At 45.9% G+C, this 71,287-nt stretch overlaps 2 protein-coding genes across 2 annotated transcripts; one reads left to right on the top strand and one right to left on the bottom strand.

Annotated features, from left to right (window-relative positions):
* Nucleotides 1–21,225: 21,225 nt before the first annotated feature.
* Nucleotides 21,226–50,720, bottom strand: Scpep1 (serine carboxypeptidase 1). Its single transcript, XM_041664847.1, has 13 exons — nt 50,591–50,720; nt 48,020–48,174; nt 43,546–43,635; nt 41,293–41,448; nt 40,857–40,931; nt 38,563–38,635; nt 35,801–35,838; nt 34,662–34,790; nt 32,611–32,704; nt 31,613–31,726; nt 28,900–29,037; nt 26,930–27,093; nt 21,226–21,856 (listed from the first exon to the last, which is right to left on the bottom strand). The coding sequence occupies exons 1-13, from the start codon at nt 50,664–50,666 to the stop codon at nt 21,794–21,796; spliced, it is 1,365 nt and encodes a 454-aa protein (XP_041520781.1). The 5' UTR covers nt 50,667–50,720; the 3' UTR covers nt 21,226–21,793.
* Nucleotides 50,721–57,552: 6,832 nt separating this feature from the next.
* Coil (coilin) lies at nt 57,553–70,104 on the top strand. The gene is made up of 7 exons (XM_041664116.1): nt 57,553–57,806; nt 60,347–61,463; nt 61,585–61,671; nt 61,910–61,957; nt 64,086–64,155; nt 66,236–66,324; nt 69,025–70,104. The coding sequence occupies exons 1-7, from the start codon at nt 57,553–57,555 to the stop codon at nt 69,097–69,099; spliced, it is 1,740 nt and encodes a 579-aa protein (XP_041520050.1). The 3' UTR covers nt 69,100–70,104.
* Nucleotides 70,105–71,287: the final 1,183 nt, after the last annotated feature.

Raw genomic sequence — 71,287 nt, 5'->3', positions numbered from 1 at the left:
AGAAATGCTGATACTTTCTATAAAGCTTTTTTTTACAATTAATTAATTATTATTATTAAGAAGTGGTGGATGCCACACCACACATGTGGAAGTCAGAGAATACCTTGGGAGTTGGTTCTAACCTTCGACCAATGGTGCCCAGTGATCCAACTCAGGTTCCCAGATTTCCCAAGCAAGCACTCTTTCCTGCTGACCTGACCTATATGAGTATTTTAAGTAAAACATCATTTGCATACAAACAACACTTGTGCAACTTTCATAATTAGTATTTTTGATTGTTTTATTTGTATGGTATATTGAGCCGCTGCGTGGGTGTATGCGCCTGTGCTCTCCTATGGAAGGCAGATGACATTAGAAGTCCTGTTGTGTGGTCCTCAGCCTCATCCCCTTGAGGTAGGGTCTCTCACTGAACCTAGAGCTAGGCGGGGAGTCAGCAAGCCCCAGTGATCCTCCTGTCTCCACCTCTCCTCCAGTCCTGGTGTTATAGGCACCTGGGTGGCCACACCCAGCTTTTTACCTGAGTATTGATTTGGCCTCAGGTCCTCAGGCATTGAGGCAAGCCAATGAGCCACGTCCCCAGCCGCTGGAGTTAATTAAAAAAAATAAAAAAAAAAAAAAGACAGAACTAACCAGACAGTGATTGCACATGCCTTTATCCCAGCACTCAGGAGGCAGAACAGGCAGATCTCTGTGAGTTTGAGGCTAGCCTGGTCTACAAAGTGAGTTCCAGGATGCTAGGGCTGTTACACAGAGAAATCCCGTCTCAAAAAAAAAAAAGTCTAAGTGTTGAGGGCTTCTTAGTTCAGAAGGCAGCAGGTCAGACTCATAAAAGATGAAAAAAAAAGCAACAAAAGAGAATAGTACTGAATAATGACAATAACAGTCTTATTCTGCTATTTTTATAAAATAATTATTAGCAATCCATATTAAGGATAGTGATGTTTTTGGTGTCAATGACACCTCAGTATCTATGGAAAACAAAGAAAAAGGTCTATTTTTCATAGAAATTATATGATTCAAAGATGTTCAACTCGTAATACAGGTTTTGCTTTTGTTGGTTTCATTGTTTTTGAGACAGGGTTTCACTAGGTAATGCTGGCTGGCCTGAAACTTGCTATGTAGACCATGCTGGCCTTGAACTCACAGAGATCCGCTGAGTGCCTATGTATGATTGTGAATAACCATGTGGTTGCTCAAAACCAAGAGCTAGGTTGGGGATGAAGTTCAGTTGGTTAAGTGCTCACCTAGCATGGGCCAAGTCCTGACTTCCCTCTCTAGCACCACAGAAAATCCAGTGTGTGTGGTAGAGGGAAAGCCAGGTGGTGGTGGCACACGCCTTTTTTTTTTTTTTTTTTTTTTTTTGGTTTTTCGAGACAGGGTTTCTCTGTGGCTTTGGAGCCTGTCCTGGAACTAGCTCTGTAGACCAGGCTGGTCTCGAACTCACAGAGATCCGTCTGCCTCTGCCTCCCGAGTGCTGGGATTAAAGGCGTGCACCACCATCGCCCGGCTGGCACACGCCTTTTAAGCCGCTGGGTTTTTTTTTTTTTTTTTTTAAAGTAAGGATTTATTCCAGCACTAAGGAAGAAGAGGCAGGTGGAACCCTGAGTTTGAGATCAGGCTGGCTACAGAGTGAGTTCCTGGACAGCCAAGGCTACACAAAGAAAGCTAGACTTGAGAAAGCAAACCAGAAAAACAAAACAAATAACAAATAACAAAAAAACCCAGCATGGTGTCGTTCAAGTGTAATTCTAACATGTTCAAGGCCATCTTTGTTCTGGGTCACAAGTGGTTCAAGGCTAGCCTGGAGTACAGGAAAAGGAGAGGTGATGCTGGAGAGTTGGATGCTTCAGTGGTTAAGAGCACGTATTGCTCTTGCAGAGGATGCCCGTTTGGTTTGAAGCACCCACTTGGAAGCTCACAACCTTCTGTAACTCCAGTTCCAAGGCCGCTGCCCTTTACCGCCTCGTGTACCAAGCGCATATACATACGTACAGGCAAGACACTTAAAAGAAGATAAATAAATACATCTTTTGTTGTTTTTTTGTTTTTTCAAACCAGTCTTCCCTGTATAACAGCTCTGGCTACCCTGGACCTAACTTTTTAGACCAGGCTGATCTCAAACTCACAGAGATCTTCTTGTCTCTTTCTCCTGAGTACTCGAATAATTTTTTTTTTAAAGTACTGACTGGGGATATAACCTCTGGGCTTAACTCCTATCATAGCTTAAACAAATACAATAAAAGCTCTTGGTACTGGGACAAGAAAGTCATATTCTCCTTTTGTGTGAGGCTAAGAAAGTCATATTCACAGAAGTAGGAAGGGGAAGGTTGCTTTCCAGGGATTAGGTTGGAGGAAATGGGGAGGCACTGGTCAAAAGGTACAAAGTTTCAGTTATAAAACGAGCCAGTTCTGGAGTGGAATGCAGCGTGATGGCTGCAGATATATATATATATATATATAGTATATATATATATATAGTATATATATATATATAGTATATATATATATATATAGTATTCTTTTCTTGAATTTTGTGTTATTTTCTTGAGACGGGGTTTCCTAAGCAGCCTTAACCATTCTCTAACTCAGAACCGTCCTGCCTCAGCTTCCCAAGAGCTGGGATTCTAGACATGAACCACCGCACCCCGAGACAAGAGAACTAAGGGTCTCCACCACCCAAATGCATATACTCATGGGTGATGCTGGGTGTATTATTGATTTGACTGATGGAACTGCTTATTAATTTGATGGTGTGATTGATGATACAATGTATATGTGGGAAAAGATAAACAAATAACTGTTGATAACCAGACAAGGTGAATCAGGCATGGTGATTCACCCCTGTAATCGAGCCCTTGTGAGACAGGAGCATAAGGATCAGGAGGAGTTCAAGATGGTCTCCAACTATACAGCGTGTCTGAAGCCAGCCTGGGCTACGTGTCTCAAACCCCCTCCCTCCCCAAAGTAATTGTGTACTAACTGAATAGATTCTGGTCTCGTTTGTCAACTAAATCTTTTGCTATATTTTATTCATCGTGTTATCTGTGTCCTTGTGTGTAAGTCGGAGGGCTTTCCGTGAAGTTGGTTCTCTCTTTCCACTGTGTAGGTCCCAGGGACAAACTTAGGTCATCAGGCTTGGCAGCGTGCCTTTATCTGCTGAGGCTGAGCCAGTTCCCACCTCAACCCCCACCTACCCCCCACCTTTCTCTCTTACAAAAATTGACTGCTGCAAGCTCAAGAAACTAAAAGGGAAAGGGGGATTTAGAGAAACGGTCTTTCCTCTGTTCCGCGGGTTCCTAATACTAATCTCACTGCCTCGGCTCCAGGGACCTTTGCGGGTCCCTAACTCCTGGGGAATACCGACTTGTTTGTCCGTAGATCCAACAAAGCCTTTCACTTTCACAGCCCCACAGGGCTAGGAACTGGGTGTGTCTTCCGAGACACTTGACAGGAAGCAGGCTCCTGGGGTTTTAGTCGAAACCCCTGTCGTTCTGCGGAGGCGCGCGGGGGGGGGGGGGGAAGGGGGGCACGGGGGGGGGGGCGGGGAGCACCGAGGCTTCCAGCAGCTCAGATTCCAGCCCTGTGCAGGCAATTCTCAGACCTCGGGTCAGTTTTCATCCTCCTCTCTCTCTCATCCTTGTATCTCGAGGGCCTCTCCTTTTACACGCCAGTCTCCTGCAGAACTATAAAACACAGGCAGCAGAAACGGGAATAAATTTGTAATTTGCAAACGCTCAAATAGCTGGATTGAAAGGCGCTTCGGTGGAGCGAAGTAACTGTGAGATTTTTTTGTTTTTGTTTTTGTTCTCAGACAGGGCTTTTGCCTAGGGTGTCTCAAACTCTTCTTGTGGCTGAGAATGCCCTTGAACTTCAAACCCTCCTGAGCTGCACTAAAGGCTTGTGCCACCATGCCATGGCATGCCAATAATATATGCAATAATATTCCCCGTTCTTTACGCCTGCTAAGCAAGCCTTCTGTTAAGTCCCCGGGAGCTGTTTTCTGGGCTTGTTGTTTTATTTGATTTTTGTTGTTGTTGTCATTAGCCAGGGTCTCCTTCAGCCCCACTGACTTTGAATTCACTCTGTAGCCAATACTAACTAGCTAGCCTTGAATTCCCAATCCTCTTGCTCTGGTCTGTTAGACTTGTCACATAGTGAGAGTCAGAATCATATGGTACTATCATCTGACTGGTTTTCCTCAGCAGTGTGAGTTAAAATTTCTCTCTCCCCTTTCCCTTCTGCTCTCTCATTCCTCCCCCTCTCCCAACCCTACTCTCTGAAGCAGGATCTAAACAGCCTGGCTGGCTTTCAAACACAGGATCCTTCCACCTCAGTCCCCTGAGAGCTGGGACTGCAAGAAGACTCCATGATACCTGGCTTCTGTTTTGTTTTCATTATAAAATATACGAAACCTAAAATATGGCATCTTAACTATTTTGTCTTTTTGTTTTGTTTTGTTTAACAGGGTCACACTATGTAACCCTAGCTGACCTGAAACTCATTATGTAGACCAGGCTGGACTAAAACTCACAAAGAGTAAAGGCTGTTGTATATCACCATACCCAGCCATCTTAACCATTTATAAGCATATAGTTTAGTGGTGCTACATACACTTGTGAAGTTATGGTACCAGCACCATTATCCATCTTCAGCACTCTTTTTCATCTTATAAAACTGAAGCTACAGTCATTCAGTAATAAAAATCCATTTCCCCACACTACCATCATTCTCGGTTCTTTTATTTTTGAAGATTTGTTTGTTTTCTTATTTATTTCTGTCTATGTATCTGTTTGAGTGTATGTGCTCATACTGAGCCCAAAGAGGATATCAGGGGTCCTCCTCTATCACACTGTCCGTTCCTCTGAGGTAAGGTCTCTCCCTGGACCTGGAGCTTCAGTTTTCCCAGCTAAGCTAGAAGCCAAACTCAGTAACCCCCGGTGGTTTGTCCTGTCCTCACCCATCTTGGAGCTGGGCTTACAGATTGAACATCTGGCTTATTCCAAACTCCAGTCTTGATGACCGTGTAACAAGTGCTCTTAACCCTGAGTCATCTCTCCAGCCCCCTTCATTCTGCTTTCTGTCATTATACCTTTGACTTCTCTAATATTTCATGTGAGTAGAAGCACACTCTGTTACTCCAGGCTCTGGACAGGCACTTGGGCTATTGAGAATAGTACTACCATACATTAGTGAGCATACAGCTTTTCGTGACTGCTCTAAGACACGAGTAAATTAGACCTGAACTTGCTAAAGCACGTAAGGACTCTACTTTTAGTGTTTTGGGAAACTGTCATTCCGTTTCACAGCAGCTATGGCTACCCCATTTTTCCTCAGCCTTACAAACTGATTTCCTGTATGTGTTTTCCTTGTTGGTACTCTTTGTCTTAATGGCTGTGTGGCATTGTCATACACACTTCCCAGGGACTGTGCTGAGTGTCTTCCTGTGCTTGTTAGCTACTTAGGTGGGTGTTTTGTTCTTTAAGGATTTATTTCTTTTGGCGGTGTGTGTGCCCTTGAATGTGTATATCCCAGGTTTGTGGAGATCAGAGTGCAACTTGTGGGAGCTGGGTTTCTCCTTCCGCCACATGGATTCTGGGACTTGAACTCAGGTCAATCAGGCTTGGCTGTAAGCGTCTTAACCCTGAGCAATCTCACCAGCTCCATTTAGATGTCTCGTTTGGAGAAATGTCTGTTCAAAATCTTTGTTTATTTTTTTTTTACTTAAGTTATTTATTGTTCTCATTGTCGTTTGTGTTTCAGGAGTGTTGTATAGATTCTGAATACCAATTCCTTATTAGATAATTTGTAAATATTTCTATGCATTCTGTGGGTTATCGGTTATCTTCTTACCCTTTGATAATCTCTCTCTCTCTCTCTCTCTCTCTCTCTCTCTCTGTGTGTGTGTGTGTGTGTGTGTGTGTGTATGTGTGCCTATGTGTGTGTTGTGGCTGGGAACCTGAATCCTGCTTGGGCCTTATCCATACTGGAGGGACGCTCTATAACTAAGCTACACAGAAGGCTGATAATATCTTCCCCAATGTTCCTGACTATGCCACTTTCTGTGGAGCCCCCCCCCCCCCCGTTCCTTCTTTCTTTCTGTGTGAGTTATGCCCACTATATATGGTGCAATGTTCCTGTGCATGGGCAGAGTGCATGGGTATTCTCTATCACTCCCTGACTTATTCTTTTGAATAAGGTCCCTCAAAACTTTTGGATCCCAGTACCCATACAAAAAGTCAGTTACATGTACAGGACATGTAACTCCAGCACTGAGGTGGGCAGAAACAAGATGATCACTGGGGACTGCTGAATGCTGGTCTAGCCAACAAGTGTGAGTTGCAAGTTTTTTGAGGGACCTTATTTGGGGAAGATGAATAAGAGGGCTTGAAGCTGGAGTGTAATATAAAACACCTAAGCTAAGAAGATAAGAGGAAAGATGGGGTCCCGGGGTGGGTGGGGTAGGTGGGGTGGGCACAGACAGCAAAACTAGACTTGGCAGCCTGGCAGGGTCCTTCTGGCTCCTGAGAAGTTCCCCGAAGGGACGGTTGCCCTTCCCCAATAAAGGTCTCAACTTTATGGATAGTTACATTTTTTTATACACGCTCTTGCATTTAAATATCACAGACTCAATTGTGAGTAGGAATGTCTTTTAAGAAAGCATCCACAATTCACACATTTGAAGACGGTGATTCCATTCTGCCCCCGGGGGTGGACAAGGGGAGGAGACATGGTGGACCAAGACTAAGTCCTGAAACTAGAGGCAGCACCTCTCCCTGCTCCTCAGCTCTCCGAGATTCTGGAGGGCGAGCGTTCTGCTTTCGCTTTCTCTCCTGCTAAAAATAAACCTGGACCGTTTGCTCTGCCTATGTGGTGAATTCTTTCCCTGCTGAAGTTCAAGAACTAAAACTGCGGCAGCCGTTGGGACTGGAGGGAACTCGGGGAAGAGGGTTTTGACATCACTAACATCCAGAGACAGAGGCAGGAGGGTTGCTGCAACTTCAAAGCCAGTCTTGGTTACATAACACGTTCCAGGGCAGCCAAGATTATATATAATGAGTCTTGTCTTAGAAAAATAAATAAAAAGTTCCGTCTTGACCAGAGTGTGGCTGACTGGAACAGCTGGGCACTCTAAAAGAGCAAGAACAATGTAAGAAACCACCTCCTGGTTCAACTACTCACACCTACACCCCCCTCCCCCAGGACAAAGTCTGGCTTCAAATCACTCCCATTTTCTCTAAAACTGGCTTAAAGTCCCAGTTAAGGCACTACCTTAACTGCCTTTTAAAAATGTATTTCTTGCTGGGCAGTGGTGGTGCATGCCTTTAATCCCAGAACTCAGGAGGCAGGGGCAGGCAGATCTTTGTGAGTCCAAGGCCAGCCTGGTCTACAAGAGTTAGCTCCAGGACAGCCAGGGCTACACAGAGAAACCCTGTCTTAAACATCCAAAAAACAAGGGAAAAAGAAAGAAAGAATATGATTTCTTTTAATTATGTGTCTGAGGGTGTGGCTATGTGCACATGGGTACAGGTGCCAACAGAGGCCAGAAGAGGGCACTGGGTCCTTGGGAGCTGGGGTCACAGGCAGCTGTGAGTCCCCTGGCATAGATGATGCTGGGACCTGAACTCAGGTCATATGGAAGAGAAGTATGTGAGTGTGCTTTGTTCTTAACCACTGAGCAATCCCTCCTCTCTCCTTTTTCTTTGTGTGTGTGTGTGTGTGTGTGTGTGTGTGTGTGTGTGCGTGTGCATGTGTGTGTGTGTTTGTTTTGGATAGAGTCTTGCAAGGGAATCTGTGATGATATAATTCATCACAGTATCCTGGGAAGGGGCTTCCCTCAGCCTTCCGTACATGCTGCGCCTTGCTCTGTGGCTATCCCAAGGGCAGCTGCTGCTACAAGAGAGAGTTAGATTTCATTCTTCAGCAGCTCTTTCAGGAAGAGCCAGACTCCACCTGCTCATGCTTGCTGTGTCAAACAGCGAGATGATCAAACTCTGTCCAACTCAGGGTTTATTTTCGGCATGACTCATATCAAGGGCATGATGGGAAGCCAGGCTGGGGATCCACCTGTGTGGGAGATTTGCTGAACCATGAACACTATAGTCCTGTTTCTCTGAAGAAGAGAGTCCTTGGGTTGGGGAGGCAGCACAGATAGGATAGAGCCTGCCTGGCAAGCCTGAAGCCTGGGTTGGCTCTCAGGACCACATAAACAAGGTGTGAGGCTGCACACCAGTAAATCCAGCACTTGGGAGGTGGAACCAGGAAGATGAGAAGATCAAAGTCACCCTTGGTTACTTGGTGAGCTCCAAACTCCTGTGGTGCAAAACATCCCAATCTCTGCAGCAGAAGAGCTGGGGCTCAATGGAATGAAGTGTTTGCTGCACAAGTGGGAGGCCCAGGACATGAGTTTAATCCCCAACATTCATAATTCCAATAGTCAGAGAAGTAGGGACAGGGGGATCTCTCGGTCTTGCTGGCCAGGTTCAGTGAGAAACCTTTGCTGTGGGAATTCCTTCAGTCAATAGCCTTTCAGATACTGGCCCTCTTTGGGCAGGGTCTCATTTACTATAAAATGTAGATATAAAGCATGCAGGGGTGGGGGGACTTGGCAGCTGGATTCCATTCCGGTTCCCCACACACACGCAGGGGACTGTGGATCACTACTCTTTCTGTGAGTTTATGCCCTAATAAATAAACCTTTCTTATACTCCATTCTGGGCTAGCGTGGAACTCTTTTGTATGGCAACAGCTTGGTGCTCAACGTGGGTCACATTGTACATGACACAGCAGTAACTGGAGCCCCTATACTCTAAACTAATGCAAATACATAAGGGAGGGCAGGTTACAAATCAGAAGATGTAAATAAAGTGGAACAAAGCTGTTATAATTTTGTCCAAAAGCCAGAATTATATGCTATTCTCATGGTACTAAGGGATTTTAAAGAACCTCTCAATGTAGTTACTGATTTGTAATATGCAGAAAGAATTGTTTTGCATATTGAAAACCGCTGAATTATACCAGATGATACAGAATTGACCTTATTATTTACTCAGGTTCAAGATATAATCAGGAATAGACTATGTCCCATATACACGACACACATCTGATCCCGTACGGGTCTGCCAGGTCTTCTAGCACAAGGTAATGCAGAAATTGATCGATTATTGATTGAAATGTGCTGATGGCTTCAGAATTTCATAAAAACATCATATCAATAGCAAAGGCTTTAGATAAGGAGTTTTCTACTAAATGGCAACAAACTAATAAGATTATAAGGAGATGTCCTACTTGTTCTTTATATAACCAAACACCCACTACCTGCAGGAAGTAACCCAAAGGGTATTCAAAGGAATAAACTCTGGCAGATGGACGTGTTCCACTTTGTAGAATTTGGAAAGTTAAAATATGTACACCACACCATTGGCACCTATTCAGGTTTTCAATGGGCAACTGCTTTGAGTTTGGAAAAGGCTGATTCTGTAATCATGCATTTACTAGATGTTATGGCCATCATGGGCATATCTGCACAAATAAAGGCAGACAATGGTCCAGCATATGTCTCTAAGAAAATAAAACTTTTTTTTCTTATTATAATATAAAGCATATCACAGGTATACCAAACAATCCTACAGGTCAGGCAGTTATAAAAAGATCAAATCGAACTATAAAGGGTATGTTAAACAAACAGAAAAGAATGGAAAATAACCCCAGAAACAGATTGCCTAATTATTTATTAACCTTGAATTTTCTTAATGTTAATGAGAAAGTAATAATGGCAGCAGAGAGACATTGGATAATAGAAAAAACTTCTGCCTTAAATCAGCCAGTATATTTTAAGGATGTGTTAACCTCACAATGGAAACCAGGAGATGCACTACGGTGGGGAAGGGGTTTCGCTCTTGTTTCCACAGGAGAAGAAAAGCTATGGATACCATCAAAATTAATAAAGATTCAATTTGAAAAAGAGAAACCTCTTGAGAAAGAAAAATGACAGCTCATCCACGGAGGTGACAAACCTACAGGTGGTAATGAGACTTCATAAAAGTTGGGGCAGGGTTATGTTCTGTCTTTGCAGGAAAATACCTGTCTTCAAAGAGTCGAGAGGCCTTGGACATTTGGATGCCTCAAGAAGAAAAGATAGATATCCAGAAAGAGTCACCAAGCAAAGAGAAATCTGACTTATGGTACCCATATCCTCTGCAGGATAAAATTTTACTACCTAAACATATATATCTCCCTACTTCTCAGTATAAATGATAATTACAACTCATTTAAAAATTGAAGCTGGCTTTGGAGGTGGACAGTGACTATCCTTCTCTAAATCCTAGCATGTTGTTAAAAGAAAAATTCAGAGTTTTTGTCTCATATCAGGAGCTACCTGGTATGGGACAGAAGGAAGAAAAAATTTAGAAAAAGTTTTACTTCTCCCCATACCTATTTTTGTCTCTACAGTACCTTTCATTGAATATATGTCTGTATAAATAATGTTTAAGTTTTGCATAAAGAACAATAAATTTTCCTGTAGTAATCTGAAGTCTCCAGGAAGAAGATGGGGTCCCACAACAATGACTCCACCTAGTTGATATGATGTCCTGATGCTGATAGCACTACTTTAAGATTGGTTTTGGGTTATAAACTGCTCAAGATGATTCCAATTGGCTTGCTGAGATGGTGCACCTTCTTGCAACATTCTGGCCAGAAATTCAAATAAGAACTTTAGAAAAACCCAACCAACTACTCAGAGACTATCTTCAATTGTACCAGACGGTAACCTTGAAACTTAACCATCATTTAGTTTTTACAGGATCCTAGAGAAATAACATCATCCCCATGACAGCTGGAAGTAATTCTAGAAGACGACGTCCCCTCTCCCAACAAAGTTTGTCCTCAGGGTTAGGGACATCTATTAGGGCTTGGATAAGTGGTATAGGGTTGGGGGTGAAAATTAAGTAGACTCAGGAATCTCTTTTGAAAAATAAAGGGGTTGGATGGGATAATAGATAGATTAGTGTGAGTTTACTCACACTAATAATAATAGTGAGTAATAATGAGAATACTTGTGAGCTATTATTTATAGACAATTTACATTGGTATAGATTTCTGTATATTGATACAAACTCAAATTTTATTTGTTATATTAAATATGCTCCTATTTCTACTTACAATATTTGTGCACCTATGCAAAATTATTTTGTCATATTGTATACATGCATGTTTCTACCTCTGTTTAAGATATTTTGTATATTGATGCAATTTTAGGATATATCTATCATATTGCACTATAGATTTCTACCTCTAATCAAGATACTTATATATTGTTAACATTTTGAGGTCATTGTCCTCATTTGTTGCACAGCTATTTAAAGATTATTTAATATTCTAATATAAAGTCTTAGTCTTTAAGCTATATAGGTATTAAGAATTATAGATCAATAGTCATCCATGTTTGTCATACTTATAGTTAGACTAATCAGGTTCTTTAGATACATAGAGATTGTATTCTGCATAGATAGGTAATCTTCAACCACTTCAAAGAACTGCAGAATATGGCATTTAAATAATTTAGGATTCTGTTGACATGAGACATGATTGCTCCTGGCAGCACTGATCTATTCCCAAGAGTATGTTGGATACATGGTCCCCTTGGTTGTTGGATTTGGTGCCAGTTCCCCAGGCATGCAGAGGACTGCAGATCACTATTCTTTCTGTGAGTTTACCCCCTAGTAAAGAAATCTTTGTTATACTCCATTCTAGTCTAGAGTGGAACTCTTTTTGTATGGCAACAAACCTTGTCTCAAGAAATAATGTCAGGGCTGGAGAGATGGCTCAGAGGTTAGGAGCACTGGCTGCTCTTCCAGAGGGCCTGAGTTCAATTCCCAGCAACCACATGGTGGCTCACAACCATCTGTACTGAGATCTGGCGCCCTCCTCTGGCGTGCGGGCATACATCAAGGCAGAATGTTGTATACATAATAAATAAATAAATCTTAAAAAAAAAAAGAAAGAATGTCAGAGCAATTGAGAAAGACATCCAACGTCAACATCAACACACATACACAATGAGGGGTGGGGCTCTATCTGCATTGAAGGTCCCTGAACATTTCCCATTCAACAGAACAGTTGTTATTGCTACCTAATGTATTGTAAGATCTATCACACTCACAGAGGGACACCCATGTGCCCACCCCAGGTCTAAAATAAAACCCAGCTCCTCAGAATCCCATGTAGTTCCACATATCCCTCCCCAACAAGAACAAGGATACCTGATGGAAACGGCTTTCTCGCTCCTTCCTTTATCCTTTATGGACCACTGAATGAGGACCTGCTTATTTCCTATGTTTAGCCATGTGACTTGGTTCCTCTTCTCAGTAAGGCATTTGTTCTTCTGTTGGCATCTTATAGAGCACACATGCACACATGCACACACGCATACACACACTAATGTAATATAAGCTAAGCTGAAGCCTGGAGACTTTTCACTAACATTTCTTGTTTACCTCAGGCTCTATCATTACCAACATGAGTGACAAATCTTTACAGTATACAAAAGAATTATACCACAGTAGGTGCACAGTTTAAGGTTGCACAATTTGAGGGTGCACAGTTTGAATGCTATGGCTCGAGGGTGCAAGGTTTGAAGGTGCATGATTTGAGGGTACACAGTTTGAGGGCATGCAGTTTAAGGATACACAGTTTGTGGAGTCATCTCTCTGTCCCAAGCCTTGTTTTCTGACATTTTATTTCTCATTGGTCTAGAGTGCCACCAAATAGGCTAGGCTGGCTCGCCAGAAAGCTCCAGGGAGCAGCCTCCTGGTGCTGCCTCCCAGAGCTAGTGTTATAACTGTGTGCCACTAGGTATAGCTCCACCCACCCACCCCCAGGATAGGGTTTCTCTGTGTAACCCTGTGTGTCCCAGAACTCACTTTGTAGACCAGGCTGGCCTTGAACTCATAGACTCTGCCTCCTGAGTGCTGGGATTAAAGGCAGTACCATCACCTCCCCCCACCTTTTTTTTTAATGGGTCTGGGTTGAATTCAGGTCCTCACGCTTGACTGGCAAGCATATTACTGACTAAGCTGTCTCCACAGCTCCCTCTTAGCCTCACAACCCTCCCCCATACACATACACATCTGGGCTTCTGTCTCCTTGTTCTTATCCACTCCCCCACCACCACACACACACACACACACTGCCTCCTCTGTGTACCTTAACCAGTTAGGGACCATCTTTCCTCATCCAGTACTCCCCCGGTTTTTCCATGAAGCCCCAAGATGGGTTTTTTTTCTCTTTTTTTTTTTTTATTGTTTATTTGTTCGTTTTTTCAAGACAGGGTTTCCCCTGTCTGTCCTGGAATTTGCTCTACAGACCAGGCCAGCCTCAAACTCAGAGAGATCCACCTGCCTCTGCCTCCCCAGTGCTAGACTAAAGGTGTATGCTACTACCACCCTGCCAGTGTAAGGTTTTTCGATCATGTATTTCCTCCACAGAAGTGTGGGTCTCCTGCGATGATATCCTTCCTCGGGACGCTTGTGGTGATGGGACTAGCACAGCCCAGTGGTGCTGAGGGGGGAAACACTGGCTCAGCTGCCTTTGTCACACTGGCCTTTCCCCCATATCCTCCTCTCCAGAGGTTACTAGTTCCAAAGGTCTCATCCCTGAGCTGTGGGGTTCTCCCCTTCAGCCGCAAGAAGGATTTGTCCCCAAAGGCTGCTGAAGGCAGCGGCGGGAGCTCCGAGTGAGCAGTTACCTTGAAGAGCCTTCACTGGCAAACGTTCTTTCTCTCCCAAGTTGGAAAAGCCTCACCTTGTGCCAATTAGTCCAGAGAGCACTTGAGTCTTAGCCAGCTGAAGGGATCCAACCCTTAAAGGGAAAGCGAGCCAGGAACGAAGGCAGCTCCCAGGGGCTGCGGCCACAGGCAGGTGGCTTTTAAAGAAAGAACACAGGGTGACAAAGAACCTTTAACCTGGGAGAACGAAATGGGATATAATGCTGCATGGGCTGCAGAAAGAGCCACCTGGTTAAAGCGGCTTCATGGCTTCTCCTCCCCTAACAGAGTGCGGATTTCACTGCCATATTCTCTCACCATCGTCCTAGAAGGGAACTCTCTAACCGGAAGAGGAATCAGAACATCAGACATTTCCTTAGCCTACACACAAGTGAATGCGGCGACCAACCAAAGATTCTTACTTATGACAACAGCAGAATGGCTGATGCTTCCTTCCGATCATACTGGTTTGGGAAAGAATTGCGCAATCCCTCCCCTCACGTTTGTGTGTGTGTGTTTATATATGGGTGTGGCTGCACCTGTGTGCCAGGGAGACTATAGGTTGTCCTTGGGTGTGTCCCTTGATTGCGCCCTGTCTCATTTAAGAATTTCTTTTCTGGGTTAGTTATTTTAAGAGGGAAGCATGAGTGCCACAGCGTGCCTGCAAAGGACATGGGACAACTGGCTGGAGTCAGCTCTCTGTTTCCACCGTGCAGGTTCTGGGGATTGAACGTGGGTCACCAGTCTTGGTGGCAGATGCCTTTACCCACTGAGCCTTGCCACTGACTCTTTACCCACCTCATTTGTGTGAGCAGGGTCTCTCACTGGACCTAGAGCTCACGGGTTTGTCTAGAGTGGCTGTTGTATCAAGCTCCAGGAATCTTCCTGTCTCCACCACCCTAGTAATGGAATTACAGACACATGCTGACCCGCTTTATTTCCATCATCGTGTGTGTGTGTGTGTGTGTGTGTGTGTGTGTGTGTGTGTGCACATGTACCACGGTGCACATATGGGCACATGTGGAGGTTACAGGACAATTCTGTGGTACCATGTTCTGCACAGATTGGTCCTAGTAACCTAATGAAGGCAATAAATAAAGAAAACACAGACGCACAGACACGTAGCATGGACAGAAAGGATGGAATCAGGTGGGCTCTGCTTCCTCTGCTGGAGAAGCACCGACTTAGTAACAATGGGAAACCTCAGCACATTTATTATGCACAGCCTGAGGAGGTGTTAGCTCCTCTCCAGTAGGCAGTCTCTGTAGGGGAGCCCTTTCAGGTTGGGGTCATCTGGGAGGAGGAAGCTGTGGTTGCTAGTTTTTAGTTTTGTCTAACACTTGAACTCAGAGACAAGAAAGCCTTCTCATCCCTCTGAGCCTCACCTCAAGAACACTTTGCTATCCCATGAGTCTGAAGTGTTGGGGTCCTTGACATGGCTGTGCCTGTGTCAACACACACTCACTCAGGGCTTCACCTGCCCCTTCCACATTCAGCTCAAGGCATCCTCAGCTCCTCACACTGGAGTGAGTTTTCTCCTCCCACCTTTACATGGGTGTTAGGCTTACTTGGCAAGGGCCTTTACCCACTGAGCCCTCTTGCTGACCCACGTTGCCCAGTTTTTTGTGGTTTCTAGGGATTTTAGCTTTGTTCCTGATTTCTTAAAGGCCAGCCTGGGATGTAGGAGACAGGGTCTTAAAAATAAAACCAAATGTCACATGTGGCAGTCCATGCCTTTAATTCCAGCACTTGGGAGCCAAAGGCAGGCAGATCTCTATGAGTCTGAGGCAAACCTGATCTACAAAGTAAATTCCAGGACAACTAGGGCTACATAAAGAAATCCTGTCTTGAAAAACCAAAACAAACCAAATCAACCAACCAACCAAACAAACAAACAAAAACAAAACAAATATAAACCAACAATCACTGTTAAAAATTAGAGATATTGCCGGGCGATGGTGGCGCACGCCTTTAATCCCAGCACTCGGGAGGCAGAGGCAGGCGGATCTCTGTGAGTTCGAGGCCAGCCTGGTCTACAAGAGCTAGTTCCAGGACAGGAACCAAAAGCTACGGAGAAACCCTGTCTCGAAAAATAAAAAAAAAAAAAAAATTAGAGATATTGAGGTAACCATCTGAAGTCATCAGTTTATGAGCTTAAGGAAGTCTACAGTACCCACTATTAAATTTATTGTTTTCAAATTTGATGCCAATGCCAGATGCCAATAAGAAGGAAAATGTGGACTGAGAAATGCAGTTGGGATAAGAGTGTTTGCCACCCAGGCATGATGCCCCAGCACCGTCAAGCAATCCCAAAAGAAGAGGAAGAAGTCCCTATATCTAATCAAGTTATTGTTTAAAACATATTAAATATTCAGATTCCAATTATAAGGGATTTGGGATACGTTAAAATAATTAAGTTTAAATAAATATAATGATCAGGATTGGAACAGAGAAGTATAATTCTGTGTGTGTGTGTGTGTGTGTGTGTGTGTGTGTGTGTGTGTGCGCGCACGCGCGCACGCACTCATGTGACAATACAGAATTTGACCTAGGCAGTATGGGAGTTAGCCAGTCAGTCTCAACAAGGCCACTGTCTCAGACCCAGTCCTGGAGACCGCAGTATGCAGAGTAAGTAATCAGGAAAGAACAACGGCTAAAAAGACTAGAAAGCAAGGAAAATGTGAATCTAAGCATGGAGTAGAACCCATGAGTTCTGTGCATGGAAAGAAGCATAGACCACGACAGAACACATGTGAACACACATACACACACACCACACATCACATACACATGCATCCCTTATTGACCTTACTCAGACAATATGGCCCAAAGGCTTTCCTGCGTTCTTCCTCTCTACCTGTATTGTATAATAGTAGCCCAATTTACCCATGATGGTCAGGACGGTTGGATCATTCACCTCAGCTAGTACTTTGCCTGCCAGTGCAGAGTCCAAAGAGGCCAGATGGCAGCTTCAAGTACCAGTTCAACGGTGAAAACGTTTCTTCCACTGTAACCAAGCCCTCCGGGTCAGTACAGACAACTTCATTTGCAGAAATGAGCCGCTCGTTACTAACTACAGCTCATATTGAGGGAAGACATTTTTGGTTTGGTCCCCTGATGGCTAGCCTCATGTATCCTTGCTGAGAGAAGCATGGATGCTCACTCTGAAGAGCACATCCAGCACACAGGAGGATGACATTCCAGCTCTGCCAACCATCCCTACCTAGCTGGCACTGGGACCAAATGTCCAAAGACCCATTCAGCCATCTGCCAAGGCAGAACCTTCTGGATGACCAAGGACGGGGTGAGAATGAGTTCCATGTGCATGAACCGGTGGTTAATCTTGACTGTCAACTCGACAGGATTAGGAGTCACCATGGAAACACACTCTGGACATGTGTGTGAGGGTATTTCTAGAGAAGTTTAGCCAAGAAGGTAAGACCCGCTCTGAATGTGAATGCCACCTTCTATAGGTTGCGGTTCTAGGACTAGATACAAAGAAATGAGCCAGAAGAGCCCCAACATCCATCTTTCTTTGCTTACCAACTGCAGATGCAGTGTGGCCAGGTGCTGCATGCTCCAACCACCATGCTTTCCCTGCCACGGTAGACTGTGATGGTTTGAAAGAAAATGGCTCCCAACGGGAGTGGCTCTCTTAGGAGGTATAGGCTTGTTGAAGGAAGTGTCTCACTGTGGGGCTTTGAGATCTCTTGCTCAAGCCTCCCTTCGTGTGACAGTCAGTCAACTTCCTGTTACCTGTAAAATGTAGCATACTCTCAGCTCCAGCACCATGCCTGCCTGCATGCCACCATGCTCCCCATCATGAAGATAACGGACTGAACCTCTGAAACTATAAGTGAGCCACCCCAATTAAATGTATAAGAGTTGCTGCTGGGGCTGGAGAGATGGCTCAGTGGTTAAGAGCACTACCTGCCCTTCCGAAGATCCTGAGTTCATTCCCAGCAACCACATGATGGTTCATAACCATCTGTAATGAGATCTGGTGCCCTCTTCTGGCCTGCAGGCATACACGTAGACAGAATACTGTATACATAATAAATAAATAGATTTTTTAAAAAAAGAGTTGCTGTGGTCATGGTGTCTCTTCACAGCAATGAAAACCCTAACTTAAGGCAGACTGTATCCTCGAGCTGCCGGCCAAACCAGACAATTCCTTCCTTTGACTGCTTTTGTCGGGCATTCTGTCACAGCTAAGGCTGCTAGAACGCAGGGCTGCGCTTCTGCTATGCCTAGCGGGGCTGTGGGCGAGCACTCACTCAGTCCACAGGTGCTAGTTCTGGCAGAAGTGGTGTGAGCAGGGAAGGCAAATGTACGTCTAAAGCAAGTGTTAACTCCAGAAAGAACAAAGGGTGTCGCCTCTTCCGTGATGAAAATGGTCCAAGGTAATGAGCCTCACGCTGGACAGCTGGCCAAACCTCCAGCCGTGGCGGAAGATTAGGGCGACTTCTGCTGGCAGATGCCGAGTGGCATGTCCATGAATAACCTCCACTGTCACCACAGCCGCTTTGTTTGTGAACCATCTGCCTGCAGGAGGCTGTCTGTGGTCCATGGCATGGGTGTGCACAGAGCTGAGGTCATCCTACGTACTACACATTATTGCATCCTGCGCACTATTCCAGCCTTCCTTTATCCTTGGGTGGGGATTCACATGGAGCACAGCCACGCCCACTCATGCTAGCTTCCTCCACCTTCCTCAGATTTTGTCACCAGTGTTTCAGTTACGTTTCTTCCAGGGCCTGGGCTATCCAGGCAGACGAGGATTTGCTAGTGGTTCATTTCCCCACCCATCTCCTTTCAGGTGAGGTGGAGCTGGTGCATGGTTCCAGGTTCTACCCCCTGGGAAAATGGCCATCTTTCAGGGGTACCACAGAGGGGGGTTATGGCTGTGCATCTTCGGGTGATGGATGCCTACCCAGGATCAGGAATGTGTAAACCAAACCTGAGAGTTGCCTTCTCTAGTCGTTGGATCTCAGGGAATTCCCTATGAAGGCATGCGTTGGAGTAGGAGCCAGTGCGATACACCGTGTCTTATGCGGTAACAGAATACCACAGATTGGGGATTTATAAACAAGTTTCTTCTTGTATTCACTGGTGCTCAGTATTTGTTTACACTGTGAAGATGGGTCTTTGCCAAGGTGCCTGCGGAGTGACTAATAAAAAGCTGAATGACCACTAGCTAGGCGGGAAGAAGTTAGACTGGACTTCCAGGGACAGGGAGGCCTCGGGAAGAAGAAAGGAGGGGTCACCAGCCAGACGCAGAGGAAGCAGGATGGGCAGTACATAGGTAACCAAGCCATGTAAAAGAAGGTAGATTAAAAGATATGGGTTAATTTAAGATATAAGAACTAGTGAGGAACAAGCCTAAGCTAAGACCGAGCTTTAATAATTAATATCCAGTCTCCATGTTATTTGTGAGTTGGTGGCCAAAAGGAAAATCCGTCTACAATTCACAACAAAGACACTCCTGATAACTAAGCCACGGTGGCACTGATACATTCATGATGGGGGCATTCTCATGCCCCACCTTAAAGACCCCACCTCCCAAGACCCTCACAGATGGGATAACTCAACTCTGCAACATGACCTTTAAAGGGAACGCTCAAACCACAGCAAGCAGAAATGGGGGCATGAGCAACTCTTAGAACACAATATAGGACCTCAAAGAGCCTCACCTCTTTAGGTAAGGATGAAAGGGCCAAAAAGGTTTAAAGTCACCAACTTCATTACTCTACCTAGATGACCTTTCCCGGTACTTTAATTGTATTTGCCCTTTTCTTGAATGCAGGAAATTGAGCTCAGGGTCTCATCTGTGTCAAACACACACTGGACTTTCAACAGAAAAGACCCCATGTGTCTGGCAATGCAGTGTGTGTTTCGATGCTTTCAGTGACTTCAGCAGAGAGACTAGAACTCGAGGGAGGGTTATATGTTTACCTCTTTGGTTGTTGGCTTTTCGAGACAGGTTTCTCTGTGTGGCCCTGGCTGTCCTAGAACTTGCTCTGTAGACCAGGCTGGCCTTGAACTCACAGAGATCTACTGCCACTGCCTCCCAAGCGCTGAAATTACAAGCATGTGACACTACCATCAGGTGATGTATTTTAATTATGTGTGTTTATGTGTGCCACATGTGTGCAGGTACCCACAGAGGCCAGAAGTAGTGGATGCCCTGGAGTTACCAGTAGTTGTGGAGTTAGCAGCAGTTGTGAGCAGTCCTGGTATAGATGCTGGGAACTGAATTCTCTGGTTCTGGAAGAGTAATACATGCTCTAAACTGCTGAGCCATCTCTCCAGTCTAAGGAGATTTTGTTTTTTTAAGATTTATTTACTTATTATGTATACAGTGCTCTGGCACCAAATCCCATTATAGATCATTGTGAGCCAGTGCTCTTAACCTCTGAGCCATCCTCCAGCCCCCAGCCTAGTAGACTTCAGCACAGGATGGAACATCAGGGAAAGGATAAGACATAGCAAGGGGCTACATGAGGGATCCTCCGGAGCTGCTTCCTTCAACAGCAGCAAGCACAGAGCAAAGGAAGCCAGAGGAAGGGAATGCATAGGCTGGACTCAGCCACAGGCTTCTAATGGTCTCTCCAAGGGACACAAGAGACTTGAGGACAGTGAGCCCTAGGGAGAGGCGTCTATGGAACACGGGACTGGGATGAAGTCACTGGGATTCATGAGAAAGCCCTCGTGTTCTCCAGGTAGAGCTGGGGTTTGTGAGGAAGCCCTCGTGTTCTCCAGGTAGAGCTGGGGTTTGTGAGGAAGCCCTCGTGTTCTCCAGGTAGAGCTGGGGTTTGTGAGGAAGACCTCGTGTTCTCCAGGTAGAGCCGGGGTTTGTGAGGAAGCCCTCGTGTTCTCCAGGTAGAGCTGGGGTTTGCTGTCCAACATTGCCACTCATTCAGAACTCAGGTTGTAGTTCAAAGATCAAATCCTGAGTTTATCATCTTACTTTTAAAGGAATGTGGAAATCTTAGGAGTAAACATTTATCCTTCTACAAGTTTACCAGAAGGAAACGAAGTGTGCATAAAACCATTAGCTATTAGGGTGACTTACCAGAGCGCCATCTGCAACAGGGACAGACTAGAAACTCTCGAGGGAAACAATTAGCAAGAAGCGATCACAAAATAGAATTTTCAGCAGTCTTTAAAAACATCACAGACAATGAGGAATACTGAGAATTCAAGAACAATTGCAGTGGGTTTTTGATCCTACTGCACGTACTGGCTTTGTGGGAGCCTAGGCAGTTTGGATGCTCACCTTACGAGACCTGAATAGAGGTGGGCAGTCCTTGGGCTTCCCACAGGTCAGGGAACCCTGATTGCTCTTCAAGCAGATGAGGGAGGGGGACTTGATCGGGGGAGGGGGAGGGAAATGGGAAGCGGTTGTGGGGAAGAGGCAGAAATCCTTAATAAATAAATAAATTTAAATAAAAAAAAATAAATAAAAACATCACAGCACATTTATTGACAGGAAAAGTAGTGCAGGTCGTGTTGATCTGTGAACAAAATAGAAAGCAAAATAGCATATAATATGGATTCCATTTTTGTAAAAATATATAGGTATATGTAGCAAACAAAAGACCTATAGGCATAGACACTGAGTTGGCAGCTCAGTGGGTGTTTATTCTCTTTCTGTCACTCCCATCTAGTGCAGGCTGGCTTTGAACTTGCAGCCTAGCTGAGGGTGATCTTGAACTTCTGATCTTCTTGCTTCTACCTCTCAAGTGCTGGGATTTGCATGTGCTATCATTTGTTTTGGTATTAAGAGGTCTGTCCCTTACAATCCTTCATTTTGATTAAATGAGTATGGTTTTGAATGCTCTTCACAAAGCAGATCTGATTTCTAAGTTGTCACAGAAGCCACGGTCTTCCAGTGTACAGGAGATGGCAGGAGCCCCCATAGTCACATCCCACAGGACAGTCAGGGAAGAGCCTGTGACATTAGCACCTCCATCCTAGGCTCTGCTCCAGGGTCTGCAGGTCCAGCCAGCTCCGCTCAGCTCGGCCATGCTACTCTTGCTGAGTTACCAGCCTCAGCATCTTCAGAGCCATGGCCCCTTGGTCTGCAGGAACCTGGAACCAAGAAGCATCCAGATTAGTGTTCTTGACGTAACTCCCGGGTAAAGGACAAGGGTGACGGACATCCGCCTTTCTAGTAGAGATCTAGAAAGATGTGACAGCTGCCTGTAAAGAAATGGCCTCCTTGCTGGACCAAAGTTCTTCTGGGCTCAGGGTGTTGGGGCCTGAAGGAGTTGGCATTTAGGGAACCCTTGATACCACCTGGGGATGATCTGTCCATTTCTCCGTTCCCTCTCTTTCCATGTCCCTTCCTCCTTCCCTTCTTCCTTCCTCTCTCTTTTTAGCAGAGCAGGAAACCCAAACCCTGGGGCTTCACACACGTTAGGCAAGTGTTTTACCACTGAGTCACATACATAGCCCTTGCTGACTTCCTTATGGGGGCTGTGTTTCTGGTACTGGGATTTGGCCTCTTTAAGAAAGAAGGAAGATGGTGCAGAAGGAAGGGCTGAGGATGTAGTTCAGCTGCTAAAGTCTTTGTCTGGCATGCATAAAGACGTGCGTTCATCCCCGGGAAAGGTAACATGTAAAACAGGCTGAGAGGGTACATGCCTGTAAGACCAGCACTTGAGAGTGGAGGCAGGAGGATCATGAATTCAAAACCAGATTTAGCAATATAGAAAGTCAGAAGGCAGCTTAGGTTAAAAAAAAAGCAAAGTAAAACAAAACAAAACAAAACAAAAAACATCACTATGTTTAATAAATTTTGGGGGTAGCTGAAGAGATGGCTCAGTGAGCAAGAGCAAGGCTGCTCTTCCAGAGAGAGGACCTGGGTTCAATTCCATGGTGACCCAAGACCGTCTGTTACTCCAGTTCTAGGGGATCTAACATCCTCACACAGACACACAGGCAGGCACAACACAAATGCACAAAAAATATAAATAAATAAATTTTAAAAAATATTCTTTTAACTTAAAAATTCAGATACGGGCATGTGCATCTGTAACCTTAGCACTCCTGTGGCAAGACAAAAGGTAGAGACAGAAGAATCCCCAGAAATCCGTGAGCTGGCACAGAGAGACCCTCCCTCAACAAGGGGGAAGGAGAGAACCAAGTGAGAGACGCGCTCTGATGTCCATATACACTTTGAGGCATGCCCCTCCCCCACCCCGACACACTAACAAATAAAACAAATAGGAACAGAGAAGGGAGGAGATGTTCAACATTTGAAAGCATTCCTTTTGTAGGAGGAAGGTCCTTGTCTAGGCTGGGGATGGGGAGAAGAGGAGGGGGAGTTTAACTGAAGAGCTGAAAGCCAATAGAAATGAACCCTCACTCAGCATGTGAACCCTTGCTCAATTTTGAGGTCTTTGAAGCTCAAGCTCAGTTTACTTCCTGCTGCCTGCAGATCAAGCTGTAGAGCTCTCAGCTCCTTCTCCAGCACCGTGACTGCCCGCATGCCGCCATGTTTCCCACCGTGCTGATGATGGATCAAACCTCTGAAACTGTGAACCAGCCCCAGTTAGATGTTTTTCTTTGTAAGGGTTGCTGTGGTCATGGTGTCTCTTCACAGACACTTATCTGAGACATGGGGCCTGATATCCCCGCCCTCTGATTCTGTGATTCACTGTCCGGGACTCTCCTAACTGGGATTTCCTAAAATGAGACTCCGTCAACTGAATGACTTGGTAACAGTTTCTAAGGACTGTTTTAGCTTGAACAAGCTGTTCTGTACGTGACAAACCAAGAAGATGCAAGTCTGAATTTCACCCTGGAGCGGGAGGGTCATACCAAGGGTCCCATTAGGGCTCTATAACAGCCTGGTCCCCACTGCTTCCTGTGTCAGTCTGTCCTTCAAAGTGTGGGGTGTTCCTCCTGTACCCCCAGGCTGGCCTTTACTCTGTAGCTTCCTGACCACAGCGGTTCTTAATCTTCCTAATGTTGGGATCCTGTATGTTCCTCACATGGTGGTGACTGACCCCCAACCATGAAATACGCTAGATGCTACTTCATAACTGTTATGAATCATAATGCAAATATCTTAGGTGACCCCTGTGAAAGGGTCATTTGACCCCCAGAGGGGTCAAGACCCATAGGTTATGAGCCACTGCTCTAGCAGGATATGGTAGTGATACCTGTAACCATAGCCTTTAAGAGGAGGAAAAGCCCGGGAACCAGGAGGTCATGATCGCTCTTACTACATAGTACACTCCAGACTAGCATGAGCTAAACCAGACTTTATCTAAAATCAATCAATCAATCAATCCATCCATCAATCAATCTATTTGAGTTCTTGACTTGGGTTTAGTGAAAAACTGTTATACGGTGCTGGAGAGAGAGCCTGTCATTAAAAGTTTGCCCTAATCAGGGCAGTGGTGGCGCACACCTTTCATTTCAGCACTTAGGAGGCAGAGGCTGGCAGGTCTGTGAGTTCTAGGCCAGCCAGGGCTACAGAGTGAGACATTGCCTCAAAAAAAAAAAAAAAAAAAAAAAAAAAAAGCCAACAAAACGAAGATGTAATTTCCAATAATTTAAAAAATGACCTACTTCCTTCCACTACCTTCTTTCACTTATTTCTATGAAGCAGCATTCTCAGCTGTGACCATTATAAAACTTCAAATTACTGGGCTGGCAAGATGGCTCCGCAGGGAAAGGCAGCTGTTGCTAAGGCAGCTCACAGGGGATCTGACACCCTCATACAGACATACATGGAGGCAAAACACCAATGCACATAAAATAAAAATAAATAAATCACTTAGAAGAAATAATAAGAAAATAAACTTACAAAACTTAAACAGAGGTAAACTCTGAAAAATAATGAATATTCCCCCTTTGTCTGGAGTATCAAATATTCAAGATGTATTTCTTTATATAAAAATAAACAGGCATATACATCTCACTGTGGAAATTTACTTTAGTATCTAATAAATAATAAAATTAAATGTATACCAAAGAAAAAAATTCCCTTTGATATAGATTAAATTTTACCGCTTAATTGTCTTTAAATAAATTTATGACTCACTATTAGTAAATGTTTGATCTGCAATCCTCCCAGACGTCTGTAACCCTAGGCCCTGCTGACCTGCAGCTCCGTGAGGCCAGGGACCAGCAGCATTCACCCAGCCCTGCACAGAGTGCTTATGCTTAGTACTTAGGAGACATTTGCGTGTCTGATTAATGAGGTTTTGGGGGCCCTTCTGCCTTTTGCTATTCCCAATTCCTTCATCAATATGTGTGTCTATTGTGGGACTTGGGAACACTTGAGATTAAGGGCCCTGTAATCTCTCTCAGCTCAGAGAAAGCTATGAGCTATGTAACCAATACATAAACCTAAAAAAAAAAGTCTGTTCCCTCCATGGGCATGAAGTGCCCACAGCCCAGAGTCGTCCTTTATACCCAAAGCCTCTTCCAAACATGTCCCTGGCCACCACTGCTTAGAGACACTCCCCACCTCTTATGCCATGCCTACTGAGGGTCAACTTCACAAGGCAGCCACCATCTTTGTTTTGTTTTGAGATGGGTCTATTACAGTTCAAGTTCTGGAATTTACTATGCAGCCAAGGCCAGACTTGAATTCCTGATCCTTCTGGCTGTCTCCTGAGTGCTGGGATTATGTAGGGGTGTCCTTGTGTTCAGCTCAGCTTTAAGTGTTATAGTCATGAGAACGTAATTCTCCTTTCCTTCCCCAGGGCAAGCTGTTAAGAACCACGCACCCAATGAATGAATTCACTTAAAACAAAGACTGGAGAAGGGAGATTTAAACTTTCAAATGAGTTTCTGCTCAGTCTCAACGAAATACTATCAGAGGCCTGGAGAGATGGCTCAGTGGTTTTAGAATTCCGTATGATGGCTCACAACCATCTGTAATGGATCGGATTCCTTCTGCTGGTGTGCATGAAATCAGGGCACTCATACACATGAGTAAATAAATCTGTAACAGCAACAAAAAGCACTAACAGAGGTTGAGTAACCCTTAGATAGAGTGCTCTTTTCCCCCCAGATTTTGAAATACTTGTATATACACAACAAGAAATCTTGAGGCTGGGACTCAAGATGACTATCACTAACCCTATGGGATGACAATAATTTTATGCAATTTTTAGCACACTGTGTCTCAACTCTGTCAGATGACATGAGATCTGAAAATGATCTTTCTCCCTGCAACGTTATGTTAATGTTAAAAAAAGTTTCAGAGTTTAGATTTTGGATTAACAATGTTCAAACTTGAACATTGTTTTTGAATTCTATTTCAAAAACAAAACCAAAAAAAAACCCCAAAACCTTAAAACTCAGATTAGGGAGACAAGTCAGTTGGTAAAGTTGCCTCAAAAACTTGAGGACCTAGCCGGGCGGTGGTGGCGCACGCCTTTAATCCCAGCACTCGGGAGGCAGAGGCAGGTGGATCTCTGTGAGTTTGAGACCAGCCTGGTCTACAGAGTGAGTTCCAGGACAGGCTCCAAAGCCACAGAGAAACCCTGTCTCGAAAAATCCCCCCCCCCAAAAAAAACTTGAGGACCTAAATTCAGATCCCTAGCACCCATAAAAAGTCAGTCTTGGAAGTCCACACCTATAATCTCAGCTCTGGGGAGGCAGAGATAGGCAGACCCCACGTTCACTGGCCAGCCAGCCTAGCTCAATGGGAGAGCTCCAAATTCATTGAGGCCCTGTCTCAAAAAATACGCAAAAGCCAGGTGTGGTGACATGTACCTTTAATCCCAGCAGAGGCAGGTGAATCTTGTGAGTTCAAGGTCAGCCTGGTCTATGGTCTACAAAGTGAACCAGACTAGTCCTGGCTACACGGTGAAACCCTGCCCACAAACAAACAAGGTGATTGAGGAACACAATACCCAGGGTAACTCAGGCCTCCACATGCATGCAAGAACGCAAGGTACGTGTATACACACACACATACACACACACACACACACACACACACACACACACACACACGCACGTGGCATGGGGCGTGGTGTGTGTCGTGGCGGGCAATACAGCATGGATGGACTCCAGATAGTCCCAAGCCTGAATCTTTCTCTGAAGGCCAATCCAGCGAGTGGACGTAGGCAGGAAACATTGTGGCTTCCCACACAGCACCATCCTTAACTTTAGAACAAAAGGGAGATCGCTTACCATGTGCCCTGCCCTTAGGATCCAGTAGAAGGCAAGGTTCTTATAGGACTTGACGAATGCAGATGTTTCCAGAGACTCAGGATTGCTGTACAGGGCCTTCCATTTCAGGTGATTGAATTTGGACAGATGCGGCCACTTCAGCTTCCGCAGCCAGGCCTCCTGACCTAGGGAGAGGGGGCCAAGGAAAGGGATCAGTACTAAGAGCTTGGTGGAGTCAGGGGCAGAGAAAACAACCTAGGTCCTTTAACTTAGTGCTGCCCAGCTGCAATGCACAGGAAATTCCCTGAGATCTTGTTACAAGCAGTTCTTGGTGGGGCCTGTGAACCTCTTTCAAGAAGGTTCCCATTGATACTGGGGCTGAAAAATGTAACATTATGCGGCTGGCTTTTTTTTTTTTTTTTTTAAGAGAATGTCTTGCTCAATTTCAAGTGTTCCAGGCTGGCCTTGAACTCACTCTACTGTTCATCTGGGACTTGATATTTTAATCATTTTGTCTTAACTTTGGTGGCTATCATCAGTGACTGGACACTAGCCCACTTGAGCATGTGGCTCTGGCAGGCCTTGCCCTTCTCCCCAGTTCCCTCCGCCTTGCTAAATGCTGTCAGAGTACATTCCTGAAGCTAGCCCCCAAGGTCTATTCCCTTATTTGGCCAGTCCCTCCTCCTGAGGCTGACTACCAAGGTCCAGCTATCAAAGGATTGAAATCAAAAGCTCCTTTTGGTTCACCTAATTAACAAACCCAATTAAAATTTTAAGCACCTCATCCTAACATGGGATTTCCCTCTTTATAAACTGTCATTTTCCTATGTGCCATGTCTGTCTCCTCTCCATTCAGAGGCAATCCTTTGTCTTCTGGGATAAATACCCCTGCCTCCTTTCTCTTGTTCCCTTCCCCTTCTCCCTCAACCCCTATCTCTTGTCTTTGTCTCTTATTCCCTACCCTGTCCTTCTGGGGCAAATAAATATCCTCTGTACTGAGAACTTAGTCTTGGGAGTCTTGAGCCGATAGTTTTCCTACCAATCACAGGCCTGGGTACTAGGCACAGCTTTACCCGTGGGTTCTAAGATCTGGTCTCTAAGCACCCACAGGACTCTACTGCCATCAGATAAAGCATGTGGCTTTCAGAAAAGGCAATAGGATCCTGCCTGAGATCCTACAGAGACCAGTTCTCCTGGGATCTTGGAAATAAGGGTGGTTAGTGGCTAGTGTTTAACACCTGTAACACTGCACAGGTAAAGCCTTCCCCCAATGAAGTTGCATATTCAAGAGCCAGGAAGACTTTGGCAGGAGGGTGGCAGACTATTATTCTTTCCTTTAATCATACCTAGGCACCCCAGAATTAGAAACACCTAGAATTCTCTCAGGCGTCACAGCTCGAGAGTTGTAGTGGTATATTATTTGTATTTCAGTAAATAAATCTTGAAGACCAGAGGCAAAGTTAAAGTCACTTGAGGTTAGACAATGGGGACACACACCTTTAATCCCAGAATTTGGGAGACAGAGCCAGAGGGATCTCTGTGAGTTTGAAGCTACCCTGGGCTACACAAGATCAATGCAGAAACAAATCCAAGTGGTGATGGTGGCTCACGCCTTTAATCCCAGTTCTAGGGAGTCACATGCCTTAATCCAAGCACTAGGGAGGCAGAGGCAGGTGGATCTTTGTGAGTTCGAGGCTAGCCTGGTCTACAGAGCGAGCTCTAGTCTCAAAGGAGAAAAAAAATAATGCTTATTTTGCAGTCACCCAGCCTTGGTAGAGGAAAGACTTCTCTAGTGGCTTGGTTGCCTTGCTTTTCTGGTTTTTGAGTTGAACCCCAACTTCTGTCTCTGGGTTTTTATTACTCGTGCTATAGAGACTAGTCAGGGGTTGATGATATCAATGCCACCAACCCAAGGCTAATGTATTCAAGGCCATTTTGTTCTAGCTTGACCCGTGATTGCTTCCACGCGCCCCTCAGAGCCGGCGCCCTACCCATGGTGTCCACAATGAGATCCAGCTGTCCATTATACACAATCACATTGACCCCAGCTTCTAACAACTCATCCACAATGTGGACGACAGGCTTCATGAAGTCCCCTTCCATGCTTATGAAGACGTAAGATGACTGGCCTACAAAAGCAAGAGAGAGAGGTAGCAGGTTAGAATGGGCCAGATTAAGAAATATCTTTCAACCCAAGCATCCTAAGATATGGTACCTAACAGTTCCTAGGTAGCCAACCAAGGCTGTATGCCAGGTGCTCCACAGAGGAACCAACTCAACTGGCCAGCAATAGCTGGGTGGAAAGGAAACAGAAAGAGCGCACACGGTCCCTTTGCTGGGGAGCTTGCCATGTGCAACAAGGAACTGGAATCTGCAGAAGGAAACCGAGAGGCAGAGGCCCAGAAACACTTTCAGCTGGTCCACTTGGGAATATACTGTACTTTGGGCTGAAGCGAGTTTGCTGCTATGTGGTCTCGGGGCCATGTCACAAGCAATGAACCTGAACAGGGGGTTACCGTACCATAAACCGAACCAGACCTAAGCTTCTGCAGAGCAGGCCTTGAGGAAAGGCAGATGACTAAGAGGTGACTTTCAGACAACACAGCACAGATTCTTGATGCCCGACCACCTGACCCCCTATCATAACCGATGACAACATAACAGTCACCACCATTTATCTGACAGGCATGGGGCTAGGTAAATATTACAGAGGCAATTCCTACTTCTTCATCACTACGCTGGAAGATAAGGCGCCTGGACAAAGTGTAAGTAAATCAAAGAGGCTCAGGGAGGCTCAGGAACACAGCCAAGTGGGAATAACCAGCCATTGGTGAGCTAAGGCTCGAATTTGGGCCTGGTTGACCAACTGCAACTTGTACAAGGACAGCTTGTCCTTTTTCATCATTTAGATTTAAAAAAAAAAAGATTTAGTTTTTATTTATGTGCGTGCGCGTGCTTCCAAGCACCTGTGTGCACTTAGGTGCACCACATGCGTGCAGGGCCCGTGGAGGCCAGAAGAGGGCACTGGATCTCCTGAAACGGGAGTCACAGGTTGTAAGCTACCCAGTGCGAGTGCTGGGAACCAAACTCAGGACCTCTGCGAGAACAGCAAGGGCATTACATCTCTCCTGTCCTGATTTGATTCTTTCTTGAGACAGAGTCTCACTCTAATCCAGACTGACCGGGAACTTACTGTGATACTCCTACCTCAGCCTCCCACGTGCTGGGTTCACATATGTGAGCCACTACACCTGACTACTTATTAAGACATTACTTGTTCATTTACTATGTAGCCCATGCAGGCCTTGAACTCTCAATCGCCCTGCCTCGGCCTGCTGAGAACTGGGACTGACTGCAGGTGTCTGCCACGATACTGAGTGAGCCCCCTGCAGCATCTAACACTACAGTCTGCTTTTTACTTGATGCAGAGACATGAGGATTCTAGGTCAGGGATGAGCTCCAGTGATGCGGACTATGAGGGAGTGACTCATGAACCCTAACAAAGTCAGGACCAGGATCCAAACAGTTCTGATTGGACAGTGGTGGTGCACACCTTTAATCCCAGCACTCAGGAGGCAGAGGCAGGTGGATCTCTGTGAGTTTGAGGTCAGCCTGGTCTACAGAGTGAGTTCCAGGACAGTCAGGTATATTACATAGAGAAACCCTATTTGGAAAAACCAAAAACCAAAAGCAGAATGAATGAATGAATGAATGACAACAAAACCCATAGCTCTCAGCAGTTACAAGAGGGACAATCTGAGAAGAGGCCTCTGACCTTAATAGTCTTGGGGTATCCCGGTCGCAGACCAAACAAATGCCACTTTTCTTGTTTAAAGGCCCCTATGGGACTAACGAGGATCTTGCCCAGGATTTCTATCTGGCTTGTTTCCACACTGTGACCTCCAGACCAGAACACAGACATGACAGGACCATATCGAGCACCAGAATGTTTGAAAGGCCAGCATGGGAACTGGGCAAATCCTGCCTATGTACATGGACCATCTGATGTCCTTCAAAGGACCTCTGGCTAGAAATCTCACGTGACTGGCTGTAGAATTTTTAATAAAAATGCAGCATTGTTTTGTCATAATTTAAAAAAAAACCTACTGATTTACTGATGGTGGGTGGGGGTGGAGACAGATACATGCCATGGGGCACAGGTAGAGGCCAAGGGATAACTTCCGGGAGTCAGTTTTCTCCTTCTAGCACACTGAGTCCCAGAGACTGAAGTCAGGTCAACAGGTTTGATGGCAAGTGCCTCTAACTAATGAGCCATCTCCCCGGCCTTTTAATTTTTTTAGAGACAGCGTTTTGCTAAATTGCCTAGGCTGGCCTCAAACTTGTGATACGATGTCAGTCTGCCAAGGACTGGGAATTTGAGGTGTGTATTACCTCACTGTGTTACAAAGGTAAAGGTGCAACAGTCCCCGTGCATCCATACTAGGCTTCGACAACAATCGACTCATTAACCAATCACGTACCACTTCCCACCCACTTCTCCGCCAGCCCCTTACTCTGATCTGCTTTGGTCACGTCACTGACTGATTCTACATCCGCTGCAGACAGGAACAGGATTTGATTTACAACAGACTGCCATCACCAAGGAAACCCAGGCTACGAATTAAGGGCTCTCAAATTGCATCCCCCTCCCCACAGCCCCCATCCATCACACACAAACGACACTTGATTAGGCCATTCACGTACCTCCCCAGGTGCAATCCTCAGGGATAATTTTGAGCTTCTTTCTGATGGGGCCATTCATGAGTTGACTTAAGGTGTCTCCTTGGAGGTGTCTCACGTGGCGCTGACAAAGCCGAACTAAAAGCAAATGGGTACACAGTGAATCAAAGGCCTGGGACCAGGACCCCAGAGACATCTCTCCCAAGCTACTGGGAGACGGCACAGGAAAAGCCACTTTGATCCACGTGGAGGGGAGAAAGGAGGCCAGAAGCAGGCTGAAATCGGATACGTTATTGCTAACTGCAGTCTGCCCACTGCAGGGCCACTGTGACTACCCTGGACAGGCCAAGGAAGTCAGCTGAGAAGGGGAATCAAGGAACGGAGAGTGGACTGGGGGAGGGGCTCAGGCATTCTGCAACTAAACCCAAGCTCAGCCAGCTGAGCAACCACTAAAGTCAGCCCTGTGGGGACGGCGACACTGCAGTTCAGTGAGCAGAAACAGCTTCCTTCTCCTGTGGTGCAGCTCACTGGCAGAGCACGCGTTCAGTGCGCTCTAGTTCCTGGGTACCATCCCTAACCTTCCATCATCAAAAGGCATTGGCTCCCAGTGCTCCCTGGCCCTTTGGCTAAGATCAGTGCTTAAATTGCTTCTCAAATAGATTATGCTAAGGAAGAACAACAACCAAACAGACAGACAAAAAAAAATAGAGGCAAAAGCTACTGTATGATTCCATTTATATAGAATGTTGAGAAAAGCCAAAACCCAGAGAGACAAGAAAGCAGCTCAGTGATCGCCTGGGGCTGGGAGTGGGAAGGAGAAGTGACTGCAAACAGATGTGTGGGATCTTTTTGGGGTGATGGGAACATTCTAAAACTGGATTGAGGTGATGACTGTGCAACTCTGTGAATATACTTCAAACCACTGAAAAATTCTTGTTATATAAATGCATGTTAGTAACAGGACAGACAGGTCTTCCTGCGCAGAAGCTGGGTAGAGACCAACCATGGCAAGGTATACTCACCTAAGGGGCTTCGGAGGAATTCAAGGCTCGATTCCATAGAGGCTTCGGGAGTGCTTTTAGTTAAAATGTTATAGAAGTTTACCCCGTCTGTATTCTGAAATAAAGAGCACATTTGGATGGTGTCTTTCTCTGTCCACTGGTGAAGTTGCAAAACAGAAAAGTGCTTGGCTTTCCAAGGATGACCTTAAGCTCACAAATGTACTGGACTAGTAAGAAAGTCCCTCTAAAGGCTTAGACGGCAGCTGTACCTGCCCACGCACCTGCAGCACACAGCTCATGGGAGCCCAGACACTGTTGGAATGCAAGGACCTGCGTATCAGCGTACAGGGAGCTGAGTGGCAGAGTCCTCTTGGCCATTGTATTTTTTCTTTCGCTCTTACTCAAAGCAGAATACTACTTGGCAAGGATCCAAGTAAGAAAATATATTGTCTTTAAAATATACATCCTCTTGAGCATGGCAGTCTCTTTCCTCTGGTTTGAGACGTTATCTCCTGTTGTACAGGATGGTCTCAAACTTGCTATGTCACCAGGGATGGAACCCCTGATCCTCCTGCTTCTTCTACTTCAGAAGTGCTGGATTACAGATGTGCACTACCAACTATGGTGGTTTGAAAAAAAAATGGTCCCTAAAGGGAGTGGCACTATTAGGAGGTGTGACCCACTGGAGTAGGTGTGGCCTTGTTGGAGGGAAAGTGTCACTATAGAAGATGGGCTTTGAGGTCTCACATAGGCTCAAGTCAAGCCCAGTTGCCTGCATAAGATGTAGAACTCTCAGCTACCTCTCCAGCACCATGTCTGCCTGCACGCTGCCATGTCCCACGATGATGATAATGGACTAAACCTCTCAAACTGTAATTGAGCCACCCATTAAATGCTTCCCTTCATAAGAACTGCCATGGTCATGGTGTCTCTTCCCAGTAATAGAAACCCTAACTAAGTGGGGCAGTTAAAAGTGGCAAACTTTTAATCTCGGCACTTGGGAGGCAGAGGCAGATAGATCTCAGTGAGTTCAAGGCCAGCCTGGTCTACAAAGCAAGTTCCAGGACAGCCAACAGAGAAATCCTGTCTTGAAAAACAAACAAAAAACCCTAACTAAGACACATAAGTCGCTGGACCATATTTTTTTGTTTGTTGGGTTTTTGTTGTTTTGTTTTTGATTCAGGGTCTTGTGTAGCCCAAGATGACCTTAAACTTACGATGTAGCAGAAGTGACCCTGAAATTCTGACCCTCCTGACTCCACCTGCCAAGTGCTAGGCTATTACACAAATGTACCATTCTGCTTGACCACCATACAGTCTTTCTTTTTTTTTTTTATTAAAAATTTTTTTTTTTCATATTTTGGTTTTTCCAGACAGGGTTTCTCTGCGTAACCCTGGCTGTTCTGGAACTCAGTCTGTAGACCAGGCTAGCCTCAAGCTCACAGACATCTACCTGCCTCTGCCTCCAGAGTGCTGGGATTAAAGGTGGCTGAAGAAGTCTTTCTTTTTTTTTTTTTTTGGTTTTTCGAGACAGGGTTTCTCTGTGGTTTTGGAGCCTGTCCTGGAACTAGCTCTTGTAGACCAGGCTGGCCTGGCCTCGAACTCACAGCGATCCGCCTGCTGAAGCAGTCTTTCTTTTTTTTTTTTTTTTTAAAATATTTATTTATTTATTTATTATGTACACAATATTCTGTCTGTGTGTATGTCTGCAGGCCAGAAGAGGGCGCCAGACCTCATTACAGATGGTTGTGAGCCACCATGTGGTTGCCGGGAATTGAACTCAGGACCTTTGGAAGAGCAGGCAATGCTCTTAACCACTGAGCCATCTCTCCAGCCCTGAAGCAGTCTTTCTTACAGAATCCAAACATTCAGTCAGGAACAAGGTCTTTCAAGCCTAGGAGGTTTTCTGACCCTATAAAGGGTTACTGCGTCATTGCTACAACCGTCTAGATTATCACTCAGCATACAGGAGGTTCTAAACTTGTGGGAGGCTCGGGACAGGTGTGACCCTGACAACTCCAGCCACGGGTCCCATCCCCCGGGCACAAAGCCAAGCCATGCTCGGTGTTTACCTTTTCAATGACCGTTTCTGCTTTCCCCCACAGCTGAGTGGCCTCCTTATAGAAACCCTTGTTTATAGCATCGAGGACTTGCTCGGCAACTTCGGACACCTCGGCCAAGCCTTGGTCGTCAAGGAGAGACTGGAAGAAAAACGGAGGACAAAAAGCCCACTTGATTAGGGAGTGTGTGAGTCTGGTACCTGCTGCAGCTAAGTGAAGAGCAAGGAAGAAGAAAAATGGGAGCCCAGCTAAAGAGGACAGAGTCAGAAGCGTCAGAGAGGTGCTGGGGTCAAACCCAGGACCTTGTGCATTCTAGGCCATGACCTTCCACCGACTGACATCCCCAGCCCTAAGTCACATACTTACTGAGGAAAGAAACAAAGTAGACTGTTAAATGAATCACGATAGGGCTGTGAGGGTGTAGGTTTAAGATGACCTTTCAACTGTGGGGGAGGGGTATCTGAAAAGTCGCATAAGAACAAGACTGTGTTTTGGGAAGGTGGATCTCTGTGAGTTTTAGGTCACCCTGGTCTACATGGGTTTGGGGGCTAGGGATGTGGCTCAATTGGTAGACTAGATAAGGAGCTATAGGACACATGAGATCCAGCCTTGGGATGGGGGAGGGGAAGCATGACATAACAACACTTGGGGCTAAGCTCAAATGGCAGAGGGCTTGCTTTGCGTGTCTGAGGATTCAATTCCCAGCAACAAACAGACATGACACACAATTTTTCAAAAGAAATCCCTAGAAGCATTAGCGAGGCACGACTCTGGGTGTGTCTGGGAGGATTCTTCCAGAAAAGATTAACTGAGGTGTGAATGTGGACAACATTGACTGAGGTCCCAGACCGAACATAAAGGGGGAAAGAATACCCATCGAGTACTGGCATGTCTCTCTCCGCTCCCTGATCTACCCGGACATAGGCAAGCAGCCTCCCATCTCTGCCGCTAAGTCCTCATTGCCACGACGAATCACACCCTCTCCAGCCGTAAGCCAAACAAATCCTCCTGTCCTTCAGGTGCTTTCTGTCAGCTCACAGCAGTAATAATACTAGTACACTCTCTCTGAAGACCAAAGGAGGTCAGAGCCCAAGGAAGTCAGTGGTGCTGTTTCCCAGGGAGACTCTGGCGTGGAGGACCCACCTACTTACCATGCTGTACAGGTAAGGTCCCCAGGACAGCACTGAATCTAAAGAAAACCAAATTAGTACAAATTAGCTATGTCTTGGGGCTGGAGAGATGGCTCAGAGGTTAAGAGCACTGGCTGTTCTTCCAGAGGGCCTAAGTTCAATTCCCAGCACCCACACAACCATCTGCAGTGGGAATGATGCCCTCTGCTGGTGTAAAGGTGTACATGCAAATAGAGCACTCGTACATAAAATAAATAAATCGTAAAAGCCAAGTGTTGGTGGCGCACTCCTTTAATCCTAGCACTCAGGAGGCAGAGGCAGGCGGATCTCCATGAGTTCAAAGCCAGCCTGGTTTACAGGCTTCAAAGCTACAGAGAAACACTGTCTCGAAAACAAACAAACAAATCTTTTAAAAAATTAGCTAAGACCATCCCTCTGGCTTCCTTTCAAAATGCCAAGAGACAAGAGCAAGAAGCCAGGAGTTCAAGGCCAGCATCAGCTATAAAGCAAATCTGAGTCAGGTTAGATTACATGAGAGCTTGTCTTAACCAACCAATTGAACAAAAAAACAAAACAAACAAAAACAACAAAAAGTTACCTTTTGTTAAGTTCCCGACTTAGGAGCCATTTAGCCCCCAGAGGAATATCTGGCAACTCATGACCAGAGGATGAGGCTGCTACAGACAAAAATGTCCAAAAATGGGGGTTGGGGAGATGGCTCATCAGGTAAGCGTGCTAGCTGCACTAGCAGGAGGACCTGAGTTCAAATCCCAGCACCCACATACAAAGCCAGGCTTGGTTGCATGTGCCTATAGTCAGTCCCAGCACAGTGTGGGGCAGAGACAGGAAGATTGCTGAGGCTTGCTGGCTACCAGTATAGGTCCAGGTCCAGGGAGATGCCCTGTCTCAAGAAATAAGGTGGAAGACTGGAGAGATAGCTCCACTCTTCCAGATGAACAAGTTTGATCTGATCAGGTGGCTCACAACCACCTGTAACTCCAGTCCCAGAGGATTTGATGTCCTCTTCTGGCCCCTCAGGGCACTACATGCACACAGTGCATAGACATACATGTAGGCAACCACCCACATATATGAAATAAAAACAAATAAAATCTCGAAGAGTTGTGCTTAAAGATATACGGTAGAGAGTGACAGACAAGGACATCTGAAGTCCCCTTCTGGCTTATGCATGTACGCACTTATGGGCACATGCTTTTGCACACATGTATTAATATACCACGTGCATACATCTCACACCCACCCACCACCACCACTAACATGCCCTTAATACACAGAACAGTTCACTCTTCCAAACACAGAACAGTACACTCTTCCACACAGCCACGGTGCTGAGGTGGAAGGAACCCAGGCACCTGGCCAGGTGCCTGAAGCCACACCCCGATCGTATCTTAGATAGACCACTCCCGTCTGTGCTCCTAAAGGATTACAAAAGTGCAGACTTCAGAGCTGCAGGACCTGACACCAACCTTGCCTCGCCACCACCGCAGGTCACGCATGGAAACCTCACTGCGCATGCTCGTCTAGAGTCAGGATGCTAGAGGGGACGAGCGACACAGATTTACCTGTGCTGAGTCACACAGAACTGGGTCTCCTCTTTCCGAGGCCACTCAAGCTGTCTGAGGGAGGATTTCACCATCCCTGAGTGTTCATAACCATCTCTTACTGTAAACTTCGATGCCTTTGCTGGGAAAGTCACAGCAGAGAACTCAGCTTGGTCGCAGAGGCGATGCCAATGACGATTCAGCCCCACATACCTTGTGGGAATGACGACTCTCTAAGATGCTTTCCCAAGAACCCAGAAACTTCTACTGCCCTCTTATTTTATCAGGACAGCACAGCCCTGCAGGATGGCTGTTTCTCCCAGGCTTGACTTGGTCACCAGCACACTGCAGAGCAGCCTAGGGTGACCTATCAGAGACCTTGAACTGTAGTCAAGGCAACAAAATAAACGGAACTACACAGCGGCTAGTTAGGTCCGTGATAAAAGAGCAATCAAGGGAGGAAAGTGACAAGACCCTTCCTTTAGACTCCAAACTCACTACTGCCTGCCCTACTACACATCATCTTAGAAATACTCAAATCTATGAGGTTAAACTTGCCTGGGGGGCCAGCAGGATGGCTCAGAGGAAAAAGACATTTACTGTACAAGGTACAAGCCTAGTGATCCGTGTTAAAATCCCAGATGCCACATAAATGCAGAAGAATTAATTCCACAAAGTTGTCCTCTGACCTCTCCATATGCACCATGGCACCCCGTCACGATCACACAGACACATTGCACATGTGTGCAAGAGCACGCGCATACACACACACACACACACACACACCCATCATCGTTATCCACAACACTCATTTTTAAACACTGCCTGTGCCGGACACAGTGACACACTCCTTTAATCCCAGCACTTCTGAGGCAGTGGCAGGTGGATCTCTGAGTCTGAGGTCAGTCTGGTCTACTGAGTGAGTTTTAGGACCACCAGAGCTATGTAGAGAGATGTTGTCTCAAAAAAAATTTTTTTTAATTGCCTAGGGGCAGGACTTTTCAGTACACAGTTGTACAAGAGTCACCCAGGCTCCTGTAAGCAACACCCATAAGTTCCCTGGCCCACCAAGCAGGCCTTGGATGGAATCTTTCAGTCGGTTGGTGCTGGAAGCAAACAGACCTTTCACTGTGTTTCCCCAGAAGTCACACAGTAAGTCCAAAGTCACAGACAGAAACAGGGATAGGAAAAAAGAGAGAGGCCTAAAAACCACATACTTACCCACAGGGGAGATCCAAGAGTCACCCAGGGCAACCCCGGAAAAGTTGCACTTGATGGTCCCTTGCTGAACAGCCTGAAAGAAGAGTCAAGAAATGCTCTGACCAAGGGTACCACGGCTCCCATCCCTCCTCGGCACAGGTGCATACTCATGGCTTCCCCTAACTCACACTGGTCAAGCTTCCCCAGGCATCAGAAGACCACACATGTGATGGCAGCCCCTGCCACCTTATTCATGGGTGCCCTTGGGACAGGTATGGGGTCTGTCCCTAGTTATCTTTGGGAGGCTAAGGATATCCATGTCGTGAAGTCTGGGAGCCTCCCAAGGTGCTCAGGGGCCCCTTGGGTAGAGATACCACTGCCAAGTAGCAGTCACAGAGGCTGGGGCTCAGCAGGACAATCCTGAGGATGGGTACCATTCACAGGACAGGAAGGCTATCTTTCTCTACAGCAGTCCCCAAACAGAATGCTGGGCACAACCTAAACATGCACTAGGAAGATGGGCACATGAACCATCACCATATGTGATAAAACTCAAGACAAAGCAGAGGTGCCTAAAAAACCGAAGTGAAGGGGCTGGAGAAATGGCTCAGAGGGTAAGAGCACTGGCTGCTCTTCCAGAGGTTCCGAGTTCAATTCCCAGCAACCACATGGTGGCTCACCGCCATCTGTAATGTAATGAGACCTTGTGCCTTCCTTGCCAGCAGTACATTGGATGCTTAATAAATAAATAAATCTTTAAAAAAAAAACCAACAAAGTGAAAATATCCCCACAGAATATTATTAAAGAGTTGAATATAATATAAGAATATGAGCTGGGGTATCATGTATGTATGGGTCACAGTTATGTGTATCTGATAAAATAAAGAGACTAAGAGGCTGCCAAGGGGAAGCGAGCAAAAGCTAAATGCTGTGAATATATGGAAAGGAGACTGTGCTAGATGAAGAGCCCATAGGGACATCGAAGCCAGACGTCACTCATCTGGACGGTGTATTCGCTTGGACAAACTAGCTTAAAAGACATGCTGGGACCATGGAAAGAAGTCAGATCAGGGGTACAGGAAGAAGGAGGGGACCCATTGACGGAGACAGGTCACAGTGTGACTACACTTTGGCTAGGATTTCATGGGTGTGAGCAGCAAGTATTACAAAGTACTAAAGAGTGGTCGGCGCCATCTGGTAGATGAGTTCTTCTGTCTTTGAGACAGCGTGTAGCCCAGGCTGGCTTCAAACTCACAACTTCTTTCCTCAGCCTCCTAGTGTTTGGATTACAGGTGTGTGCCCACCACACCTAGCTAGCTTATATTCTGACGTTAAAAAAAAAAAAAAAAGATGTGGGGGCTGGAGAGATGGCTCAAAGGTTAAGAATACTGGCTGTTCTTCCAGAGGTCCCAAGTTCAATTCCCAGCAACCACATGGTGGCTCACAACCATCTGTAGCAAGATGGTTGTAATGCCCTCTTCTGGTGTGCAGGTGTACACGCAGATTGAGCACTCGTATACATTAAATAAATAAAGAAATAAATCTTTTTTTTTAAAAAAAGGTGTAGGGCTGGGCGGTGGTGGTGCATGCCTTTAATCCCAGCACTCGGGCGGCAGAGGCAGGCAGATCTTTGTGAGTTTGAGGCCAACCTGGTCTACAAGAGCTATTTCCAGGACAGGTTCCAAAGCTACAGAGAAACCCTGTCTTGAGAAAACAAAAACAACAACAACAAAACAAAGGTGTAGGGACTAGAGAGATGGCTCAGCAGTTAAGAACACTAGCTGCTCTTTCAGAGGACAGCAGACCTGGGTTCGATTCCCAATACCCACATGGCAACTCACAACTGGCTACAACTCCAGTTCCAGAGGATCCAGTACCCTTCTCTGGCCACTGTGGGTACCAGGCATGCGGATATATACATATACAAATACACGTCTTTGGTACACAGCCTGTCTAGCAAGGAAATGCAGGCAAAACATTCATACACATAGAATTTTTTTTAAAGAAATCTTTTACAAATGTATTTCTTTTTATTTTCTATGTATGAGTGTTTACCTGCAGGTATGTATGAGCACAAGACGCCATTCCTGACAACCTAATTTGATCCCCAGAACCCACAGTAGGAGAGAACTCCTGAGAATTGCCCTCTGGCCTCCACCCCACCACACACACCCACACAACCATGGCACGTACACACAATAATTAAAAAAACAAAACAGAACAACAAGGCCTGTTCAGTGTCAGGTAGGTATCTGAACACAACTCTTGCTATTTTTTTGTTCCAAACCATCACCACAAAGTCACCTCCCATTTACCTTGTGAAGTTCTAGACTGATACCAGCAGCCATTTTCCCTCCATAGGATTCTGAGAAAATGTAGAACGGAACTGTCTAGCAAGGAAAGGAATTTACGAAGAGTTAAAACACCCGGATTGCCTTTCAACTCATAGGAACTATCTCCAGATCTCTATAGTGTGCAGAGGTAGATAAACCCAGTCTGCTTGTCTTTGCCCGCGATCTGATTATTGACATCTAGTTGAGCGATAGAAAGTCAGAGCCCACAACCCAGGAAGAAAAGAGGAAGTCTCTGAGAACCAGCTGCCACTGAACTCTTTTTGTTTGCTTTTGTTTTTGAGACAGGGATTCTCTACGCAGTCCTGGCTTCCCCACACTGAACTTTTTTGGGAGCTTAATATTCTGAAGGCTTCCTTGTCCCTCTTGCTCGTCTTTCACGGCTGAGCTGAAGAATTACCTGGAATTCTTTATGGCAATCAAAGAAGGATTTCAGGAGAACCAACATGTCTGAAGCCACCGTGTCCAGATCCTTCGCATAGGCATCGGTAGTGTTCACGTAACTGAAGCCAGTGCCCACAGGGTTATCCACAAACAGGAGGCTGGCAGACTGCAGCTGCAGGCACCCCGAAGAAACAACCATTGCAACAGGCGGTTAGTCACCAGTGATCTTCCTAGCAAGTTGGCAAAACCACATCTACGATAACACCAGTGTGCCGATTTTATCTTATTCCTTGAAGTGATTTTAGGGGCTGGGGAAATAGCCCAGTTAGTAAAGTCCTTGTCTTATGAGCATACCATCCTGAGTTTGATCCTCAGAACCCATGTCAAAAAAAAAAAAAAAAAAGTTGGGCAAGGTAGTGCATGCTTGTAACTCCAGTGCCGAGGAGGTGGAGATGGGTCTCACTCGGCAGTGTAACCTAAATGGTTAATTTCAGACCGATAAGAGAATAAGAGACCTTGTTGCAAAACAACAGCAACCCAAGGGGACAGGAATATAAACTGCAGCAAAGAAAGGCGAGACAAGATGAACGCACACACAGGAACAAAGCCTTTAGGCCACCACGTCTCAGAAGCACATGTACAGGGAACAGTGCAGGGAACACCAGGCTGGATCAGTCTGAGCAGTAATCGGAGGGAACGAACATACACGTGGAATGCGGACTACATGGGCTGAGGATGCAGCTCAGCATTAGAATGTTCACCTAGCATGCCTGAAGGGGTTCGATCCCCAGCACTGCATAAACCTGGGTGGTGGACCATGCCTATCATCCTAGCACACGGACGTAGAGGCTAGAGGATCAGAAGTTTAAGGGCATCGTGGCTACTCAGTAAAGTGGAGGCTGGCTTAGGCTTCATGAGATGCTGTCTCAAAAATATTTAAAAAAAAAATGGATATCACATAGCAGTTTTCTTCAAGATGAATCTAATCTCCACCTTGGCCCATCTTCCTGTTTACACTGCAAGAACTAAGTTTTTCAAAGAGGATGAGAATTCTAAATTGTGCATCTGGAAGGATCCTCAGGGATGTGTAAACAGAAACCCCAAAAAGGCCCAGAACTCGTGCAATCCACAGAGGACAGACGGCGGCGTCAAGACTGGACCCCAAGTCCCTCCTCATTCGGGCTCTCTGCTCCTGTCTTCCTGCCTTTGGTTCCAGGTGTGGGAAGAAGGCTGGGGAGGGGAGTGATGATTCTCGCACTCCAGCAGCAAGATTAGAACTGTTTCGGGCCAAGAGAGACCGCTGCAGGAGGACCAGATGGGAGGAGGACCCGAGGAGCCTGGGGACACTGGAGGACACGCAGCGCTGAGTGCTGAGTGCAGTGGGGCAGGGAGAGCTGAGGCCGAGCTGATCAGCAGGACTCGGCCAGGCTGTGAACTGAGAGTGAGGGAAGGGATGGGTTTGGGGGGGGCACAAAGAACTAGGACGATAACAAAGGCGGGCGTGGGGGGAAGAGGACAAGGGACTTGCAAGCTTGATGAAGTCCAGATGCGAGGGGAAGGAGAAAGAAAATTGACAGCAGCAGCAGATGGTGGGAGTGCCGGTCTGAGGCTGCAGATGGCCACCTGTGCTTAGGCACAAGGTCGCAAGCATCAGCTGCCAGGGGATTTCAGTTTTGTTTTTGTTGTTGTTGTTGTTGTTTTTTTGCAGTCATGGCTGTCCTGGAACTCGGTCTGTAGACCAGGCTGTCCTCCCACTCAGAGACCTGCCTGCCTCTGCCTCCAGAGTGCTGGGATTAAAAGTGTGCACTATCACTGCCTGGCCCAGTTTTGTTTGTTTTGAGTCAGGGTGTCATGTAGCCCAGGCTAGCCCTGAGCTTGCTACATAGCCAAGAACTACCTTGAACTTTTCGCCCTCTATAGGCGTTCATTCTTAAGCCTGGTTTTTTACAGTGCTGGGGTTTGAACCCAAGGCTCTGTGCATATGAGACAGGCATCATATTACACTGAGCTGAGCCCCAGCCGTGGCTAGATGTTTCTGAAGGGCAGTGGAGACATGTCACCGAGTTGGAAAAGGCAAGAGACAACTGTAAGTCACTCATTCAGAGACATAGGAGAAGCTGGGCTGGAAGAAGGCTGTGTGTAGCGATCCATGGTCTCAAGAAAGCCCACCAGAAAGGACTGCTAACTCTGTGGCCCCACCCTGCCTGGCTGGAGCGATGGGGCCCAGCCTCTGAGAGGATGATGGGATAGTTGAGGGATGTTATCATACCCAGGTGGTATTCCGTGGCTTGAGATGGGTGTCCAGAGGCCCGATTTCCTCAAAGTTGCCAAATCCAGTGCTGGAACCTCCTGGACCACCCTGTGGAAGAGAAAGAAACGGACATTAACCCAGAGAAAATGCAACCAAGTCCTGGTTATTATGACAGATGTGCACACCCAGGAAAACACCTGGACACCTAGTGACTGCTGCACCAGCCTGTACAAAGGACACGTTTTCAGCTGATCAAGGAGGTGCACATCTATAATCCCAGCATTTGAGGGGATGAGGCAGGGGGATCAGGAGCTCAAGGTCATCCTAAGCTACAAACAAAAAATTTAAAAGCAAAGGACATGTTTTCTCCAGCTCCATTATTTTCCAGGAGCTTCTGTATCCACCAAACTCCTGCAGGAACTAAGCTAGTCTCTCTTGGAAAGAATGGAGATGACTTTAGAGGTCTGAGGTGGCCTTTCCTGCCTCTTGGTTCTCTGGACTTAAACTCAGGCCTGCCCTGGGGCTCACCGGTTCTAGCATCATAAGAGACCTTCAAAACACATCTCTAAATCTCTCTCATTTCAAAGAGCCCAAAAGCACGAAGAAGGGTAGAACAGCTTGGCCCTGGGCCCCTGAGCAACTGCAGGCTCCACTGGAACTATAACTTGGGCTTTTTGACTCTTTCCTTCCCCTCAGCCCAAAGCTGGGAGACTCTCTCCTTAGGGGCCCAGTGGATGGCCAGGTACCAAGACTGAGGGGCACTTTGGATAAGCCTCGTCTCTGTGTACACCACAGCCAATGCACAAGTCTCGGGGTGGGAGCACGTGACATGAAGGGGTTAATATGGGCAGCAAAGAGGTAGGACTCAACTGAAGATTAGTACCAGGGCCCCCAAACTGCAAAAGGCACTGGTTCCTATGGACTCAAGCAAGCAGGCAAAATGGGGTGTGCTTGATGATGGGAAAAGGTCTTCTGGGAAATGGTCAGGGAAAAGGAGGGAGCTTTTCTAGGGGGATCCACGTGAGCTGGGGGGCAGGGATGAGGAAAGCGTTTTGGGTGGAGTCAGAGATGTGCCCTAGTATACAGTGTCTCAGGGCACGGAAGGATGGGTACAGAAGGAAGAAGGGAAAGGGAAGAATCAGATGGCACAGGGGAAGCCAGGGAAATCTGCCCAGGGAAATCTAAAGACTGACTGGGGTGTGACAGACACCCATAATCCCTGCACTGTGCCCAAAGGCAGGAGGATTACTGAGTTCAAGGCTAGCCTGGGCAAGACACTGCCCTTCCCAAAAAGAGAAGACGGGACGAAGGGGAAGCAGGACTGGCAGAAGACAACAGGCCCTGTCGGCCAGGTGTTGCCCACACTAATGCTGTGAACTGTCACTAACCTCCTTGCTAAACCTCAGAGGCCCAGCTGCCCTGTGATTATAAGCACTTCACATGCTAAGATTTCTTAATACAGTGATGAAAAGATTGCAAAGCAGCTGGAGATATCCATCGTTGTGCCACGAATAGCACCAGGGGGCAGGGCGCAACTCGGATGTCTTACCATAGGGATGAGGGTGTGTGTGTGTGTGTGTGTGTGTGTGTGTGAGAGAGAGAGAGAGAGAGAGAGAGAGGAACCACACCTGCACGATGAGTCACGTGGCCACTTAGAATCACAACTTCAGAAGCGGTGTGGCTCCAGAATAAATGCACAGGCCACTAGTGAAATGCGTACCCTCGAATGGCGGCCGGAGAGACTTATCAGTGTGGGCAGGACAAAAGCCAAAGTTGGCAGCAAACATGACTGAAAATCTCGGGATCTGGGCCATTGGAAGAGAATTTCCATTTTCCATTTCTGCTCCCTTTTCCAGTAGCTAGGAGAAGCTGACTGGAAGATTCCACTGTGCGTGCATGTGTGTGTGTGTGTGTATGTGTGTGTGTGCACGCGCACACACGGGGAAGCCAGAGGTTACCACTGAGTGTCTGCCTCAGTCGCTCTCTACCTTACATTTTAAGACAGGGTCTCTCGCTGAACCTCGAGTTGATGAGTTCTGCTAGCTGGGCTGGCCAGTGGGCTCCAGGGATCCTCCTGCCGCCACTTCCGCAGCACTAGCCCCACTGACTCAGGTTGTACCTGAGTGATGGGTATCTAAATTCAAATTCTCATGAGCCATAGCTGAAGTCCCTGCTGTTTGAATAAAAATAATTATAATAACAATAAATGATCACAAAATCTCCCCCCAGAAACTCTGGAAACAGCTGATCTGTACAGCTGAGACTCGGAGTGACACAGGTCCCCTGAAATATGATAAATGCATCAGTGATGAACTGAAATGCTTAAATGACTTGAAACATAGCTTATTATCCCCGAAATAGCTTACTATGCTCTGACCTCAATTCTCAAAGAATGTCACTGCCCCAGGATGCTACCTCATGAGCCCTCGCAAGGCTGCTAACTAGATTTTTTTCATCTAAATTAACTGTTTCCTCCTCAAACATATTTTATTTTTCTTCCTTAGGCCTCTGGGGAAGCAGAGAAGAGCAGAAGAGCAGACTGGTGTCTTCAGTCATTACCCTTCATATAGCATCTCAGCTGGAGGATTAACCCAACCAAAGCCACACACGGCACCCTCCCAAGCCAGGCAGACACTCGGGGCAGACAGCACAAAGAAAGCTCCGCGGTCATGCAAAATGCTGCCTTGCAATTCCGGTTTTGATTTCATGCTGTGTTCTGTAGTGCTGGGGACAGAACCCAGGGCCTTCTTCAGGGAAGGCAAACTTGGAACCACTGGAACCGGTTGCTTCAAACCGGTTGCTGGAAAAACAGAAAGTGCCCTGGAGTAGCTGGGGACAAAGAGGTAGCCGCGCACCTAGGGCTCAGCAGCCTCTCCACCCTGGTCTCAGCAGCCGCTCACCTAGGGCTCAGCGGCCACTCATCCCTGGTCTCAGCACTTCTCCTTTTTCCTCTGCTGATTAAGAAAGATTCTCAAAACCACTGAAATCCCCACCCCCACTAAGAAAACTAAAATCCAGAGAAGGGAAGTGTTTTCCCTGTGGCTAAAAGTGGAAGGAGAGCGCTGAAAACCCAGGCGTCTCCACCAGCAGGCCCAGGCTGCTCTTCCGGGAAACTATGTCACACATTCAAAACCAGCTGCCAGACCCGAGGCACGTGGATTCCACTCCTGAACATCTTCAGCTGTGCTACCAGGCCAGCCATATTTCCATTCCCCCACAGAGGCTGTAAAGATCCTACAGCGAAACTGGTGATCTTCACTTCATCACGACCTGAAGTCTTCAGTGACCGGCCTTGGGGCAAGGCCTCAGTTCTGGCAGGCATTTGAGAAGGAAGCCTCACCCATGTCCCACAGAGGTGAGTACCAGGGTGCCCTAATTATAGGTGAGACATCCAGAACTTCAAGGTACCTCAGCCCCTCCCAAGAGATCAGTCTTCTGGGTGGGCGAGGCCACCATAGGGGAACATAAGAATGCCACAGCGTCTCTGCCTATCCCTAAACAGTTCACAGGTTTCTGCCTTCAGCCCTAGAGGTAGAATTCAGGGTTAAAATACGAACACACCACGGAGAAGAAGGGTGTGATCTCACATTCATGCTAAGGCACAAAAACTGGTGTGTAATATTTAGAAAAAAAATATATATATATACACAAACATGCAATAATAATTAATGAAAAGACCTGGTGGTGGTGGCTCACGCCTTTAATGCCAGCACTCGGGAGGCAGAGGCAGGTGGATCTCTGTGAGTTCGAGGCCAGCCTGGTCTACAGAGTGAGTTCCAGGACAGGTTCCAAAGCAACACAGAGAAACCCTGTATGGAAAAAAAAAAAAAGAAAAGAAAAAAAAACACAAAAAAAAACCCAATGAATGAGAAGAGAAGCCATGAATTTCAAAGAGAGCAAGGAACGGTACATGGATGGGCTAGAGGGAGGAGAGGAAAGGGAGAAATGTTGTAATTATATTATAATCTCAAAGTTAAAAAAAAAAGATGGCTTCTCTGGGTACAAGAAGTTGGGGCCCAAGATTGTGTGAAGAGGGAGAAGTGAGCAGGATTGGGATACCTCAGCCTTCGGTTCAGAACTTTTCAGACACCTCTGTCTGTCGAAAGCCAAGTGTATCATTGGCAGCTTTCAGTAAGGGCCCTTGAAACTGTCTGGACTCAATATAAAACGTCCCTGGAAAGTAAGGGACTGGAGTGCACACCCATAACTTCAGCACTTGGGAGGCAGAGGCAGGAGGATTGCCAAGAGTTCGAGGCCACACTAGGCTACAGAGCAAGATCCTGTCTTCAAAATGAATGAATGAATGAAATTAAGACCAGTAAACAGGGTTTCCCTTTGACACACCCTTGCTTCAAGCTGTCTCAGTGGCACGTGAGGAGCCCCCGGGGACTGGCTGGACCAAACTGAGCCCAGGCTTGCAAGATGGATGCTCATGAGAACCAAGTAGAGAGGTATAAGGGGGCCTGACTTGAAGGCAAAGAAGTTACTTTACCTGAAGCCACATGACCAGGGGCAGTTCTGAAAAGTTCTTGCAAGGGCTGGTAGCATAATAGAGCCACCAGAACATGTGGGCATCTTTTCGGACGGTCACATAATCCCATGCTTCCTTGCCTTCTTGTGCGGGCCAGTCGATGGCAGCTCCTGAAACTGAAGCTCAGTGTCATTTCCTGAGGAATATCTAATGCCCGCATGAGTTTCAAGCCTGGTGGAGATGGTCATCCAGGCTAGAGATGATCTTGTATGCTTTAGGTCATTCACCTACTCAGTATATATGCCGATAAGGAAAAACAAAGACAAAAGGAAGAAAGGGAGGGAGGGAGGGAGGGAAGGAAGGAGGGAGGAAGGAAAGGAGGAAGAGAAAGAAAGGAAGGGAGAAGGAAAAAAAGGAAGAAAGAAGGAAAGGAAGGAAGGAAAGGAAGGAAAGGAAGGAAGGAAGGAAGGAAGGAAGAAGGAGGCATGCATGCTTGCTTGTGTACCCTTTAATCCCAGCACTCTAGAGGCAGAGGCAGGTAGATCTCTGTGCGTTAGAGGCCAGATTGATCTATGAAGTGAGTTCCAGGTCAGCCAGGGCTACAAAGTGAAACCCAAGCTCAAAAACACACAAATAAACAAACCCACAGACCTCAGCTATGGAAAAGAGAAACTCAACACTTCTCTCTTGGGCAACACAGTGAGACCATTTGTAAAAGAAGTCTGAGAGTGAAGCTCAGTTGTGGAACGCTGGTGTGACTTGTACCAGGCCCTGGGTTCAGTTCCCAACCAAGGGTGGGGGGGGACAAGTAGGGATGGGAGATGGAGGGAAGAATCCCTGCGTGGCTTCTGCTTTTTGCTGCCTTCTCCTTCCTGCTTTCAAGCCTCTTCAGCAAGTAAAAGAACAAAAAGTGGGCCCAGCAGGAAGAGATAGAGGTGGGTGAAAAGATGCTGCTGTCTTACGGCCAGGCTCATAATCGTATCCCTGGGGAGATGGAAGCCAGGAGGGTCAGGAGTCCATGTCCTGCCTAAACACATGCTGAGTTTGAGGCCAACTGGAGAAACACACACACACACACAAACATATACACATCCATGTGTACATGCCAGAAAACAACTAAGGAGTCAAAAAAAAAAAAAGAGGCTGAAAATGACAGGTGTGGCTGTGTTTATAAAATACCATGAAATTACAGTTTCCTTGAAAATGACCGATACGGCCGAAGACCCTGGCATCTACCCCTGGCGTTTCTCTCCCTTCCCTGGCAGTGACTACTGTTGAATATAAGGGGGTTGGGGAAGGAACACCTTCCCTTTCCCAAGCATAAAATGTAGGGCTAAGTGAGTCCCCGTTCTCCATAAGAGAAACACAGACCTGCTAGGCAGCTTCCTAACAGCAAGGGGCCAGTTTGGGACCAATTAGAATTCTCAGTTCTTGATTCAGACTAGGAAATATTTTTCTTGCAGTAAGACTGAAAAATCAGGGAGTGGTAAGATGGCTCAGGGGGTAAAAGACAGTTGCCACCAAGCCTGGAAACCTTAGTTCAATCCCCAGGAGCCACACAGTAGGGGAACTGATTTACCCAAGTTATCTTTTGACTGCGTGTACACACGCATGCACGCGCGCGCGCACACAAACACACAATGTGGCACATGCAAACCCCTTCCACACTCACAAAACAAATTTTAAAAAATGCAAAATAAATAAGTAAATAAATAAAGGCTGGAAAACTGGCTCAGCTGGTAAGAGCACTGTCTGCTTTTCCAGAGGACCTGGGTTCGAGTCTCAGCAGCCACATGGCAGCTCACAACCTTCTGTAACTCCAATTCCAATGCATGCAATGCCTTCTTCTAACCCCCAAGGGCACCAGGTATATACGTAGTAACACAAACATACATACAGGCAAAACACAAATAAAAAATGATTTTGCCAGGAGTGGTGGTGCTCGCCTTTAATCCCTGCACTCAGGAGGCAGAAGCAGGCAGATCTCTGTGAGTTCAAAGCCAGCCTGGTCTACAGATCTAGTTCTAGGACAGCCAGGGCTACAGAGAGAAACCCTGGTTCGGGAAAATAAGTAAATAAAGTGAAAGTCCACTTCCAAATCATTCAGCAAAACACAAATTTGCATTTGCCCCAAAACAGGCCAGTGGAGTCTGCTGATATTTTGTCTGTTCTAACCCAGCAGAGAGGGCAAGCATTGTTTCAAAGCAACACCTCACGCATAGTAGGATTTGCAGGGGTCTCTTTGGCCTCTGATCTCAGTTCAATCAAATGACCCTACAAGTCACTAGGCAGTCAACCGAGCAGAAACGGGAGGTGGCCTTTAGACCTTAAAGTCTCACTCAACAGCAGTTTCCAGAAACCGTATGTTTTTGTACCTCCGCGTAGAGGAGGCACCCAGAACCAGGAAATGGCAGAAAAGGAACTTTGAACTAAAACATAAATAAAAATTAGAAGATTCAAAAGCGATATAGATTAATGCAAGGGAAGAAGGTGGGGGGAGGGGGAAATGTGTTTTTTAAAAAAAATCACGAATTCAGTAACAAATTCGAGAAGGAGGCACCCACCACTGGTCCGCCTTTCTAGGGAACCTACCTGCGCAGAGGCCCAGTAAGAGCGACAGCAGCAGCAGCCACAGTCGGACAGGATAGACTCGACACGCCAGCCCCATGGTGAATACAGCGCCGCAGCATCAGCAACAGGCTGAACCCAGCCGGCCAGCGCGTGACGGCGGTAGGTGGGACCTGGGCGGAGTCAGGGCGGGGCCTAAGTGGGGCCTGAGGCTCCCAGTGTTCGGCGCGCCCTCTGCCGGTCGGACCCGCCAGGGCTTTCAGATGGTTCTGCCAAGTTAGGTCATCCTTTGCTGCGTTAATGTAACATTTGATTTGGGTTACAAAGTAGGGAAGGATTGAGAAACTACAGCGGGATAACTACCATCCTCCCTGACCTGCCCCAACAAAAGGACTAGTATTTCATTTTGTAAGACTTGTTTTTTATTACTTTATGTGTGTGCGTGTGTGTGCAAGGGTGTATGTCACATGTGTGCAGTTATGCAAAAGAAGGAGTGGGGTTCCCTGAAGCTGGAGTTACTGGTGCCTATGAGAGGCTCAGCGTGGACACTGGGAACTGAACTTGGGTCCTCTGGAAAAGCAACAGATGCTCTTAACCATTGGGCCATCTCTTTAGTCCCAGGCCTAGCATTTTTGAAACTCCATTTGGCTCCAAATCATATTAAGTGAGATGAAGCACGGACCAGCAGGTCATTTAAGACTACATTCCATTTGCAGAAATATGTTTTTAAAAACATCATTCTGGAGCGATGGTTCTGAGGTTAAGAGCATTTGCTGTTCTTCTGGAGGACGTGTTTGATTCCCGGCACCTACATGTGGCTCACAACCATCCCTAAATCCACATCCCACAGGGGATCTGGCACCTTCTTCCTTAGTCACACATTTTCACGTACAAGCATGCTGGCAAAACACTCATATAGATAAAATACAATGAGTCTAAAAATCATTCTTAAATCGCATGTATCATGAATATATTAGAAATTCACAAAAATAGATCATATACAACCATTTACCCATAAGTTTTTGGTTATATCTTTTGTGGGGAGATTTTGAGGCAGGGTTTCTCTGTAGCTTCAGAGCCTGTCCTGGAACTTGCTCTTATAGACCAGGCTGGCCTTGAACTCACAGAGATCTACCTGTCTATCTCCTAAGTGCTGGGATTAAAGGCGTGCATTACCACTGCCCGACTAAGTTTTGCTTATATCTTCTTAAAAACAAAAAAACATGTATTTTTCTCTCTTGATAACATGTGACCAACATCATACATCTGAAAAAAATTAAGCCTCCATTCAAGGCGGAGGCAGATTGTAAATATGATTGACAAAGGTCACAACAGGAAAGTATCAGAGATGAAATATTCTAGAGATCATTGTTTGCAAGGAAACCCACAAAGACCAGAGTGGTATCTGGGGCTCCTCCCTTCCTCTGTGGTTTTCCAAATGGCTATCTTACTGAACCTTTCCAAACGACATGCTTTATAACTGGTTGCTTTATTCCAAGCGACAGTTCAAGCTGTCGTGTGTAGGTCACAGGTAACCCGAAAGATGTGTGATGATGTGCCGTTGGCCATGCCACAGAAGCAGCGAGTTGCAATTGAAGGGCATCCTCTGATGGACCAATCCAGCTTAGGAAAGGCCACGGAACTACAGACCCCGGAATGTCTTTTGTTTTTGCCGTGTCTTTACATGTTTGCTGCAGCTCTCTTTCTCTGGTGTCTAGCATGGTGTGAGTGGATGTGGGGAGATCTCCGCTTATCTCTTGGAAACATCCCGTTCTACTGGGCATTTTTACCTGTGGTTTGTCAAGACGATGACCCCTCCCTAAGCTGAACTGTTTGATTTGATAACAATACTGATCGCTTACACAGAGTTTTGATGAATAAAAATAAATACGAGATTATGTTTCGCAGCCAGGGTCTGAGTCTCACCTAAGGAGCTGCATGGGTTGTAGCTCAAGTTAATGGCTAACAGTTGAGTCCCTATAGCTCAACTAGTTTAAATTCTTTTAACCTTACTGTTGGGAGATACGTTCACAGGTCTTGGAGTGCATCACAGCTAAAACAAAGCTTTGGAAAATAACAAAATTAGACTAAGATGTTTTAATTAAGTAACTTTGAGGTGAAAAGCCCAATAACAAAGTTAAAACAAAGGCACATAGCTGAGCTGGTCGGTGGTGGGCATGTCTTTAGTCCCAGCGCTTGGGAGGCAGAGGCAGGTGGATCTCAGTGAGTTCAAGGCCAGCCTGGTCTACAAAGCAAGCTCAAGCTCAGGATAGGCAGGTCTATTACACAGAGAAACCCTGTCAAAAAAAAAAAGGTCAGGGAACAAGAACAAAGCAGCCCAATTATTACAATTATTACTGGCTGACGCACTCTCCTTGTTAGGTTTGAGTTGATGACCAAAGGTGATGATTCATTCCTAATACCCATTTCTGCCCTCAATCTCCTTATACAAAAAAACAACCCTATTAGTGAAGGGAATGCACCCAAAAGACTTAAAGTAATGTTGACTGATTCTTTGTCACATGTAAAAGTTTAGGCTTGTGATTCCTTTAGAATTCCTTATAAGACTACTTTTCAATATAAGTGATAAAGTAATTGGTCCTTTCTTTGTAACTGCAAATTGCAGCCTGCCGGCAAAAGACCTAACAAGAACTCCTTGCTTACCCGCACAGTTAATCTATAACAAGTTGCTTGGGTATGAATGTATGTGGGTTTTTAGGATAATATGTTTTTCACCTGTAATACATAAAATGTTTAGTCATGTGAGGGAGAGGAAAAAACATGTTTTTACCTTTAATCATTCACTTGAAAAACGGAATGCAACTGTTTTGATTCTTGTATTGTCTGGATGATTTTGTTGGGGTATAAAATCTGTGGGGAAAAAAACACGAGAGAGAGAATAGAGAAAGAAAATAAAGAAGGAAATCATCAAGAGAATTTGTGAGTGCCTTTTCCCCTAACTCCCCTCAGATGGAAAAGTCAAAGCCCTGTGCTGCTGGAGGCTGCCCCCCCCCCAGACAGTGGCAATGATGGGCAGCTGGGTTTGGAGCCCTGTTTTCAATTTCAGCATCTAAATTTAAATTGCTGGGGCTGGAGAGGTGGCTCAGTGGTTAAGAGCACTGGCTGCTCTTCCAGAGGTCCTGAGTTCAATTCCCAGCCACCACATGGTGGCTTGCAACTGTCTGTAATGAGGTCTGATATCCCTTCTGACCTGCAGGCAGAACACTGTATGTATGATAAATAAATTGCTGTAGATGTGATAACAGGAATGGTAATTTACCTTTAAATGTAGGTACATCCAAATACAGTAAACTAGTTAAACTAGTAAACTAGGGCCCCGAGATGAATGAGTTCTCTGCGGCCTATCTGCACACAGCAGCTGGAGTGAAACAGAGCAAGGTGCTTCTGCCACCCGCCAACAGTGACAAGGAATCTGCCCTCCTTCTGCCTCATGTGGATTGTACACTCATCTACTCTGTTCAGTCCTGGTTGATGGCGCTTACTTTGCCTTTAGCTTTTTATTAAGTTGACAGCCTGGGGGATACTTCTTAGTGGTAGAGTGCTTGCCCAGTGTGCACAAGGCCCTGTGTTCAATCTCTAGCATTGCAAAACTAGCAACTGTTGTTGCCAAAATCATTGCACAGGAGTCTGTGCATGTAGCCTAACACCTATGATTTGAGGTAGGCTAGACGCCTAGAACTGCTAGGTCAAAGAGCACATGCACCAATCCATAATTTAGACAGATGTTGCCAAGTACTGCATGACAGTGTCCTGCAGAATGTCTGGCAGATTCTTCTATGAAGCAGGAACCCTAAAGGACTGTCTCACCTTTAGGCAAGTTCAGCAGTTGTTTTTCCGTGGATCCTGCATGTACAGTTCATACAGCATAACATCAAGCAGTCCAGGCAAGAGCAGTTTCTTGCCCAAATGGCTAGCAAACTCCATTAGGAGCCTCTTTGATGCCCATCTTCCTCTTGAAGTAATAGGTGCTGCCAGGAGCAGATGTGTCTTATTGTCATGAAGAGTCCTGAGTTCTTAAAACATTTTAGATGTTGTAGGGAGGGCTGCTTGTTTGTTTCCTGGCAGCCCAGCAGCTCAGACCAGAAATAACCACATGGAAACTATATTATTTAAAACACTAATAGTTTAGTCCATTAGCTCTAACTTCTTATTGGCTAACTCCTACATCTTAATTTAACCAATTTCTAGTAATCTGTGTATTGCCATGTGGCTGTGGCTTACCAGGTAAAGTTCTGGCATTTGTCTCTGGTGGGGCTACATGGCTTCTCCTTGACTCTATCTTCTTTCTCCAAGCATTCAGCTTAATTTTCCCCGCCTACCCATAGACCCTGTGCAGGCCTAAGACAGTTTATTAACCAATCATATTCACAGCATAGAGAGGGGAATCCCAGGTCATAAATATAACAAAGTTGACCTTAAATTTGTATCAATAAACCAAGATCCATATCAGTGCAAAATATTCATCTCTATAGCATATCCCCTTTAAATGTAAACAAACATTTATAAACACTATTTGGGGATTTGGGCTTAGTTCTCTCTAAACTGCTTACTGGTTTTTGTTGGGCGAAGTAATTTTAGGGGTTCATGGAGACCTTTCAGGGGGTCTTGTTCCATCAAAACACATTAGTCTGGAAGGAATTGACAGGTTCTCATCCTCTGTGGAAACAAATGCAGAACTTCTTTTCCAAAGCAACACAGCCTTAGACCCAAATTAAGTCAAGATACCTTTAAAGTATATATGGTGGTTTAGCTTAGCAGCCCATACAATGAAATGTCTCTCTGTACTTAGCTCATTCACAGTCAAAAAATTGAAAGAAAACACAATAATATATATATTCCAGACTCTGTATATATTCCATCTTTACATTGCTTATTTTTCTTTACTTCTTTACTCTATGACTGTCTGTATTTTCTTACTGTCTCTTTAAAGACTTTATTTATTTAAACTATTTGCTTCTTTTATAACTCTCTATACTCTTTTTTCCTCTTTCTCCCAAGCTTACACACAGTTTTTAAAGACACGGTGTTCAGAAGTTTATTTCTGTCTGAATCTGTCTTTATTGCATTTCTATAATCAGTAATCTGTAATCAAAATCTGTAATTTTGACCAGGAACACGTTTAAAATGGTAAGCAGCTTGGTTGCAGTGGCCCTGAATGCTGGCCCTGCCTCTCTTAGACTTTCAATATGGCAGAGGTAGCTCACTACCGGTTCTGGGACTGCTGGGTGGGAGCCGTCCTCACCACCATAACTCTGGGTGGCACTGTGCAGTATATAAACCCCTTTAATCTGAGTAAAAGCGAAATCTGCCTTACAATGCACTGTGCAGCCTGGAAGTATCTCTGTGTATGGTGGTGGAATCCACCACACGCTCTTGCCTGTGCACTCCTAGCAGATCCGATCCCACTGCCTTCCCAGTGGGGAGCGCTGAGCCGCCAGCATTGTCTCAGCTACTTTCCTCCTGGCTGTTCTGGAACTCGCTTTGTAGACCAGGCTGGTCTGGAACGCGTAGAGATCCGCCTGCCTCTGCTGCCTGAGTGCTGGGATTGAAGGCACGTGCCACCATGTCCCACTTCGTTTTATTTTATTTTGATTAGCTGTGCACCACTAACAACGGTGATGGTAATGTAGCTGGGTGAGAAGACATTTTCCTCGCATGTATAATTCAACTCTTCGGTTTTGACCCCAACATCAAAAGAAAGTAATTGTGATTTAATCGAAAGCAATGGTAATTTAATCCGGAAGACCTACAGGATTAGAATCATAAGAAAACTTTTGTTTTCCAGTGTCGATTGACTGCCACGTCCCAACCATTCACTGATTTAGTGAACTTGGGGTGGCGTTGCTTAACTTCTCTGAACATTAAATTTTTAAAAAAATATATTAGGGCTGGAGAGGTGGCTCAGAGGTTAAGAGCACTGACTGCTCTTCCAGAGGTCCTGAGTTCAATTCCCAGCAACCACATGGTGGCTCACAACCATCTTTAATGAGATCTGATGCCCTCTACTGGCCTATAGGATATATGTAGGAAGAATACTGTACACATAATAAATAAATAAATCTTTTTTTTTTTTAAAAAAAAGCAAGCCTGAATTCACATTACAAACAAGGAAATTGTGAGGCCAGTAACAACAACAAAAAATTTTAAATTTCTTTATTAAACCTCACTCTTATAATTTCTTCTAAAGTAACAGAGTACCTAGTCCACAAGTACTGTTTCAAATGATGGATTTGTAGGGTTAGGACACACATTTTTTTTTTTAAATCTCCCAGATAGGTAAAGAGGTCATAATTTTTACCTTTGTGGCGAGGCTGGAGCCCAGGGCTACATGCATTTTAGAGGAAATTAGAGGAAATGACTCAACTGTGCTGTGTTGCCAGCAAAAGGTTACTGGTTTTTGTTGTTTATAGAGAACAAGCCTTGATTTTAATTATTTTTAAAAACTTCGTATTTATTTAATTTTCTGATTCCTTACTTCTGCCTTCAACACTTTCACGATTTTTCTGCCTCAAGATAAGGAAAGCACACTTGATCTGGTCACAGACACAGCACACACGGAACCCGTGAGGCCCCAAGGACTTTGTTTTTGTTTTAGACACTCCCGTGAGAACTTTGGGTCTCACCAGACAAACCCCTAGAATTAGGCCTGGACAAACACATGTGGATTTTGGTGCTTTTCTGACCTTTTGTGTATAAAGATAAAAATTAGGTCAGGCTGCTTACTATTTTTACAGGCTTTTTTTTTTTTTTTTTTCCATACACAAACCGATATCTTAGGAGACATGGTGGCAGAAGGTTGGATATATTCGGACCTGGGAAAGAATGGAGTAGCTAGAGCTCACTACGGGACCCTGAAGTACACACTCGCGCCATTAGGCGGCGCGCGCCACCGGCCTCCGGGGCGGACGAGCCGGCCTGAGCATGCCTCTCGGTAGCCCTGTGGAACCTCTCGGCTTCCGTTGAGCATGAGCAAGATGGCAGCCTCCGAGATGATTAGGCTACGGCTTCAGTTTGACTATCCGCCGCCGGCCACGCCACACTGCACGGTCTTCTGGCTTCTGGTGGACCTGAACAGATGCCGAGTTGTCACGGATCTCATCAGTCTTATCCGCCAGCGCTTCGGCTTCAGTTCCGGGGCGTTCCTGGGCCTCTACCTGGACGGGGGGCTGCTGCCCCCCGCCGAGAGCGCGCGCCTGGTGAGAGACAACGACTGCCTCAGGTGTGCGGGCGCGCGCGGCGCGGGCACGGGCGGGCGGGCGGGCGGGGGCGCGCTGGCTGCACCGCGCGGCCACTGCAGAAAGGCACAGGCACGAGATCCGGAGTGGTCCAGCCGGGATGGAGGATCCTTCCCTCGGGCGCTTCTGAGTCCGGGGGCCACTAGACTCGGAGCAGCTCTGATACTCAAGGGCAGGGCCGGTGCTCACCCCGCCAGGCTCCGTGTGCTGTGCGCATGGCGCAAATGTGCCACAGACACCCCCCCCCCCCCCCCCGTTTGGTTTTTTGGTTTCTCTGGCCTCGAACTCACAAAGATCCACCCGCCTCTGCCTCCTAAGTGCTTATAACGATGTTAATGATGTCCAAAACTACAGTGAAAACGGTTACAAGTAACGGTTGTAGCAAACGACAGGAAAATTCCTCCTAAATGCCGCAGATGAACAACTGCCTCTGGAAATATGTTACGTCTGTGGGCCTGGGAATGTAGCTCAGTAGTTGAATGAGTGTTTGTCTAGCTAGCAGGCCTGAGCCCTAGAGTCAGTCCAGGGAGCTAGGGAGGTGGGTTGCAATGAGCCTTGCTGATAAATGGTGTAGATCATCATCATCATCATCAACTACATATAAGGGCTGGTGAGATGACTCAGTAGTTAAGAGCACTGTCTGCTCTTCTAGAGGATCCTGGTTCAGGGTTTCAGGGTTCAGGTCCCAGCACCTATGTGATAGCTCACTACAGTCCCAGGAAGATCTGACGCCCTCTCCTGGTCTTCATTGATACTGCACACACATGGTGCACAAACATACATGCAGCCAAAACACCCAAACAAGAAAATAATAAATAAAATCTCAAAAAAAAAATTTTAAAAAGCCAACTAAATGTAAACGTTTGGGATTTTGTTGTTTGGTTGTTTCTTGCTCCTTAACATCTGTCTTCCCCTGACAGATACATTTTGTGTGTGTGTGTCTTGTATGCATGTGTGCACATACGCATTGGGTGTGCATGCATTTGTGTAAATTTATGCAGAGGTTGATACTTAGTGCCTTTCTCAATTCCAAGTCACCTTATTTTACTGGCTCCCTGACTGAACCTAGAGCCAGGTTAGGTTGGCCTGGCCAGTGAGCTCCAGGGATCCGCCTGCCTCTGTCCATCTCTGTTTTCCCGGTGCTAAGATCACAGACACACACCAGCACACTCGGGCTCCAAATCTAGGTTCTCATGCTTGAACAGCAGGCACTCTGCTGACCGAGGCACTGGGGGAGACAGTTTCCTTAGGCCTGTTAATTTTTACTAGCAGCTCCCTCAGGGAGGGGTGGGGTCTCATCGACACCCCCCTCACATCCAGGTGAAATGTTGAGAGGCCCAGTCCTGTGTAAGCGCATACCCTCCTGTGAGAGCTCCCGAGTGCAACGGCTGTGTCGGATCAGAAGACATCTTTTTGCTGCATGTCTCCCCGTGATCTTATATTATTCCTTCTCCTCTCCTCTTTGATGTTCCCTGAGCCTCAGAGGGGGTGATATAAAAAGTATGGAATGTGCTGGGCAGTGGTGGTGCATGCCTTTAATTCCAGCACTTGGGAGGTAGAGGCAGGCAGACCTCTGTGAGTTCGAGGCCAGCCTGGTCTACAAAGTGACAGGAAGGAAGGAAGGAAGGAAGGGAAGGGGAAAGGAGACAGTCATAGCTACCTGCAGCCGAGAGAGCAGAGAGGGGTTGGGTGGACTTGTACCCTTTATTCAGTCTTGAGACTTCAGTGGGAATGTCATCCAGAAACTCAGAGACATCATGGATGCAGTGTCTGAGCTGAGCACCCTGTTGCCTTGCCAGGTTGATATAAACTTAACCCTTACAAACTATCATGGAGCATGTGGGTGACTATAACTATTCAGAATCTAAGCAGGAATAGGAAAACACTTTATTTTTAAGCGCTGTATTAATATGTAGTTAATGCACATATTTGTAGTGTACAGTGTGTCATTTCAGGGTATGTATATATAATATGTAATGATTAGATCAGAATTGATTGTCATATCTGTTTCTTCATACTGTTTCTTTGATGATGGGGTCATTAAAAGTCCTCTCTCAGACATGCCTTTAATCCCATCACTCAGGTAACAGAGGCAGGGAAATCTCTGAGTTTAAGGCCAGCCTGGTCTACATAATGGAGAGAGAGAGAGAGAGAGAGAGAAGGAAAAAGGGAAATCCTCTCTTGTGGTCTTTGGGGCTGATTGGTCAGTGTCCACCACTGTTGCCTATGCTGCAGAGGAACATTAGAATTTAGTCTTTCTGTGTATATGCACGTCTTACCTTCCCTTACCACCTTCTTAGGTTCCTATTCTAGTTTCTTCTTCTTTGAGATCTTTTCTTTTAAAGTCTTAATATAAATGCACACATGTGGCATTTGTCTTCCTATAGCTGATTTACATTAGAATCGTGCCGTGTGGATCATCTTGCAGAGTCTTTCATCCCTCAGCCGTGTGCCGGTCCGCAGTCCTGGCACACGTAACTGCCTCCTGTAGCTGTGATTGCTAGCCTCTCTCTTCTTTCGACAGGGTTAAGTTAGAAGACGGAGGACTCCCTGAGAGTCTCATAGTAAGCAATGGGGGCGACTCCCACTTTCCACTCAGAAAAGCAAAGAAGCGGACTTTGAAGTTGGTGGAGGGTGAAGAAACGGACCTGGGTCACAAGTACTCAAAGAAGCAGTGGAAAAAGAAAGAAGACGGCAGCCACAATGACAAGGCCTTGGACCTGGAGACAAAGCCTGTCCAGGATGAAGTGGGGAGGAAAAGCAACAGAAAAAGCAAAGCGACAGGCACCCCGGAAGAGGAGGAGGAAGAGGCCAGAAAGAAACCGCCAAAAAGAAAGGAGAAATGTGAACCTAAGAAGCAGACCAAGGCCGCCAAGTCCCCCAAAACACAGGCACCCAAAGAGTGGAACTGTGGCTCGCCCAAGGGCTCCCCTAAGGGCTCCCCCAAGGGCTCCCCCAAAGGCTCCCCCAGAAGCAGCATCACTAAAACCCGGAGGAAAAGCAGCGCAGGGCCAAAAGGGAGCCCAAGCTACCTGTCAGACTCGGATTCCTCTCCAGAGTCGGTCAGCGATGGCCACTGCAGCGTCACAGTGCAGGGGCTCACCTTTTCAGAGAAACTCACAGCTGAGCTGTTGAAAGATGGACCAGCTACAAAAACTGCAGCTGCCAGCAGACAGTCCTCAAAGGCCAGCTTTCCCTTCAGCTCTGGCAAGAGCAAGGCCACCAGAACCTCGTCATCCAGTTCAGACTCGAGTTCAGAGTCGGAAGACCAGTTTGTGGTGTCCAAGAACATCTCCGAGGGCGCCTCGGACTTCTTAAAGACAGCTGGCCTCTTTGCAGGGCAAGGGTGTCCAGGGCTCACGTTGCAGACGCCGGGTGTCACGGGATGGAAGCCTTCTGACTCAAGCAGAGGCAGACAAGCTCCTGGTCCTCCTTCCAGTGTACCCTTCCCCACCAGTTTGGGAAGAGGCTGGGGACGAGGAGAGGACTTCTTGTTTGGGAAGGGACTGAGGGGCCGGGGTGTACGGGGCCGAGGTCGAGGCCGCGGGCATGCTGTCTCCTGCATCTTAAATAGAAGTTCTGAGAGTCAGAAGCAGAAGCAGTTAAATGACATCCTAACAAATTCATCCACCGTGATCCAGGTAAGTATTTACTGTGTGTGAGTTGGCCTCCTCTGTTCCCCATGGAGTGTATCTCAGCTCTGTGGCATGGCATGGGTTCCGCTTTTCTCTCCAGTAACGAAGTCACATGACTGTTTTCCAGAATCCTGTAGAGACACACAAGAAGGACTATAGTCTGTTGCCACTGTTGGCAGCTGCCCCTCAAGTCGGCGAAAAGATTGCGTTTAAGGTATATGTTAAAACAGCATCAGCTCTAACAAAGGCAAGATTCCCACCCCCCCACAACATACAAAGCTTACTTAGTCTTACTAAGTAATGGTCTCCAGAAACTGTCTGCCGATGTCAGAAGTCATGGTGGGGCCCCAGGTGGGTGGGAGTGTGTGCCTCTTCATGGCCCCTGTTCCTGGGGTAGGAGGGTGAGGGTCTAAGGGGCAGGGTGGACCTGTAGGATTTGTCTTCTTTTTTAGCTTCTGGAGCTCACTTCGGACTACTCTCCAGATGTCTCTGACTACAAGGTAAGGCTGTCTCTATGAACATCATAAAGTTGGCTGGTTCTGCAGGGTGCACCTGTTGTCCAAGTTATTCAGAAGGCTGAGGCAGGAAATGGTTTGAGCCTAGGAGGTCACAACTAGGCTGGGCAATATAGTGAGCCTGCACCTCTTGAAAAACAGAAAATTAAACTGTCACCATGTCAGAAACTTGTCCAGTGTAGCAGCACCTTCCTTTAATCCTGGCACCCAGGAGGCTGAGGCAGGAGAGTTTTAAATCTGAAGTGAACTGGGCTTACATAGAGAGATCTGTTTCAAATGTTTTTAAATAGATGGAGTATGGGGCTGGAGAGATTGCTCAGAGGTTAAGAGCACTGGCTGCTCTTCCAAAGGTCCTGAGTTCAATTCCCAGCAACTACATCATGGCTCCCAACCATCTATAATTTGATCTGATACCCTCTTCTGGTGTGCAGGCTTATATGCAAATAGAGTACTCATATATAAAAAAATAATTAAATCTTTTTTAAAAAATGAAGTGTTGGTATATTTGAATAATACTTGCATGGATAATATAGGCACTTTTGGTAAATAATGTCATAAAAGAGGATGAGGTTCTGTGGATGTTTGCGAGGGTCACTGTGAAGTCTCCGAGTCTTCTGTGGCTGACACCCGAGAAGAAAACAGGGTGAGAATGATGAGCTCACCTGGAGCACAGGGGCTGTTGTGCTGCTGAGGGCCAAACTCAGGGCCTGTCTCAGAAATAAATAAATAAGTAAATAAAAAGCCCCGCTGGCCTGCACCCAGAGAACCAGCGTAGGTACTGAGTGGTGGACTGGAGAGGTGGCTCAGCATGAAAAAGTGCTTGCATGCTTTTTTTTTAGAAAGGACTAGTGTTAGCCGGGCAGTGATGGGCACCTTTATAATCTCAGCATTCAGGAGGCAGAGGCAGGTGGATCTCTGTGCGTTGGAGGCCAGCCCAGTCTACAAGTCAAGTTCCAGGTCAGCCAGGACTTTTACACAAAGTAAACTTGTCTTACAAAGCAAACAACAAAAAGCTCATTGGTTAGCCTCAGTATGTGGCCCTACAGCTGTCTCACCACTGCCACCCATATGGGCAGGGCAATGGGTCCTCTTTTTAAGTTTTTGTTTGTTTGCTTTTTGAGACAAGGTTTCTTTGTGTCGCCCTGACTGTCTTGTCTTGGAACTTGTTCTGTAGACCAGACTAGCTTCGAACTAGAACTCAGAGATTTGTCTGACTCTACCTCTTAAATGCAGGGATTAAAAGGAGCACCACCACGCCCAGTTTAAGTTTTTTTTTTTATGAGTTATTTTTATTTTATGTGCACTGGTGTTTGATATGTTTCTGCCAATGCAAATGTCCAGATCAGACCAGATTAAAAGCAGATAAATGCAGGTTTATTGGGTGTAGCTCTCAGATGAGGTCACCGGACCAGAGAAGTCATGTTCCTGAACTAAGGTAGGGAGGTTTTATAGATGAGGGTTAATGGCATGCCAGCCAGGTGTTGGGATTGTACCCAAGTATGGTCAGAAAACAAGCCCCCGGGTGGGCACGTGGGTGGGCTGGTCATGTCAGAAAGGCAGATTGCATCAGCTACCAGAAATGGGTAATTGGGCTTTTGGCGCCATTTCTTTGTTGAGAAGTTTCTCAGTGCCCGTGGTGGGGTGGGCTGCTGGGTAAGTAGGACGGACCAGGTTTCCTAGCAACATGCCTTCCTGTCCCTGCTGGGGGCGGGGCTATGCATAGGGCTTAGAGTGGCCCCTGCAGTGCTAGGAACCCGGTAAGCACCACTGTTTCTGTGTCGCTCTCCCAATGAAAGCTGTGATGCTGGTCCTCGCTTGAACACATTGCTTTAGCCTGCCTTCCTCCTTTCACCCCATCAATTTTGGGGACCTGTTGTAATTGTTTTCCTTTTGTCAGCTGCTGTATGTATCCATCAGTCATGACTAACGTTTATCTATTTTACCTTTAATGATATTTCAGTATATTCAGGTAGAATTGCTTCTTTCTATTCCCCTACATGTTGATTTGTTGAGATAAATTTATATTACAAAAAAATAATTTTACTGTCTACTTACTTAGTGTCCTTTAGTGCTTTATGTGGAGATTTTTGACTTGGTCTTTTATTTTTGGAAGGAAGGAAAAATTCTAAGCCATGACCCAGAGACCCAGCAAGTGGAAATAGAAGTCCTCTCATCCTTACCAGGTGCGTCTTTAGAAGCAGGTGTGGTGCGCTAGCCTCCATCCCACAGTGCCTTCTGAGCAGTTTCACACCTAGAGCTGTGCCCTCCCTTGGCCTCCACTCACCTGGCCCCAGGATAAGTACCGTTCTCTGATCTCCACCACCTGTCAGCACTCTGTAGCCCTGGGAACCTGTGCACCTTCTCCTTGGATGCAGACTTTGGGCTGCTTGTTTTTTGTTTGTTTGGTTGATTGGTTGGGTTTTGTTGTTGTTGTTTGTTTGTTTCTCTGTGTAACAGCCCTAGCTGTCCTGGAACTAGCTCTTGTAGACCAGGTTGGCCTCGAACTCACAGAGATCCACCTGCCTCTGCTTCCCAAGTGCTGGGATTAGAGGTGTGCATCACCACCGCCCGACTGGCTGGTTGTTCTTATCACTGTCATACACTTTGACAGGAGATTATAAGTATTGGTGAATGTGAATTGCAAGAACAGTTGCTTTTGGAAACCTAAACTGAATGCTTAGTTAGGGAGGTTACAAGAAAACTGCAATTCAACTGTTTGCATAGATCAGCTATAAAAGATCAAAAGGAAACTCAGCAATGGTGTTTGCCTTTAATACAGCCCTTGGGAGGCAGAGGCAGGTGGAACTCTGTGAATTCAAGCCAGCCTCATCTACAAAGTAAGTTCCAGGACAGTCAGAGCTACACAGAGAAACCCTGTCTCAAAAACAACGAGAGAGAGAGAGAGAGAGAGAGAGAGAGAGAGAGAGAGAGAGAAAGAAACGAAGTTATCAGAGCTGAGCTACTGCGTGGTATTAGGAGCTCAGAGGATCTGAGCTTTGAAGGGAGCATGCCTATCCACAAGGCACAGAATGACGTGTGGAAGCTGCAGGAGGCAAGTATCCACCCACGCACAAAGAGGCAGACGCTTTTGTTTTCTCTGCCTGCTCTTCTAGATCCAAGTACACGTTATGTGTTTTATAGTTTTTTTTTTTAATTTCTTTATACAGTAAAGATGTTTAAAGTTTGGGGATTTTGTTGTTGTGTTTGTTTTAATTTCAGTTTTTTGGGTTTTGTTTTTGGAGAATTTCATACATGAGACTGTATTCACATCATTTTTACTCGTCTTCCACCCCCTCTAATTTCTCCTGTGTCCTGTCCCCCTCTCCCAGTTTTTTCTTAAAACATGTATTTTGTGTGTGTGTGTCTGTGTGTGTGTCTGTATGTGTGTATTTAGACATGCACTAGTCAGGAGAACTTGCAAGAATTAATTCTTCTGTCCACCGCGTGGGTCCTGGGGACCACACTCAAGTCCTGGGCTTGTGCAGCAAGCACTTTTGTTTGCTGAGCCCTTTCTCTGCTCCTCCTCCCCGTGTTTTGAGCTGGAGTCTCGTAGATCCTTGTGTAGAACTTGCTCTGTAGCCAGTGATGACCTTGAACTTCTGAGTTTCCTCCTGAGTGCTAGGATTACAGATGACCACAACCATGCCTGGTTTTATGGGGTGCTAGGAATTGAACCCCAGGCTTTATGCATGCTAGAGAAACACAATGCCAACTGAGCTGCATCCCTGGTGAGATTTTCAATGTTTTGATGATTTTTTTTTTTTTCTGAGACAAGGTTTCTTTATGAAACAGTTCTGTCTGTCCTGGAACTTGCTCTGTAGACCAGGCTGGCCTCAAATTCAGTTTGTATGGTTTTAGCTTGTATGATAATTTTTCTGATCCCATATTATTGTGCAAGGCTGAAACCTGCTCATGTTTCCGAGTTTAGACATACATGATTTTTTGAAAACATCAGCATCCCATACCTTCCCTTGTTAAACAAAGATTATCTTTGGGGATTATTTTGTGGTTGCACATTTTGTATTGGATGTACTCTGGGTTTTTCAAACCCGTGTCATTATGATGAAGGGACGCTTATCTCTGATAAATGATAAGAAAATCCTGTTGCTGGCACAGGCCGTGTCTTATAAAGCAGTATACCACACTTTCCTGTATGTCCCCAGCTTTTACACGAGTTTCCCAGTGATTGGAAATCCTCGTGGGGAACATTTTAACCATGGAGATATAAATATGACTTACTGTCCTTCTACCCTCTGGTTTCAGCTGTGAAAGAACCTGGGAAGTTTGATTTGGTCTATCACAATGAAAACGGAACCGAGGTGGTGGAGTATGCCGTAACACAGGAGAGGCGGGTAGGCAAGCTGCTCTTAAAACTTTTGACTGATGGGAGAGGGGGCGGAGTATGAAAGGTGACATTACAGCTTCCTGAACTGCTTGTGTTAAAACCCTGGAGGATCGGGGCTCTGGGGCATTTAATCGTCCTGTGGAATAGCAAACAAGTGACAAGTTCCAAAACAAGGTGCTACCACGGACCTCCCAGAGCCCACGTGACAACACACACACCTTGTATAAAAGCATAGTGCTTACTGAAAATTCTACTTGTGTAGGTTCCCGTAGGAAAGAGGCGTATGTCAGACTTTATATTACCAAATACCCTGAGAGCCATTGCTGTAGCTTCAGCTTAACCATGTGACCAAACTCAGCTCAAGAAGAAATATGAACTCAGAAACCTCTGTCATCACAAGTTGTTCCTGTCCCTCAGGTTCCCCAGTCCCGGCCTAAGCGGCATGGATGGCATACGGAATGACACAACGTGGTGATTCTGCCCTCTGATACTCTATTTTAATGTTAGATTGCACTTATTATTGTGTGTGCATATGCCACCACATGCATGTGAAGGTCAGGAGCCAACTTTCAATTGTCTGTTCTTGCCTTCCACCATGTTGATCCTGGGGATTGAACTCAGGATATCAGGCTTGGCAGCAGGCACCTTCACCCACTGAGCCATCTTGCCAGCCCTCACGGACGGGACAGAGCACATGGTCTCTGTGTTTCCCTCTGTTCAGAGCTAGCAGTCAGTTGCTGGCGGTAGCTCCTTGGCAGCTTGATTATAGTTAAGAATGCTTCCTCTCTGTACTCATATTTGAAACATCTTGCTTATTTTGCCATTATATATATTTCAGTGCTGAAAATTCTTGTTTTGTCTGAACTCTTAAACCTGTAGAGACCCAACCAGACTGTGTTTTTTTTTTTAATATTTATTTATTTATTTATTATGTATACAATATTCTGTCTGTGTGTATGCCTGATGTCCAGAAGAGGGCACCAGACCCCATTACAGATGGTTGTGATCCACCATGTGGTTGCTAGGAATTGAACTCAGGACCTTTGGAAGAGCAGGCAATGCTCTTAACCTCTGAGCCATCTCTCCAGCCCCCAGACTGTGTTTTAAGATAGAAGAGCCTCTTAGGATTTCTTCCTAGAAACATATTCTTAGGGTTTGTGAAAGTATCATCTCCTATACTTTTTTGTTTGTTTGTTTTATTTTGTTTTTTGGGTTTCTTTGTAGCTTTGGAGCCTGACCTGAAACTTGCTCTGTAGACCAAGCTGGCCTCGAACTCACAGAGAACCACCTGTCTCTGTCTCCCAAGTGCTGGGATTAAAGGCTTCATCTCCTATACTTCTATGTTTGCAATATTTTTTTTTAAAATATTTATTTATTTATTTATTTATTATATACAATATTCTGGTGCTGGAAGAGGGCACCAGACCTCTTTACAGATGGTTGTGAGCCACCATGTGGTTGCTGGGAATTGAACTCAGGACCTTTGGAAGAGCAGGCAATGCTCTTAACCACTGAACCATCTCTCCAGCCCCTGTTTGCAATATTTTTTACAATTTTTGTTGAAATATGTTCCTAGGAAAATTGCGAGCAGAAAACCTGTAGTTTTTCTTTTTTGACACTAGATGGCTCTCATCACTCACCCTTACCCAGTGCTTGGGGCGTCTCTCTTGGTAAATTGTGTGGTAGTTCCTGTCTTAGGCAGACTAGGGTAAATTAACTAGAGAGTGGCCCAGAAAGGTGATCAGCCACCTCATGCTGGCCATTAGGCCCCATCTAGCCCTCAGAGCCACCTCTCTATTGTCGAAGGTCAGCCTCACCAAAAATGCCGTTTTCCAGAGTGGAGGCGTGGGAATTTAAAACTATAGGAAAGAATAGGAAGATGCGAACAAAAATAATAAAACATAGAAACATGTAGGATAGGATCAGGAGGGAATTTTTCAGTGAGTACTAGAAATTCACCCGTGTTTAATTTCCAAATGGTTAATATATTCCTGCCCTCAAAAGGTAGGAGTGAAACAAAAGACTGCGTTAACACCAAACTGAAACTCAAGGGCTACATTCCTTGCTCATTGCCGAGACTCACGCCCTAGACACTCCAGGCAAACCAAGTTATTTCCATAAAGGGAACTAGAACTTAGTTGGATCCTTAGACTTTTGTTTTATGTGAGGAACCAACTACTTCCCTATTTCAGCACAAGGGCTGGCAACTAGCCACACCTGTGAACGATAGTCTGGAGCATGCTGAACTCGATTTACATATAGGTGGATCTTTGCTTGAGGTAGAAGCACAACAACCTCGAATGAACTAAAAACCAGTTCCAAACTCTCTGACCTTTGGTCTCTTTGGGCCTCCACAGTCTATAAGGCAAATGAACTCATGGAGATCCACCTGTCCACCCGTCTCTGCCTCCCAAGAGCTAGGATTAAAGGCGTGTACCACCACCGCCTGGCTAAGGCAAATCCTTCTGATACCTCGTAGCAGCCTTCTCATCACCCAGACTCGACTCTAAAGCAAAGGCTGAAATATGTTTAATGTAAAACTTAGCTGCATTTTGAGTAACTAAACTCAGCTTACTAGTATTGAAATTATTCTTATTATTCAACCATTCTGCACAGAAATTTATTTAACTAACCTCCGATTTATAGCTGCAGATCTCTGTGATGTCAAAATGAGTTGGTTAAATGGGTGTTTTGTGCTTTTCCACAGATCACTGTACTCTGGAAAGAATTGATTGAGCCGAGACTGATTATTGACTCCTCAAGTAGTATCTCAAGTAAATAGGGTGTCTCCACATAACCTCCAACCTCATGGCCTCGCATTCCATAAGAATTGTTTGTGACCGTGACCATAGCCTGAAGTTTCCAAAAGAAGATCAACTATCGTTTGGACTTTCTGTTATCTTCCCTTTACCATACTAGAAAAAGAATCTACCTCACCATTTAGAGTAACATGGGTGTTCGTTCGTAGACCTTTATTTCCCTCGGCTAAATTCAGTAGCGCCATTGACAACTGCCCTGTGGGCAGACCAGTATGGCAGTGTGCTTGCTCTCTTCCACCGCTGGCCCGCCAGTCGCAGTCGTCAGTAGTTTCCAGTACACGTGTGAGATCCTGCTGTGCATCTTGTGTTTTTCTTTAGGGTCACATTTGAAACACTAAGGCATGTTTCCTGACCTAATTTTTTCACATGGGAGTCGCTCTGTAAGCGCAGGGCGTCTCACGCATTCCGAGCATTTTATGCTCATCATCCTCAAGACCTGGGGGAGGTGGGTTCAGTGCAGAGGGTGAGTTAAGGAACCTTTCACACTTTTCCAACGGTAAAATACAGGATCCCCAGGGCCCTGTGTGGAAAGCAGTGGCAAGACAACTGTGTTGTATTGCCTGGAAGAGAGCAGGCCTCCTACTGCCAGAGGCTGGCCATGAACCTCAAACCGGCGGCATGTGGCTTTGCCACAGGATGCCAGGAGCCTGGCTCAGCATGCTGAAGCGAGGATCTTGAACAGAAAATTTCTTTTCTGTTACCACTCAGCAAAGCTAAAGGCTGAATAAAAAACTGGGAAATTGCCGGGCGGTGGTGGCGCACGCCTTTAATCCCAGCACTTGGGAGGCAGAGGCAGGCGGATCTCTGTGAGTTCGAGGCCAGCCTAAAGAGCAAGTCCCAGGACAGGCTCTTAAAAGCTACAGAGAAACCCTGTCTTGAAGAAAACAAAAAAACCTGTGAAAATTGCTTTCTTTTAACAAAAACTTGGATCCCTCCTTCAGCTTTGCAGATTTTTAAATAAAATCATATTCAACTCAATTTCCAGGCTGAGTTAACATGTTTGAGTCCTTCAAGAAGTCTTATTGGTCTATAATCATTTTCATAACACGGCGGTTTACTTTACACCTGGGAGGCCAAAGATAAGAACTTTATAAGTTCAGGAACAGCCTGGGCTACATAGCAAGATAGTGTCTCAGAGTTTTCATCATTTGCTTTTTGACTCAAGTGTCCTGTCAAAAGTGTGGTTTAGCCGAGTTCCATATGATCTGGAAGCTGTTGGATCAGTGAAGATGCTGTTCATTTAATCTGCAGAATGTCAAAGTGTGTGTTTGCGAATGTATACGTTTTACTCTAGGAGGGCAGCTCAGCCCTAAGTGGGGGGACATCAGCTGTGGGGCTCTGTGTAGCACACTGTTTCCAGGACTTGGAAACAGATTGAGATAAGTAGTCAGTATTGGCTGGGCCCACAAGTGTTGACCGGGTGTGTTTATCAGCGTATGAATTGCCCTGCTCTCTATACTGAGTTTGAGGCCAGCCTGGTCTACAAGAACTAGTTCCAGGGGGCTGGAGAGATGGCTCAGAGGTTAAGAGCATTGCCTGCTCTTCCAAAGGTCCTGAGTTCAATTCCCGGCAACCACATGGTGGCTCACAACCATCTGTAATGAGGTCTGGTGCCCTCTTCTGGCCTGCAGACATACACACAGACAGAATATTGTACACATAATAAATAAATATTAAAAAAAAAAAAAAGAACTAGTTCCGGGACAGGTTCCAAAGCTACAGAGAAACCCTGTCTCGAAAAACAAAAAACAAAAAAAACAACAACAAAAACAAAACAACCCACCAATCTTTTGCTTTATTTGTATATACACAGCCATGTGTGGACCTGGGTCCCCTATGAAGTGTTTGTGTGTTTTCTTTATAAAGGACTGAAAAAACACATACTGCTTTTACAGAGACCTGAGCTAATTCTCACCATGTGTCCGATGCCTTGAGCACTGACTCATCCCCCCACACAAACACACAATTTAAGTCTTTAACATACACACAAAATCTTTAAAAAATAAAAAATAATTTTTGACACAGGGTCTAGCTATGTAGCCCCAGCTGGCCTGGAACTCTTGCATTGTAGACCAAACTGGCCTCAAATTCACAGAGATCTGCTTGCCTCTGCCTCCTAAACTCTGGGATTAAAGATGTGAACCATCATGC

The sequence above is a fragment of the Microtus oregoni genome, unplaced genomic scaffold (assembly GCF_018167655.1).
Source record: "Microtus oregoni isolate MIOR12 unplaced genomic scaffold, Mior012 000015F_ref0000493, whole genome shotgun sequence".
In the NCBI taxonomy this organism is placed as follows: domain Eukaryota; kingdom Metazoa; phylum Chordata; class Mammalia; order Rodentia; family Cricetidae; genus Microtus; species Microtus oregoni.
This window is presented reverse-complemented; position numbering and strand designations above follow the sequence as displayed.

Coding starts and splice junctions, on each gene's coding strand:
- Scpep1 (XM_041664847.1), bottom strand. CDS start 50,666: ATGGGGCTGGCGTGTCGAGTCTATCCTGTCCGACTGTGGCTGCTGCTG. Junction 48,175..50,590: donor CTTACTGGGCCTCTGCGCAG/GTAGGTTCCCTA, acceptor ACTGAGCTTCAG/TTTCAGGAGCTGCCATCGAC. Junction 31,727..32,610: donor ATTCCTCCGAAGCCCCTTAG/GTGAGTATACCT, acceptor ATTTGCTTTTAG/TTCGGCTTTGTCAGCGCCAC.
- Coil (XM_041664116.1), top strand. CDS start 57,553: ATGAGCAAGATGGCAGCCTCCGAGATGATTAGGCTACGGCTTCAGTTT. Junction 57,807..60,346: donor AGAGACAACGACTGCCTCAG/GTGTGCGGGCGC, acceptor TTCTTTCGACAG/GGTTAAGTTAGAAGACGGAG. Junction 61,464..61,584: donor ATTCATCCACCGTGATCCAG/GTAAGTATTTAC, acceptor ACTGTTTTCCAG/AATCCTGTAGAGACACACAA.